This window comes from Ostrinia furnacalis, unplaced genomic scaffold (genome assembly GCF_004193835.3).
Source record: "Ostrinia furnacalis isolate ACB-3 unplaced genomic scaffold, ASM419383v2 OfSCF5941, whole genome shotgun sequence".
Taxonomy (NCBI): domain Eukaryota; kingdom Metazoa; phylum Arthropoda; class Insecta; order Lepidoptera; family Crambidae; genus Ostrinia; species Ostrinia furnacalis.
In genome coordinates, this window is record NW_021136180.1 from 309,448 (window position 1) to 381,536 (window position 72,089).

Genomic DNA, 72,089 nt, shown 5'->3' on the forward strand with positions numbered 1-72,089 from the left:
TATAGTGACAGCGAGTCCTTTTTGTTTTTTTTATAATAATAAGCGTTTTAATTAATATGTATAAATGATAAATGTTAAGTGTGTATAAAAGATGTCTGGTTTTACATGTTGTTTGCTTAAATGATAACTTATTTAAGACACAGATTGTATCACTGTTTTACCTTTGATCTTTTCTGTCAAACTTTAATAGCTATGTAAAGAAGTACACAAAACGGAGTGAAAACAAATATGTGTGGAATTAGTGTGTCATTCGCCGAGGTTGGTGTGGAGCTTAAAACAAGGTGTGGTTACTGCCAGAGAATACAATTTTGACTTGTATGTATTTCGCTCACTTTAAAAAATGAGGGTTATCGTATTTGCGCTCATCAGTTAGCGCCACTAGCGAGTAAAGTCACTCATCCGCCAGTAGCTATTACATTGGCGCCAATTGGTTAACGATCATGCGATAGGTAAAGTAACGTATGTATTTTCAATCATCAGTTGGCGCCACTAGCGAGCAAGCTCCACTCATCCGCTAGTAGCTATTACAGTGGCGCCAACTGAAGCATGATCATACGATAGAAGGAAATTGAAGAAATATCGTATTTCCAATCGCTAGTTGGTGCAACTGGCGAGTAAAGTCCACTTATTCGCTAGTGTTAATATATGGCGCCAACTGGTGCACGATCATACGATAGAAGGTATATAGTATTTTTAATGGCCAATTGGCGCCAAATAAGGTAGCCCTGATAGATTGGTAAATACGTTCACTCAGTTTCACGCCTTGCCTTGAAACCCCTGCCAATTTTTTCCATACCGTGGCATTAGTTTTATGTGAATTATAAAAGATAATACATAGATCTTGTTAATAGGCCATGTGACCAGCTAGTTTAAGCTCCAGAAAGCTTTATTATTATTATTAAAATGTCCGATTTTGTTTAGGACGGGATATGCTCCCGTAAAAGTATTAAAATATGGATTCAAGTCATACTTTCAGTAAATAATAAATGAGTCGTATAGCCTATTAAAATAAAGCAAAAACAATCACGTTAACATTTTATTTTTATATTTAAATGTCAAATATACTAGAGTTGTACGAGTAAATAGATATAAAACACGTTTGTTCGAAGCAATAATATTGTAAAATACACTATTTTTCCTACACCAACGAATGAAATCCTTTTATACAATACCGCTAAGGTATTTTGTTACTAATCCAAGTGCCCCGTAGCTATAAACTCATACAATTTGAATGTCTACTCATACTATGTAAAGTCAGTGCCAATAGAATTTGCCAATCTTGTAAAATATGATAAAATTGATATGAAATAAATAGGTAATAAAGCCAGATGCGCCCCTGAAAAATAACCTCATAAGGGTCCTCGCCCACGGCAACTAACGCGCATTAGTCGCATTTGCAACGCACTAGAAGTGACGCTAACGCGCTACTAACGCGCTACATCGAGAAAAAGCGAGGGCCCTAAGTTGTATTGAAGCGGGTGGGAGGGGTATTGTGTTTCGGTTACTTGAAATGCCGCGGACGTGTATACCGTGACTGCTCTGTTACGTCACACAATACCCCTCCCGTACCACTCCACTACAGAAACCTACACAGTTATGCTCTATGCCTTGAGATCAAGGCAAGGTGTATGTAACTACATAGACTGGTAGAATCAGGGTACGTACCTATCTTCACCATATTGATGTAGCGTACAGGCAAACGCTGAAACGCATCCCAAATTAAAATGAAGTAGGACTTTCCTTGTCTTGAAAGAAATAAAGGAAGGAAAGAAAGAGACAAACCAACCGCTCATTGCTATGTTAGTCGGCGTTATTTACAAGATTGCCAGATTCTATCAGGGTTCTGTACAGCGTGTCAAATACTGAGTGGTTATTAAAAATCTTTGTTTGAAATGGAGTGAACGATTGTATGTAAATTAATTCATATAATCTGTAAATAGAAATAAATTATATTTAAGGTTATTCCGTGTTTTTTTTATCACACAACCTTTAAAACGTGAAGGAATTTATCAAACGCGCCAGCCTGCCAAAGATTAACTTTTATGTTTAACTACACGCTAATTAAAAATGTTTTCCAGTTGAGACAAGCAAAACGAGATACTTGACACGACACTTGATGCAGATCTCTAATAATAAACAAAATAATTCGTTATAACATAACACACAATCAATCTCCAGTCACTGAAATATTAGAAAGAAAGAAAAACATTTACAGAACATCACACACAAAAATTGCGGGTTACGACTTTACGATGCCTATAATCGTTCGCAATCAACCGCGATTGTAAACGATTACTGCCGTGGAATCGAATGATCATTCGATATGAAGCGCGTTAACTGCCACTCCACACGGCACACTCTGATTGAGTTGTGAACTGAATTAAAAGAGCTTTCATGAAACTGGTGGACGTAGCCATTTTCGTGATTGCTATAGCAAATAGAGCTGGTGTGATGCTATACAGGGTGGAATTTTGTAATGCCACCTGGAGGGAAAGTACTCTTAATATACTGTACCTAGACAGAAAAATTTTACTGAAAGAAAACATTCTTCATTTTTGAAAAGAAAGAGAACTGCATTGAAAGATTTCCAAAAATTTGCGTGCCACACCCGGGAATGGAACCAACTAAAATCTGTTAAAAATTACACCTGTATTTTTATTACATTGATCGTTAGGGTTTAAAAAAAATGTTTTCTTTGAGAAAAAAATTCTATCTATAATATTAAGAGTACTTTTCCTCCAGGTGGCATTACAAAATTCCATCCTGTATAGTCTTATGTGCTGTCGATTGTAACTTACCAAGCACAAGCTTAGGTTCGCAAGGATTTCTGTCTGTTATGGAAATTATATTGTGAGAGTTCTTAGACTAGAAACATGGTCGTATAGGTACTAAACCCTTGACTAGATATTTAATAGAAAAAAGCACAAACTTAAATTTCGTCGAAATATGTAAACAAACAGCATGTTCGCTTGCAGTACCTATTATGTATGATAATCGGGTGCAAATGATGGTGAACTATAAACTATGTAAATACATACAGGCAAGTCACAAGCAGGTACCTACTATCCTTTCGCTTTAGGTTTGCCGCTGGCGATATGACGTCACTCGAAGGGAAGCGCCTATAACTTTTATTTAAAATATTTTTATTTATTGATAAAAAATGTGTATTTGCGTAAAATAAGATACATTATTTGCGTTTAATCGCGGTTGGCGGAGGGTACGCGCTTCCACGGGCCGGCAAACTTAGCGCGAACGGGTAGTAGGTAGGTATATGCGAATGCGTACGGTGAAGAGCACATCAAGCTACGTTTTAATTTGCATTCATACTTTTCTCTTTGATACAATTAATGCCACACTGTGCACTACAAAATGTTAAAGACAGCTACCAAATTTTTACTCTATTAGATAAACTGATTCTCACCTCTGATCCTAGGTAGCTTCCATAATGCAAAGTCAGCTGTTCACAAACACAGGCAGTCACTTTCTCGTGTGGGCGGTGTGGGTAAGCATAACAAGATAAAATCAAATCGCGAATTAGGCGGACTTCCCACGCGCTGGCAGATCATTATCACTGTAAAGGGGATGGCACAACGTGAACCGGAGGCCTGAAAGTTGACTTTTTCTTATCTATTTAGCAGTAGCTTACGGCAATAACGTGGAAAAAGTCGCCGGAAAAACTAGGTATTATGACTCATCCTGTGTTAATAAGTTGAAAGTAATTTATTCAGCCTTTCGTGACACAAAAAGTAAACGTAAAGTAAAGTAACCAAAAATTTGACGCTGACTGTACCTTAGGTACTTACTAAAACATTCTATTGCTGTTCCTTAACTCAAATTTTCAGGAGCTTTTACAATTAAAATGCTACATTGTAATTCGAATGTAGAGTCCCCTTTACGTGTGTTGTAGGTACATATGTGGTGGCGAAGTTGTTCGGCATAGTTGAACCGTTATCTGATCGCTTACGTGATACAACTCCCAAGTTTTTACAGCACTAATTGCTTCGCCAACTTTCAGGGCCGTTATAAAAAACGCCTTCCCCTCTTTACAAAGTTTTGGCACCTTCAGGATACTTTCTGATGTTATATCTCATTTCTGATATTATTATTTGTTTTTGTTTTTGTTGCGTACTTTTTTGGAAAGATTTGAAAACATTTTGAATCTTTATAATGTTAACTGTGAAGAAAATGTTTCCATGTTTTCCAAAGAGCTTTGAAGAATAGAGAAAGACGGAATCAAGGCACGATAATATTCGCGCTTTGTGTACAAAGCGGAAGTGATTTATTGCATTTTCCAGGATCACTAAATCGCAGAAAATATTCAGCTGAAAAACTATCATGGTGTAATAAGAACTCACTTACCTTTTTGCAGCGGCAAGAGATGAGCACGGACTGACGAAGATCGCCTTCCAGCTGTAACAAATAATAAAAATTGTATGTAAAAATATGTAGTTGGAAAATTATCTACTGGTAAAAATCACAATATATCTGTGTGCGCGTTAAAACGTGAAATTGAGTTGTAGCAGACGCTGAAGGCGACTCATAAATTGACGGCAGGGTTGTTACACACTTCCAGCGTACAAAAGTTGTTACCGTACTACATACATTGAAAGAAAGAAAAAATATTTATTTGGTATCAAAGATAATTGGGTTATTATGTGCCAATTACGTGTACATGGCTGAAAATCTAGGGCTACAGCTAGGCACCTAATACTATACTGGGTGAGTATAGTATTAGGTGCCTAGCTGTAGCTCTACTAATAAGTTAGCATTGACTTTATCAACGCTAAGATATCTACTTAGCCTACTAGACAGGTCCTATACTAGATAGGTCAGATTCGTGTTCAGAATAAAAACAGTGTCACAGTGCGGGCGTGCCCCGGCTAACTAATGTATTTCCAATAATTAAGTAAACAAAATGCGCACGTAAATATTGTTATTTTTTTTTTCAAATCAAATTTCTTTATTTGCGTATATCTTATTAGTTTTTTAACCACCTACACTACACGAACTTTGAGGCTCATCTATCTGCAGCTACAGCTCTTGGTCTATCGCAATCAAGTAAATAGGTACGTTGTGGTTAGGTGTCACAAACTTAGTTAACAATATGAATTCAGTTCAAGACATTTTGTCAGTAGTACCACAGGTAGTACAGTCTTTGGGGAGTCTGGCATAGTAGTAGGTACCTTTACCTATATAAATTGGGTTACCTAACCAAATCTCACACGTCGGAACTAGGCACATTCATGGAATACCTACTTAAAACACGGGCTTAGTCCTATTCGTCCTAATTTCGGCTGTTTAACTTCGCGAGCATGTGTTCCGCCCAAATTGAAAACGAAATGAACTTGCGCCGCTAGTTTGGGGACACACGGGGATAGAATTTGGGCGGGTCCGCGAATAATCTCATCATCCACAAAAAGTAGCAGCAGCATTTGTTTGTTAGTATTAAATACATAGATGATTTTCCTACCTCTCTTTCACTTGCCATTATTATGTTAACAGACTCTACAGCTTGACTAATGTTAGCAGCGGTAGAAGATAATCTATGAATAAATTTTACCTACCACCAAACAGTGTTTAGATTAATCTTAAAAGGTAATGTAGAGGCGTTTAAAAGAGCTTCTTAAAAGCCGACTGAATTTACTAAACCCTAAATCAGTTTATTTTGATTTCGAATAAAATTAAATACCAATGACTACAATCTAGGCTAGGCGCGGTTAACTAGTGTAGCTGCCCCCCTAGACAAGTGGCAAAACAGTTGTAATGTCCAAAGACGGTCTAAAGGCCGTTGTTTTGTATGGAGTTACATCGCTTTGTGAACGAATTCTATTTTCGATTCGATCAAAAAGTGCCACTTCTTGTCTGACCTTGTCTAGCCACTGGAAATTATGTTAAATTTTAATCGACGTGACCGCCTGTTATTCCCATCCGTATGTTTCCGCACGCCACAGAAAGTTGGGTATTCATTTNGCGCGGTGTGCGCGGGCGAATTGTCTTGCAATAACAGATTTCCTTTCGCCAGTTTGCCTCTTAATATTTCAACAACCACTTGACGCACTCTTATCAACAGTACAGCATAATAATCCACGTTTATTGTAGTTTTTTTTAAGTAGATAGTCAATGAATAAAATTCCTCCACAATCCCAAAAATAGTGGATATGAGCTTGGGTGTCGATCGCTCCACTTTGAATTTCCGCGGCGGCGTTTTCCCTTTTGAATCCATTGCATTGACTCTTATTTTGACTCTAGATCGTGCATCCGGATCTATTATTTATCAATAGTAACAATACGAGAAAAAAAATTGTTAGGATTATGGCCAAAGATGGCCTAAAACTCCTGCGAAGTTGTGACTCTACGCTAGTTGTCGAGCGGCGTGAGCATTTTTGGCACCCATCGCGTGCACCCATTTTTCATGTGCAAATGAGTATGAAAAGTATCGCCGATACGTTCCTTGCTGCTGCCTATGGCTTCAGCTATCTGTCACAGCTTAATTCGCTGATCTCTAAAGCAAGATTCTTTAAATTTTCATTATTTTATTCGTTAATGGCGAAATCTGGCCGCCCTGACTTGAGGTCATCTTTTAGCGACTCCCTGCCATGCTTGAATTATCGGATCCAATCTTTCATGATAGGAAATGAAGGCCAAGACTCCCCATAAACTGTAGACATCTCTTCAAATGTTACCGTCAGCGTTTTGTTCCTCTTCTTGAGGAATTTTATGACAACTGTGTACTTCAATTTCGTACATTGCGCGGATGACTGAGACATGATGGCGTTTACGAATTAATTACTAAAAGCGTGATGACGCTAATGAAATGAAACTTTGTATATATACTAAGGAGGTTATTGGCTAAATAATTAAAATTAGCGCGAGTCAATAATAACACTTGAAGATACTTAGGCTCAAAACTTTTCAGCCGCCCCTCGTAGGCTAGGCGCGGTTAACTAGTGTAGCTGCCCCCCTAGACATGTGGCAAAACGTGACAGTTGTAATGTCCAAAGACGGTCTAAAGGCCGTTGTTTTGTATGGAGTAACTCCATACAAAACAACGGCCTTTAGTTGGAGTTACATCGCTTTGTGAACGAATTCTATTTTCGATTCGATCAAAAAGTGCCACTTGTCTGACCTTGTCTAGACCCACTGGAAATTATGTTAAATTTTAATCGACGTGACCGCCTGTTATTCCCATCCATATGTTTTGTTTGGGTATTCATTTGTGCGAGGTTAATCAGTAGTTTGGAGCCGCTTCAACTGTTGTCCCTCGCTCTGCTGCGTTTTGTTCTACTGCACGTGTACGAAATGAAATATTATTTCAGTCGCTGCACAACTTTTGCTCTACACGAGTACACTAACACACTATACAGGGTGTAACTTTAATCGAGAACGCTAAGGAACTAAGTACTTTTTTATTATTTTTTAAATCAATTTCATGACTAACTATACTCTGTGGCTGTAGCGTCACTGTTTTCATCTTTCTTTTAAAAATAAAATATGAATTTTTATGACTATACTTTCGTTCATACCATCAGATTTTTTGCTATTTGCTTTAAAAACGTATTTTTTAAAGATACATAAACTGAGAACTATTACAATCACAATTGTTCGGTATTATATTTAGTTTTCAATATAAAATATTGGACAATCGTGGAGCGATTTGTTCCTAACAGAGTTGTAGAAGAACCCTGTATACATTTGATGCCAGTCTAGAACTGTTATTATTATTGCCAAATTGCAGCAACAAGCCGAAATTGGATTTGAAATTGGCACGGATATTAAGAGATTCAATGAAAACCTTTTAATCAATGACTTCCAACGAACCTGCTTAAACAGCTGACTTCTTCACAAACATGAGAAATGGTTCAATAAGAATATGATGTGCCCGTGTTCACAAACATTACTATGAGGTCTCACAGTGCGCGTGGACGCACAGGGTGACATACGAAGCAATCACAGAGCTCTATTCAACGCTGTGCGTTCGATTTGCTGCATGCATCGTTAGTATCTGAGTGATGTAGAGTCATTATATCTAATTTGACCTGAAAACGTCCATTGCATTTACTTAGATCTATAGGTGNTATCTCATACTGAAGGCTGTATAGGTGTCCTATGTAAACCATGAAAATTATTACAAAAAAAACATAGGATCAACTCGTACTACTTTCCCCTACACTCGAATTGAGAACCTCCACCTTTTTTTGAAGTCGGTTAAAAACGAGGTGTAATATTGCGTGTTATAGTTAAGTAAGTAAATTACGGTGTCTAGAGAAAGAATGGAATAGCTGCTAGGAGTTTCATGATGGTGAAACTTTGAACAATATCTTTTATTCTATTTCTTAGTTCGAGCCCTCACTGGACACTGCAGTTTAAACAAGCACTTGTCCACTATGGGACTGTCCGAAACAAGAACGTACAGGATGTGCCAAGAGGTAGATGAAACGCCACTACACATTCTCACGGACTGCGGACCTTGATGCGCAAGCGGAGCTTACACCTGGGCAAACACATCCTAAGCCCACGAGTTGTAAAAAATATCGCCCCCCAAAAAATACTGCACTACCTAATGGATGCAGGACTCGGAGGCGAACTGTAAGGAAAATAGTGGCGATCACAATAGATTGGTACCGGTCGTAGTGATACTGGGACTTCTAGAACTACCAGCCGCTCAACGAAAAAAATATTTTATTTCAACATTCATACACTTTGAAACTGAAAATCCTTTGCGATTAAAGGAGAATCCTGAAATATTAAAAGTAGCTTAATGACTAAACTTAAACGTTCAGCTGTTACGTAATTTTACAACACGTTTAATCCTACATAGGTATACCTTATAGGCCGTGGAAGTTCCTTAATAGCTTTTTAATTCCACTGAGCAAGCGCTCTACTTGCAGCGGATAAGCGTTTCGGCTGATAACAGAACTATGTCAGCCTCGGCCATCTTCGTTCTAGCTCGGGCAAGACAGCCAGCTCAATTAGATTAAACAATTACTTACAGAAAAAGCAAATTAATGCATGGACTCCCTCGTTTTTGCCTGGGGTCGTATCGTATTTTCGTTTGTTCGTTGAATGACGTCCACTGCTGGACAAAGGCCTCCCCCAAGGATTTATACAACGACCGAAAGTGCTTGCGCTGCCCGCATCCAGGTACTTTCCTCGACCTTCATCAGATCGTCCATCCACCTAGTGGGAGGCCTGCCCACACTGTTACCTTACTGGTAAATAAATGTAGAGCTGTCCGTGTCAGCGTCATCTGTCAATGCTAAACCTCGGTCAGGACAGCTAGCTACTATCATTTCAGGTTTATAATCATACTGTTTATTAACACAATTAATCTCATAGCGGATTGGAGTCAGGTTGCTTTCGATTCGTAATGCCATAAAGGTGTGACATCAATAGTCATTTGGGATGAAAGAAACTAATTACAATATCACATAAGATCATTAATAGATAAGTACGAGCAAGTACTTATTATTATTCTGTGGTACAGTTCCTGAAAATGTGTGAGATATCACATTGGTTTCTCGGGGTGATTAAAGCTCGTGGAAAAAACATTTAGCCATAAACGAGTATGTTTTGGAAATTAATCTGTTATGTTTGGGCTGTGTACCCACCCGATACGGCGCTGGCGCTCATTTGTCTAGGGAATAGTTTTAGTTTGCGACACCTTGTTTGCGACTCAAATTATAAATCGGATCGGGTTAGTTCCAACCGCATGAAAAATGTTACAAAAAATAACTAAACTAAGTGCTAATATTAATGACTGAAAATGGCACATGATCAATAAGGGGCTTTTAGTCAAGTAGTGTTTTAGGTCCACATTAGTAAACCGATTCTGCCATAAATGTGTTATTTGCAATTCTGTAATTATAAGTAGGGTAAGAGTAACTTTCAGGCTATAGAAATTTAATCAGGTCCATTAGGGTCCCCTGTGAACTAAAATATATAAACAGTTCGTTCGTTCGTTGGTTTCAGCCGAAAGATGTCCACAGCAGGACAAATGAACAGTATTAAAATAATGTTCGACAAAACAAAAGCAAAAATCAAATCCAGAAATCAGTCGAACAATTCGGATAAACATCGCCATTCTTGTATTTTTAGTTCCAAGTCCACTGCTTATCCGACGATCGGACGTTGTAAGCTGCAACAAAACAATAATGGACAAGCTAAACGCTTCCGCGCTGCGTGGAACGAAACACAAACACTGGCTGTATGGCGCGCCGCCAACGCGTGAACTGAACGCCTTTGCGCGCCAGGATATTTTTTTAATTTATTTTTTTTTGTCTGTGAGACTGTGATTTCGCGCGGTTTGTTTTGTGAAAAGTAGTGAACTTGATTTTCAGGTGGATTTTTTTATGAACATAAAAATTAGTTATGCTACTAATGGGTTTTGGCACCTTTTAGAAAAACAAGGATAAAGGTAAGCGTTTACTTTAGACTGAATGTACTATTAAAATAAATTATTATTTTATTTTTTTGAAATAAAAAAATAATGGTTTTGGTTGCCTAATCTGGGATTTAACAAAATGCAATAAATACCTACTTATCACCGGTATATCGCCTTTCGTACTTTATGAAAATGTGTTAAATGTATTTTAAGCCCACTGTAATTAATTATACATTATTCTTTTTGTCCACATTGACCGTTACTAAATTAAAATTTCATACTTCCAAAATTAGCACCTGAAAACAATGCATGTAAAAACTTAGCCTATTGTCGCTATTTGTTATTTATTGTGATTTATTTCGTAATTGCCAGCTGTAGATAATGTACAGCCATGGAAATGTGTCCTTTATGTACAGTAAGCTGAACACTGCGGTATCTTTATGTATTAGGAATAGGTGCTAAATTGCAATAAGAGTGTATGCAGACGGTCAGATGGCACAGTGGTGCTGCTAATTAGTTTGGGCATGAGGGATCGCGAGTTCAGTTCTGAAATAAATTATATTCTCTTCTAGAAAATATTTTAGAATAAATTAGTTGGTATAGAAAAAGACAAAGAGAGTTTGTATGGAATGCATCTGATTCGTTATGAAATGAAACGGTTAAAATGAATAATATATTGTACTGTGCCAATAATTCTAAACTCAATAGTGCAGTGGATTTCATCTTCAGTATTTATGAGTCCCGAGATCGATTACCGATTGGATCAATTTTGAAATGATTTTGTCTTACGCCCGTATTCACGAACATTACTATGAGGTTTCACAGTGCGCGTAGACGCATAGGATCACACACGGACCAATCACAGTGCTCTATTCAACGCTGTGCATTCGATTTGCTACCTATGAGGCATTTAAAAAAAATCGCAATAGCGTTTGTCGCTACAGCGACATTCGAAACTACGTAGGAACTCCATTGAGTAGCTTGGTATTCTGTTTGGATATACCTAATACATATTTACCTACTCATAAAATTAAAAAGATGTGACAGACAAATAAATAAAAGCCATCACATTAGGTACATTATCTAATGTCAAAGTAGGTGTACTCGGAATATCCACACGATGAGTCGTAAGTTTATTTTAATCAAGTAAATGACAGTCACAGAGGAAATAGATTATTTATTCGAATAACTCGTCAAGTATAATGCTAAATAATTGCCGAAGCGCTGGTCACTTGACGTATGATTTCCGTTCAAGTTAATAACGTTATGTACTGACAAGCTATGTAGTGCCCGGCTATTACCGCAGTAGCTATGTCATCATGTAATTATTATTATTTATTCACCAACAGGTCAAGTAGTAAAAAATACGCCTGACGCACCAAAACTTTTTCATTTCCCCTTAATCCACAATTCAAATAATATTTTTAATCCCCTCACATTTTAGCTTCTAATTATAATGACCTAAGTAACACGAATCTCATACTTGGTGTAGAACTGTAGAATGTAGATTAAATAGTGAGGTATACTGGATCCTGATATAGGTTTCGAAGGGAAACTATAGGCCACACTCTCAAACAGCATTATGTATTGGACCTAAGCTTACTAAGGACTTACTAGATTACCATAGATTATAAAGATTTATAGAGAGTAGTGACGTAGATTATGAAGTGTAGTGTGACTTACTGTGAATCGGTTCAGCCCGGAGGCAAGAGTGGTAAAACGTGACAGTTGTAATCTAAAGTCTTTTTTTTGCTCCGGCGTTTTTATGTATGAAGTTACCTCGCTGTCTCAAGGGATTCGATTTTCGAGGCGGTCAAAAAGTACCTTAACTTCTTGTCCTGGTATTTCGTATCAACATTGTCCAACCACGGAGGTATAGTAAAACTATTTGGGCCCCAAAGTCGATCCCATTCATACTCTTTGCACATGTCAATTTGAGTAAACAACAAACAATCATCTAACTAATTAAGCGTTGTTTTGTCCGAATCACGCGTCACAGCCGACTGCGCGGGCGCCTTCCGCCTCTCACAATGGCCTGTGATTGTTGGTTGTGATGACAATCGATGGGTTTGGTTCTGGCCAAGGCGATTGATAGAGTGATTCAAAATACTTGAATGGGCCGGAAGTACCGGAAGTCCAAATATTGAAACGCTTTTTAGTGGATCTCTATTGCACATCTCTTTATAATCCGTTCATTCATACATACTTTTAGATTTTCTAAATTTAATATTAAGTAAGATTAGACACGTAACCACACTCATACACTAAAGTAAAGGTACTATGTATTTAATGAACTTAAGTAATTTTTAACTCTACATAGCTTAATAAAATCTAGGTACTTCTTGTCATGGATCTGCACAGATCGTTAGATAATAATGTATTTTTGTAGTAAAATAAGTGCATGTTTGTGCACAGATTTCAATCCGTTTGAAGTAAGGTAGAGTATTTATTAATTGTGCCAGGTAACAATATATATAACAGTGTATATAATTTCAGCTGCCTTATAAAAGTCTACACTCACAGAACTACCTGAACCTATCCTTTTTCCCTTGGGAATTACGCACACCATTCATTTCACCGGGAAACTCAATTTCTCTAACGATTACCGGCGTATCCCGAACTCGACTACAATGTACACCAATGGCACATCAAGGCAAATACTATGGCATCAATGTCGTTGTAATACGTGCTATTTTGCAACATAAATGTGCTGTCGACTGTACATTATGTACTTGTATCAACAACATTAATGCCCGTATTTACAAACATTACTGTGAGGCCTCATAATAGAGACTGAGTTTCTTGCGCTGCTTCTTCTCAGCACTGGCCCATTTATTGTCCTGAAGCAGTGGTAGGGTTAATACTGGGACGTGTAAAAGTGCTTTTTTAAAGCCTACTTGCATAATAAATGAGTTTTATGAGTTTTTATAATGCGTGTGGACGCACAGGGTGACACACGAACCAATCACAGAGCTCTATTCATCGCTGTGCGTTGGATTTGCTGCTTCACTTAAGCAAGCATCGTTTGTGAATACGGGCGTTAGACAGATTTTGTATGAGTTTTTATAATGCGTGTGGACGCACAGAATGACACATGAACCAATAACAGAGCTCTATTCAACGCTGTGCGTTCGATTTGCTGCTTCACTTAAGCAAGCATCGTTTGTGAATATGGGCGTTATACAGATTTTTTATGAGTATTTATAATGCGCGTGGACGCACAGAATGACACACGAACCAATAACAGAGCTCTATTCATCGCTGTGCGTTCGATTTGCTGCTTCACTTAAGCAAGCATCGTTTGTGAATATGGGCGTTATACAGATTTTTTATGAGTATTTATAATGCGCGTGGACGCACAGAATGACATATGAACCAATAACAGAGCTCTATTAATCGCTGTGCGTTCGATTTGCTGCTCCACTTAAGCAAGCATCGTTTGTAAATACGGGCGTTAGACACGCAGTTTATCCGGCAGGTGTATCCTGATCGACACCGATTACCATTAATGACATTCCTGGCACACATTCCTACGAGCAATTAACCTAGCACAAGATTAGTAAAGATTATGTTGTACGAGGGGCGGCTGAAAAGTTTTGAGCCTAAGTATCTTCAAGTGTTATTATTGACTCGGGCTAAATGACATTGGGAACTTTTTGCCCGACTTTTCGNAGGGAACGTATTGGCGATATTTTTCATACTCATTTGCACATTAAATAGGGGTGCGCGCGATGGGTGCCAAAAATGCTCACGCCGCTCGACAACCAGCGTCGAGTCACAACTTCGCAGGAGTTTTAGGACATCTTTGGCCATAATTCTAATATTTTTTTTTTCTCACATTGCCACTATTGATAAGTAATAGATCCGGCAGTATGATGTAGAGTCAAAATAAGAGTCAATGCAATGGATTTAAAAGGGAAAACGCCGCCGCGGAAATTCAAAGTGGAGCGATCGACACCCAAGCTCATAGCCACTATTTTTGGGATTGTGGAGGAATTTTATTCATTGACTACATATGTAAAAAAAACTACATTAAACGGAGATTATTATGCTGTACTGTTGATAAGAGTGCGTCAAGTGGTTGTTGAAATATTGAGAGGCAAACTGGCGAAAGGAAATCTGTTATTGCAAGATAATTCGCCCGCGTACATCGCGCATGTTGCATCGCTTGCCTCGGGTAAAATTAGTGTTCAGGAAATTAATCACCCACTACACAGTTTAGTCCGAATCCCTAACTATTTTGTCTAATTCTAAAATTGGAAAAAAGACCTTCAGGAACGAAGATTTTTGAGCGACAAAGAAATGGAGGCGGTGTTAAAGGCTCATTTCGAAGGCAAAGATTGCAAATTTTTTTTCAGTGGGTTAAAAGCTCTTTTACACAAATGTAAGAAGTGCGTTATAGTAGAGGGAGATAAAGTAGGAAAATATATTTTTTATACTTTTCTATCGGCATTTTTAATACCCTAGGCTCAAAACTTTTCAGCCGCCCCTCGTACTATACCGACATGCAGATTAGACTTCTGCTCTACTTAGGTATAAGGTATACTTAACCGTTCGCGATAAGTTTGCCGCTGGCGATATGACATCACTCGAAGGAAAGCGTCTATAACTATAGCAAACTATATTGAAAATATTTTTTATTTATTAATATTGATAAAAATTGTGTATTTGCGTAAAATAAAACACTTAATTACGTTTAATCGCGGTTGGAGGAGGGGGCGCGCATTCACGGACCGGCAAACTTAGCGCGAACGGGTAGTAGTTACGGTTAAATTCAGCCTAAGAGTGAACGCTTACAGACTTCTATTTGAGTAGGCATTTTTGTTAGAATTTCTTATTATGCTAGGTATCAAAATTTCCACCGTGACAAAGAGTTTTTGTGACTCATCCGTAATCATAGCGCCATATGCTAGGTATCAAAATTTGTTGATGAAGTACAAAAGTTTTTGTAATTCATCCGTAATCATTGCGTCTGAAACTGTGCCATAAAATCCGAAAATAAATACAAAAAGGTTATCGTTGTTGTGACCATGAAAGATTGAAATGCTGCAGTGCAAAGTGGGTATTAATCGTTTAAATAAATTAAAACTAGGTTATCACTATTTTCAGACCCAGCCACTCTACATAAAACTCATTCTATTTTGCAAGTAGGCTTTTAAAAAGCACTTACACGTCCCAGTATTAACCCTACCACAACTTCGGGGCAATGAATGGACCAGTGCTGAGAAGATGCAGCGCAAGAAACTCAGTCACAGAAGGTGAAGTCTATAAAAGTTTAAAAAAAGTTTTGAATCTTTTCACCTTAAGAACTCGGTTGAATGTGTGCAATATATGATTCATAGCTCGTCTCGCAGGGCTTGTATCGCGGTCGGAGATTTGTGGAATAATCTCCGGCTAAAATATGTAAGATAAGGAAGGCCTTTGTTACGCCATTGAGATAAAACGAATGATGACCCAAAAAAAGTAATTTATTGCGTCAAGAGGTTGCGTTAAATCAAATAATGTAACATACCTATATCCCATTTTTAAGTGAACTATGTACCTACAATCGGCGTCAAATACCTAGTTATCAAATTTGATAACACAACCTTATTCCAAATGTACTTCGGGTGTCACGAACTATTTAATACTGACTGTACTGTTTGAGTTCTTATGAGAATACATAAAAAGGGGATTCTTAATGTACCTGAGATACTATAATTTCGATATTAACAGTATTTGGTCTATGTGTGTGATTCGTATGCTTCAAAGTGTAAGAGTTTTGGGTCTATTTTTGAAACGAATCTTAACAAATTTCAGTTGTATATTTACCGAGTAATATTGACCGAAAACAAACGCTCAATGTTACTCGTATTAATGATCCACACCATTAACCGAATAACCAACGTTAGCATACATTAGAGTGCAGCATCACCCCACGGTCACCTGCGCTTGACCGGCAGATAATGCGTTTCCGGCGGAAGTGCCGCCATGTTGATCTGGCATTGTGCGCGCGCATGATCGATGTTACACAATCGATATGGTCACCTACGGTAGTTTTGTTTCAAGGTTATTGTTTCGGTTCTGGAGCATTCCAATTTTTATAGTCCAAAAATACGATGGAGCTAGCTACGCTCGGAGATTTCTCTACATGATCGAATCAGATATGAGATTCGTAGGAGAACCAAAGTCACTGATATAGCCCAGAGAATTGCTTAAATTACTAGCAGTGGGCGAAGTACATAGATCGCAGATCTAATAGCCGATAGGGCCAGAAAAGTTCTCGAGTGGCGACCACGGGTTGGTAAACGTAGTGTAGGCAGCCCTCCACTCGGTGGATCGAAAATCTGGTAAAGGTCGCGGGAAGCACCTGGATACAAGCAGAGCGTAGGACCAGTCTTAACAAGTCAAAAATGTTATTTATTCTAAAAAGCGCTTTTACAAGTCGTTGTTGTCCAGTGGTTGACATAATTCGGTTGAAACCACGAATCAAAAAATATCTAAAAGTTAAATCCCTTCCAGCAATGGGTTCCGGGGCATCAGCAGTGGCTGGCGAGGTCCCCGGCACAGATCTCCGGTTGCCAACCACCGGGCTGAAGTTCACCGCCAACCAGCTCCGAGCCCTCAACTCTTATGTGGACGCGCTGAATGAGGATGACCAGAAAGGTACGATAAAGAGCTAGTTACGATTCAATATTTAAAGATAAGTCTTGAAAATAAAGGGTTTATGGGTTTTTGAAGTGGCGGGAACTAGGGATAGTCTGTTGACTGTCAATCACACCGAACTGAAGTTGATCAGAAATATTATTAACATTCAAAGTATGAAGGCAAATGTTACAAAAACGATTAATTATCATTGAATCCAAGTATGACGACGATGGAGGGATTGCTCCAGAAGTCTTTTACTTTTTTGACCATCTATGTATAGGGCACGAAACGTCAAATTGGCTTTCGACTTTATGAAAAGTAAATAAGCTCCAAAATATGATGGCTATATTTCTGCCACTACTAATGGATTAATGTTGTTCTTTGTATCCAGGCCGGATGACGACTGAGATGGAAGGTGCAGTGGAGGGATTGGTCCAGAGGATCGTGGACGGAGCAGGCCAGAGGGACCCTCGCTTTAGGTGCTGCCATCTTATAGCTTTGCACAGAGGGAAGAAGGTATGATCGGTTTCTTTGTTACATTAAAAGTTGAGAGTCAAGTAAATGTGTCAATAAAGTTAATTCTATTTCAAGCTTTGCAAAGTTAGGTATTTATAGCATATTGATTTGGATATTATATGAAGCACAGTTCACACTTGGGAAAAGAAAAACTAATTTTATTTCAAATATTTAGACACGGTAGAGCTAGAAAGATTTACATAGTTCTTGAATTTCTTGTGGGGTTCTTTTGAATAGATTGCTAACTGAGTCGAAGCATCGAAGGGTAGGTGAAGAATATAGTTAGATTAAGATTTAAAGAACATTCATATTAAACGACAAGTAAATCTATATATATAAAAGAAAGTCGTGTTAGTTACTCCACTTATAACTCAAGAACGGCTGAACCGATTTAGCTGAAAATTGTCAGGGAGGTAGTTTAGAGCCAGGAGAAGGACATAGGATACTTTTTATCCCGTTCGAAATTAAAAAAAAGTCTGCTTATTTATTGCCATTAAGGCGGAACAAAGTTCGCCGGGTTAGCTAGTAATGATTATAACATGGAATGCTATCTTATTAAGGCTGAGTTGCACTACCTAACTTTGACCGTAACTATAACGATAACCGGTGTTCTTTGTATGGAGTTTGACAGATTTTTTAAAATAAGTTAAAGTCAAAGTAAGATGGTGCAACCCAGCCTTAGAATCTAAAATGTGTCCGTACGGGACGTCACATATTTATTTTAACAAGCAAACAACACATTTACCTAAATAAATGAGTAAAATTGATGAAAATGTTCACTAACTCAATATCTCTAATGAAATGGCTCCAGATTCAGCTAAAAAAACATTTTCTCTGCTCGTAAAAGTTTCGGTTGACAAGTGCTACGACAACCCGGCAATGAGAAAGTTTTATTGACCCTGGTTTTATTGCCGGAGCGAAACCACAGGATTTGAATAATGGCTCTAAAGTTGTCAGATGACTTTGGGAATAAATTGAGAAGTGTTACATTGATAAAATTAGTCCAGGGAATGAAACGAATGATTTTAAATGAATTTTAAAAAGTTTTCAGTGATTATAAGTAGGTAAAAATAAGCAAAAAAACTAACTGCGTAAAATAGAACGAATGATGAGATTAAAACAAGACAACTCAGCCTTAGTGTTCACAAATGCAGTCGGAGGCCTCAATGACAATTCTTTTGTTGGTGATATGTATTTGATGCCTCCGACTGCATTTGTGAACACTAATGCTGAGTTGTCTTGTTTTTTATCTTTTTAGTTCATTTTTACGCAGTTGGGTTTTTTGTTTATTTAATAATAAATTTTATTTTAATCTTTTTAGTTAAATAACATTAATTAATATGTACATTTTTGTAAATTATTAAATAATACTAGTGCTGAATATCTCCGTAAAATGTTCCTGACAAATAAACAGCATCATCTGCGTCATCAGATGCGTTCCCGCTCCCTGGAATACCTGGTGACCCTGGATTCCCTGCCCGTCCTGAACAGCGGCGACAACTGCCGCCTGCAGGACGGGCCCCTGGGGTACGGGAAGATCAGGCTGGCTGGCAGGGACGCTGATAAATGGGAGGAGTTCATGACACCTTCTGGGTATCTGTGCAGGTAAGAAAATGGTTTTAGAGGAGAGTAAAATGGGTTTGTGGCTTGCTGAAAATACCACCACTTATTGGCTTATTTCATAAACCCATAATGAAGAGGATGAGATGACTACCTTTCTCCTCCCTTCATTATCCTTGACTGTGAGTTTAAGGGTCTCCCTCGCCACTCAGCGACGGTCATCAAAAACCTTTAAAGGCTGGTTTAATAAAGTCCAGAGCCTCTTATCTGGACTAGAGCTTCTGCCTCTTACGGTCCTAGGTTCCTTTTAATTACCGTTCATGGTGATAATATTGGAATTTGGAACCTTTCGGAGGTGTAAGGAGTCCAGGCCCTTAATTTATTGGCATAACGATTGATGATAACCATCTTCCACATTTGTCAGTCAGAATCAAAGTGCTCCAAGTTAGGTGGAGTAACGAGCTAGTTGTCCAGAATCAGGTGGTTCAGCAGGATCTACATGGTTTTACAATGTCTGACGTAATCAAGCCAAGTTTACGGCTGTATTTACAAACGATGCTTGCTTAAGTGAAGCAGCAAATCGAACGCACAGCGTTGAATAGAGCTCTGTGATTGGTTCGTGTGTCACCCTGTGCGTCCTCGCGCACTGTGAGACCTAATAGTAATGTTTGTGAATGCGGGCGATAGTGTTATAACGAAATTAATTTGTCGGTCAGAGACAAAGTGGTGGAGCGCTGGGTGGAATTGGTGGCGCGCTGTGCGCAGGCGCGCGGGGGTGGGGGCGCGCGGGTGCTGTGCGCGCGCGCCGCCGCCCGCGCCCGCCCCTACCACTACTGCTACCTGGAGCGGGGTGAGTGTGCTGTGACGTCAGAGATGGGTGGCGTGTACTGTGACGTCAGGGACAGGTGGCGGAGCACTGAGGGAGCTGGTGAAGCGGTGTGTGCAGGCGTCTGCTTCTACCACTACTGCTACCTGGAGCGGGGTGAGTGTGACGTCAGAGACAGGTGGTGGAGCGCAGGGTGGAGCTGGTGGCGCGCTGTGCGCAGGCGCGCGGGTGCTGTGCGCGCGCGCCGCCGCCCGCCCCCGCCCCTACCATTACTGCTACCTGGAGCGGGGTGAGTGTGACGTCAGGACAGGTGGTGGAGCGCTGGGTGGAGCTGGTGGCGCGCTGTGCGCAGGCGCGCGGGTGCTGTGCGCGCGCGCCGCCGCCCGCGCCCGCCCCTACCACTACTGCTACCTGGAGCGGGGTGAGTGTGACGTCAGAGACAGCTGGTGGAGCGCTGGGTGGAGCTGGTGGCGCGCTGTGCGCATGCGCGCGGGTGCAGTGCGCGCGCGCCGCCGCCCGCGCCCGCCCCTACCACTACTGCTACCTGGAGCGGGGTGAGTGTGACGTCAGAGACAGCTGGTGGAGCGCTGGGTGGAGCTGGTGGCGCGCTGTGCGCATGCGCGCGGGTGCAGTGCGCGCGCGCCGCCGCCCGCGCCCGCCCCTACCACTACTGCTACCTGGAGCGGGGTGAGTATACTAGTGTACTGTGACGTCAGAGACAGGTGGCAAAAATTTTGGAATGTTAGGTTTTCGCAAAGTAGGTTGTTGCAAAGTTAGGTTTTCGTAAAGTTAATTTTTCGGAAAGTTAGATTTTCGTAAGTTAGGTTTTTGAAAAGTTAGGTTTTCACGAAGTTAGGTTTTCGTAAGTTACGTTTTTGTAAAGTTAGGTTTTCGTAAAGTTAGGGTTTCGGAAAGATAGGTTTTCGAAAAGTTAGGTTTTTGTAAAATTAGGGTTTCGGAAAGATAGGTTTTCGAAAAGTTAGGTTTTTGTAAAATTAGGTTTTCGTAATGATTGCAATATCAATTAAAAACAAACATTCTTGGAATCATTTCCTAATAACTTTATTAAATTGTTAAGTATTGAAATGTGTTTTTTAAAATGTGTAACAAATAAATATATTTTCTTTCTTTCTCAAAAGAAGAATTTTCAATCATAAATGAACTAGTTTTTTACGCATTGAGATGATACAACTAGCGGCAGCTAGTTATACAGCCTTTGTACAGCTCAGCGCCACAGTAGAGCTTGTTAGGCGGCGGAAACTTGCCGGGCTCTGACGAACTTCTCCTTACACTTGCTGGTTGACGCTGTACAGCTGCTATAGCATGATATAGCGTAGAATGTTATGTTGACAACTATCATCTGCATTTGCTATATTATGCAGTCATAGCTCTTGTTTTGTAGAGTTGATAACGTAGTGGTTTAGAATGTTCGTATTTTTTAAAAAGTCTGTGAATTTAGATTACCGACTAAATAAACATCAATATTTTTCAATACATTATTTTATTCAAGTTTATGACAAAATTACTGAAAAATATGACTCCAGTTGTCTTTATTAGTAAATGCATTGGACGTTCTGACTAATACTTGTAATGGTCTGTTCCAAAAGTCCCAAATCCTAATGGACTCAAGTAAGCATCTTTCTCAGTACAGAAAAAATTTCAAAAGATGAATAATAACAGCAAGTAAACATATTTTGTGTGAGTTCCTCGGATGAATAGGTTTGTATCTCTTAAATCAAATATATACATAGAGTGTTAAAATAGATGCCTTGAGGCGGTTCAGTTTGAAACAGGGATGTAACAGACATTTTTGTCCATTTTTGGATTTAATAACATGTAGTAACATACGACAATGTTTCTGACGCATATTATTGTGAACTGTGGGAAATCTGGGAACTCGTTAAAGTTGGACAGTTGATGACAGTTCATTATGTCCCAGTTACGCCGCTTGTTGAACTTACTGTGACATGTTATTGTAGTTTTGCACAACTTTTCAATTTGCTCTGAGCGATTGTAGCGAAGATAACTTTTTGATACGATCCACAATGTAAATATTATTTCAACAAATACAATAGACGGCAGTGACGGGACCCTCTGGGTGGGTGAGTAAACGAGACGTTTCTGAACTTATATTTCTGACTTGTAAGTACTTGTATTAATGATTCTCGACTAACCAAGNGGGTGGCGTGTACTGTGACGTCAGAGACTGGTGGCGGAGCACTGAGGGAGCTGGTGAAGCGGTGTGTGCAGGCGCCTGCTTCTACCACTACTGCTACCTGGAGCGGGGTGAGTGTGACGTCAGAGACAGGTGGTGTCATAACCAGCTCTTGATTCGTAGAGTTGATAACGCAGAGGTTTGGTAAAATAATCGTATTATCAAAACCTCTGTCAATTTAGATATTTACCAAATAACTAAATGTAAATATTTTTCAGTGTAAGTCTTTATTAAAACGGCGAAATCATTAAATAAGTTACCTAAGGCGTCTTTTTGTAAACGTATTATACCGAATAAAATAACGTTCTAACTAGTTATTTGTAATGTGTCTGTCCCAATAGTCTTAAGTCAGTCATCTTTCTCACACTTCAAAAGATATTATGTAATAACAGCGAGATAGGTAGGAATAACCGGCGATTATTAATAATTTTCAATTTATCGCATTTACCTTAACATATACAAAGATATTTTGTGTGAGCTCTTCGGATGAATAGGTTTGTATCTCTTACAAATACACATAGTGTGTTAAAATAGATGCCTTGAGGAGGTTTAGTATGATACAGCGATATTAACAGACTCAAAGTAGAATATATTTTTGGATTTAGTAACAAGTATTTATACGACACTGTTCCCGACGCATATTATTACGAACTGTGGGAAATCTGGAAGCTCGTTAAAGTTGGACAGTTCATTATGTCCCAGTTACGCCGCTTGTTGAACTTGCTGTCACCTGTTATTGTAGTTTTGCACAACTTTTTAATTTTCGCTGAGCAATTGTAGCGAGGAAAACTTTTTGATACGATCCACAATGTAAATATTATTTCAACAAATACAATAGACGGCAGTGACGGGACCCTCTGGGTGGGTAAACGAGACGTTTCTGAACTTATATTTCTGAGTTGTAAGTACTTGTATTAATGATTCTCGACTCTCGAGTAACCAAGGCATCATTAGGTAGGACACTGTCTACCCTTTTAGAGTAAGATTACAAGAAGAAATAAGAACGAGGCGATATTTAAAATAGGTTGCTTCAGACCAAAAAACCAAAAGCTTGACCAGGTACTTTTGAAGATGTAAAAGATTTTCTAACCGACCTTTTTTCTTTGTGCTCCAGTGTAAACGGTGATGTTAAAATTTCAACAAAGTTTTTGGTGTTATCTTTAAAGACATATTTATTTCCCTAGCAACCACCACCCAGACTAGTTCCGATCGCCGACTGGCCATAGTAGAGGGAGCAGCTTGGGTGATGGTACGGGTGGGTGGAGGTCAGGCTGAAGCCAAGCTGGTGCTCGGAGCCAGGGTGGAAGGCTGCAACGCCGCGGCTTACACCACCAGGGTGCCGTTAACGCATCCGCTGGCTATGCTGCACTATACTAGCGCTCAAGGGGTAAGGTTTTTTGACTTTAGCATCCTTCTTATTTTCCTCATCCTCCTCTTCTTCTAGTATCCTCATTTTTGCTGCTCCGCTCTCGATCAAAAACCGAAATCAATACTAGCAGCTAAAGTTGACTCATGAGTGAGTTGACCTTAGTAGCTACTCCTGAATTTACTACTCCATGTATTTTTTTTATGTATGAGACTTAGTCTTCATACCGCTCATTGGCATTCATAATTTCAGTGGGGTTGTCTTTTAAGAGAGTAATTGGAGAATGCTGTTTCATTAATTCTCTTTTCACTTCTGTTGTTTAATACTTGATACTTTTAAGTGGTTTTCCCATGCCTCCCAAGGTGTTGACACCAGCATGATGTATGTGTAATAATGAAATGCGCACTTAAGACATTATCGTATGGCATCCATAATATTAAAGTCTATAACATCCAGGGTTACTACGCAGCGGCGGTAGGCCCACCATCCTCGGTGGTGTGCGGTGAGCGGTCAGCCACCTGGCAGCTGTGGCACCCTGCATTGGAAGCGACCCTGGACGCGCACTGCTCAGACCAGTCCACTGTAGCCAGGATCGCTGGGGCCTTGAACGCGCTTATTGACAAGATGAGAGAAGGAGTGTATCAGGTATCTACTGAGTCTATTCATCCAGAGTTATTAGTAGCAGTGGGTTAGCTTTTCTCAGTAGTGTGCGGTGAGCGATCAGCGACCTGGCAGCTATGGCACCCGGCTCTGGAAGCGACCCTGGACGCGCACTGCTCAGACCAATCCACTGTAGCCAGGATCGCTGGGGCCTTGAGCGCGCTTATTGACAAGATGAGGGAGGGAGTGTATCAGGTATCTATGGAATCTATTCATCTAGGGTTCCTACGCAGCAGCAGTAGGCCCGCTTTCCTCGGTGGTGTGCGTCGAGCGCTCAGCAATCTGGCAGCTGTGGCATCCAGCATTGGAAGCGAAACTGGATGCGCACTGTAGCCAGGATCGCGGGTGCCTTGAACGCGTTCATTGATAAGATGAGGGAGGGGATTTATCAAGTATGTGTAGCCGTCAATAGGAGGTTCAGGTAGCTAGGGACGTTTAACGCGGACGAATGCTTATGGAAAAACGCCGATAGTGATGTGCCGCGTTCCCGAATCATATGGCTTACCGAGGGTAACGTCAGGTTTTTTGTGGACAGGTCCTGCCCTTCTGGCAGGGAGAACTCCACATAATAACCCACTAGCTGCTCCTGCGGTTGGTGGGTATAAAAATTTGTGTATTTTTCTGACGAAAAAAAATGTGTTCAGAAAGTTTTAAAACAGCGACTAGGCCCCCTGTCTCCGGTGGCCCAGCTATTCCTGGCTACGGAAGCGGTCAGGGTGACAGCGGGGCGGTGGGTGCTAAAAACACATGTCACTGGATAATTTTTACCTATCACTACAGTGTTGAAAAGAAGCTGGGGCTAGAAACTCAGTCACTATGCGAGTATACCGGTACATGGACCACTATGCCAGACATAGCAACTTATGATGACAGTGAACATATTATGTATTTGTCCTCCCCAGGGCACACTTCGCGTAGTAAGCCGCTACATGGCTATGTGCGCTCTACGAAGGCGCGCACACCGATGCGCCGCGTATGCGCAAACGCATGCACGTGTGTGCGTGTCAGCGCACGCGCCGCACCACCTGCTGCTCATACTGGATGAGTGAGTTTTAATTTTGAACAGATTGAAAACATTTTATTTGAGCAACTGTAAAAGGGAAACCATTTCAATGTTGATTCCTTTGTAAGAAACTTCTACGGTAAATAATTTAGATTTTTAGAAAATAAAAATCCTTTTCCGGCTCAGCGTTTTGTATAATTATGTCTTTAAAATATGCACTACCTACTAGTACTAGTCCCCTACTCGTAATACTTTGCTTAGTTTTGCATTGCAACCTTGGAAATAGACTCCTGGTGGCTGATATAGATTTTAGATAGCTCTGATTTAGACTATAAGCATCTATAAGGCTCGGCGCAAATGGGCCACCGACCACAGCCACCGGTGGCCAGCGACGGCGACGCGACTCACCACTATACAAAAAGTGTAGTGACGAGTCGCGGACACTGCTGTAGCGAGTGGCCGTCACCCGATACACGTGTGCGCGTGATGCGTCTATTATACAAAATTTAAAAAGTGTGTTAAGTCGCCGTCGCTGGCCACCGTTGGCTGTGGTCGGTGGCCCATTTGCGCCGACACTAATAATCGCTGGAGTTTTAAACCGCTGGCTAGTACTGATTTAGAACAAAATCGCTGGAAGTTTTTTTTTATCCACAACGAGGAAGCTCTTGGCCTGTATCTCACCTGATGGTAAGTGATGATCAGGCCGAAGGTGGAAGCGAGCTTCACCCGGAATCCTCAACTATGGAGGAACTGGCTATCTTACCTCTTACCTACTGCCGGAACACAACATGCTGTTAACATTGTTGTTATGGCGACAGACTTAGGTAAGATGGTGGTAGCTAGCCAGGCGGACTTAGAACAAGCCCTAACCACCAACCAAACCGAACAGAAAAATCTGCCCACTGGGAATTGAACCCGGGACCTCTGCGTCTGAAGCAGGTGGTCTTACTCTAGACCACAGAGGCGGTTAAACCATTAAAGGTTTAGGCGGTTAAAGTTCGTTCGTTCGTTCGTTTCAGCCGAAAGACGTCCACTGCTGGACAAAGGCCTCCCCCAAGGATTTCCACAAAGACCGGTCCTGCGCCGGTTGCATCCAGGTACCTCCCGCGACCTTACACGCTGCCTGCCTCAGGTTAAAGTTCACCATCTCTAATATGGTCGAGTGAAGCGATGGCTGGTTCACTCGTCATGTCTGTGAACAGGCGCTGCTTTCGGGGACTGGTCAATCCAAGTTATTCCAATTCATGTATGCGAGTCATTTCTACTAGTATTTAACTAGTAATTTGTAAGTCTAGATATTAGCACGTCACTACCTTGTTTAATATACCACGCAATATTGTATACCCATTATACACTATACAAGAATGCATGGTAAATTCAGTGAACTGCTCCTGAATCGACTACTGCTATTTTCTATTTATTTATATTAACCGGCAGACAGTGGTGACTGAGTTTTTTGCGGCGCTTCTTCGCAGCACTTGCCAAATGTTGGTCTCGAAGCGCTGGTAGGGTAAAAAGATTATGAGACATGTAGAGGCTCCTTAAGAGCAAAATGACGATTTGTAAGAACTATTTATTAGTCTAAACAATTATAAAGAAATTTTGACTTTGACTTTGACATCCCTCCATTGTAGACTAGTGTCAATCTGCCTCCGCGGCGGCGTGGCTGGTTACGTATGCGGGGTGGAGCGGGGCGCGGTGGTGCGGCGCGGGGGGCGCGACGCCGAGTGGGGCTCCGACGCTGCGTGCCTCAGGAACTGTCTGCTGCACCTTCAGAGGGCTACAGGTTTGCTAATCTTAAGAGTAGGCGCACACCGTTGATTTTTCGTCGGCCGATAGTTTAGTCGGACAGGTAATTGATCAGTATGGGCATGTATGGGAGTGCGCACACTACGCCGATTCGATTTGGCCGATTCTTTATACAGTTTATAAAATCGGGCACAACTATCGGCCAACTAAAAATCAACGGTGTGCGCCTACTCTTATAGTGTAAATAGCTTCTTAAACCATAACGGGGGAACCTTGGCCTGCATCTCACCAAATGAAAAGAGATGATCAGCCCCTTAACTACCTTCTTCTTCAGTGCCTTTACCCTTTTTTTAGGATCAGCCCTTTTTTTAAAGGAAGCCCGCAGTTATTCCTCCGTGAAATATTCTCCCTGAATAGATTGTGGCAGCCAGCGGGCTATACATTAACATGACTGCTGTAACAATTTTTGCTTTTCGAAACTTTGGAGAAGCGTTATAACCTTTTTTGTAGACCGAGGGATGAATGATTTTAAATTAGTGAGTAAGAAACATCTTTTCCCTTTCATATAGTGAATGATAATTCTATTAAATATCAGGCACCGAAGAGATACCGCCGACGCCATCGGAGTCCCTAGAAACCGTCCTCTTCAGCCGTTGGGAGAGTCTCAACCGAGAGATGAAGGCAGGCTCCGGTCCAGCGTACTCCAGGAGACAGCTGCGATACTTGTGGCGAGTGGCCAACGAGCTGGTGCGGTGCAAGAACATGGTGGTTTGTGTAAGTTCTAAGATACAACATCTGGTATGTCCCAGCTCTTGATGGCTATTTAGCTTAGAGGGTTCGAGTACAGGTAAGTATCACCAAGATATTCCATATTCTCTATAGGGTTCTCTTCAGACACTGAGAGAGTATCAACAGAGAGATGAAGGCTGGCTCCGGGTCCAGCGTACTCCAGGAGACAGCTGCGGTACCTATGGCGAGTGGCCAACGAACTAGTCCGGTGCAAGAACATGGTGGTTTGTGTAAGTTCCTAGGTACAATATTTGGCATGACACAGTCTAAATAAGGCTACCAGTTTTGTTCGGGTATCAGTTTACTTCGCAAAGAACGGAATCCCTGAAGACAGTTCTCTTCAGCCGCTGGTATAGCCTCAACTGGGAGATGAAGGCGGGCTCCGGGTCAGCGTACTCCAGGAGACAGCTGCGATACTTGTGGCGAGTGGCCAACGAGCTGGTGCGCTGCAAGAACATGGTGGTTTGTGTAAGTTCCTAGGTACTATATCTGGCAAGACGCAGCCTGGATAAGGCTACCAGTCTGGTTTGGGTATCAGTTTACTTCGCAAAGAACGGAATCCCTGGAGACAGTTCTCTTCAGCCGCTGGTATAGCCTCAACTGGGAGATGAAGGCGGGCTCCGGGTCAGCGTACTCCATGAGACAGCTGCGATACTTGTGGCGAGTGGCCAACGAGCTGGTGCGCTGCAAGAACATGGTGGTTTGTGTAAGTTCTAAGATACAACATCTGGTATGTCCCAGCTCTTGATAGCTATTTGGCTTAGAGGGTTCGAGTACAGGTAAGTATTTATTTATTTAAAGACTTTATTGCACACACAACAATGTTCTGTACAAAAAGGCGAGCTTAATGCCATACGTCATCATCAGTATCATCAAGAGATTCCATAATCTCCAGAGGGTTCTATTCGGCCACTGAGAGAGTCTCAACAGAGAGATGAAGGCTGGCTCCAGGTTGGCGTACTCCAGGAGACAGCTGCGGTACTTGTGGCGAGTGGCCAACGAGCTGGTGCGCTGCAAGAACATGGTGGTTTGTGTAAGTTCCTAGGTACAATATTTGGCATGACACAGTCTAAATAAGGCTACCAGTTTTGTTCGGGTATCAGTTTACTTTGCAAAGAACGGAATCCCTGAAGACAGTTCTCTTCAGCCGCTGGTATAGCCTCAACTGGGAGATGAAGGCGGGCTCCGGGTCAGCGTACTCCAGGAGACAGCTGTGATACTTGTGGCGACTGGCCAATGAGCTGATGCGGTGCAAGAACATGGTGGTTTGCGTAAGTAACAAGGTGCAATATCTGGTATGAACCATTTCCCAATGGCATGGTGGTTTGGGTATAGGCAGTTCTTAATAGCCTGGTGGTTAGGACTACTTCACCAATAGATATTCCTGACTCCGTGGGAATCCCAGGAGATGGTCCTGTTCAGCCGTTGGGAGAACCAACAGGGAGATGAAGCCGGGTTTCGGTCCAAAGTACTACAGGAGACAGCTGCTGGTGGTTCGGATACAGTACGCATGTCTTCTATTTATTAGACTCGTGGATAGTCGTTGAGGAATAACTCCTTTTATTAATACCTTTCTCAAGACATTATGCCACAAATAATCATGATCCATCTCCAAATGTTTCAATGTATTTCCTTATTCCATGATATTCTCAATTATCAGGAAAGCCACAGCAACTTCCGCGCCAACCTGATCCAAGCAACGGCTCCGGGTGATGAGCCCATAGAGGAGCTGATTCACATCCTCGCCATCGCTCTGGACCAGGCTCGAGACCTTTACTTGAACACCTTACAATACAGAAGCTTGGGCGAGTTCGACAGGGAACTGTTTCAGTACAGGTACTATTTCTGCTGTTTGTTATATTCATCTCACCGTGACAGAAACATACTTCCGTGCTTCTGCATTAAAATTTATTGTAACAGCTCACAGGATGAGTTCTCATCTCATCATCTCAGTCCATGCCTATATTTCTCTCTGAAGATTAGTTTTACCTTGGTTTTTCATATTTCATCCGCTCAGCTCTAAAGGACATTTGGGAAGTCAATCCTTGACGGCGAACTCCTATTATTTCTGATTAACTGTTGCGGGTCCAACGTTAGTTTAACTTCCCATGGGACATGCTTGGCTTTCACTGGTTTTTATTGACGTAACATGAAGCTGTAGGTCCAGAGAAGGGAACGAGAATAGTCCTAGGCAGGATATCTTGATGAGAGAGACCATTTGGCCTTTAAATTCGAGCCTGCTACCCCAACATTATGCAGGGTTGCGTACAATAAAAGCATCTGATATCAGATTAAACAAAATCAAAACCGCTAAGAAAGTTCCCTACAATTTTATAAGAGCTGAGGAAGCCAACAAAGAATAAACTTCCTTGCAAATCCACTTTATTCTTGAACTTACTTAATAAAAACTTTTCTAAATTGCATAATAAAAGTTCAACGCAGGCCGTTAGTGACCGTTATTTTCACATTTATGCCATAAGGTTCTGTACTATTATTATGGTTTTTAGAATACATGAGAAGTATCAACTGTAACGGTAAAAAGATCATGTAACCCTGAGGCACTACGATAGCAGAGATATACTTTTGTATTCAGGTTTACTTCTAAACAAAACAAAATATTCTTCAGTGTCCTGGGATACCTAATATTTAACCAAAATGCCATTATTTCAAGGTCAAAAAAGTGGAACAAGCTCAAAGAATACTATGACGCGTCATCAGCTTGCCTGATAGACGCGGTCCGAAGAGACCCCGACCTCCGAAGAGAAGACCTGAAAGACCCCCTCAACATCATGAAGAACATCCTCCACTGGCTACACAAAGGGGCGAAAGACGATAAAAAGTACTTGGGACCAGTTCTAAAGCCATATTTGGATGGTCTTTTCACAAGTTCTTTGGAGAACTCCTGGTTTTTGGAAGACTTTGACGCGAAATGCTGTGAGAAGGAGTTTGAGGGGCTGAAGGAGTATTGCGTGGGGGTACATGATGGGAATATTGAGCCATGTATGGGGTTGCTGGATGCAGCGAAGAGAATGGCGTGGGCTAAGGCAATGGTGGACTTTGTGGACCGGTTTCGGCATGTTGGTGAGTAGTCATTTGTTTTAATGGTTTTCTTCATTATACAACTAGATACATACATATTAACTCGTATTACGTGAACATGGTAAAAAGTACCGGTATAACTTTTCATGGTCATAATATTAAATACGCTATAATTTATAGGATACATTTAATCTAAATCTACATAGACAAGGTCACTGGCAAAAAACTGGTTCTTAAATAAATAAGCCCAAACCAATACAAACGAATATGTTCAATATTTGTATTGTGGGATCAAACCTTCGACCTTTGCCATAGTAATCCGGTAACCACCCGGTGACCCATCAGTCCAGTAAACAAATACTCTCACATTATAGAACCTCTTTTATTCCCAAACAATAGTAATAGGACCCGCATGTCACAACACCAGGGAACTACTACGAAACGCTGTATACTAGTTTCGGGTCTATCTGTCACTGTCGCTCATGCTGTCATCTCGCTTTGCGTGAAAGAGATGGCAACATTCGAAACTTCGGATAGCGTTTTTCGGAGTAACCTACAGAATACATGAGCATCAGCTATATTCCATCTAATGTAATTTGATAACCATCAATAGACCTATGGTATTGTGTGGGGGGTCAAAGGGTATGTATTAATAGCTATAATGTGATGATGTGGTATCAGCCTTCTTAATTAGTAGTATAATTACTCGCAATTGAAAGGCTTTGTATCTTTTAGTGGAATAATGGATGTTGGATATGGGGAATTCGGGGTAGACTCCAAATTTAGATTTCTATGAAAGTGACACATAAATGAACATAATTTTATACATACGAGTTTACTTTTTCAAATGAGTCATATTAAAAACACTCAACTTCAATCTTGTAACGATTATGAAATTGTACTTACTGTACTGGAGCGCCTAGTAATAAAAGAACTTTCTTGAAAAACCTAAACTTTAATTCAAATGCATTTTTCTATTCCCTTTTCGTTTCAGTCATTTTATGACAAGCCTATGGTAGACTCTCCAGCATAGGGGTTAATTTCGAAAACATTTTAAAATATTTTCTATATCCCTTTCCCACTTGAAAAGATTCCATAGTGAGTGACAGCGACGCATCCCAACTTCATCGAACTCGTTTTCCAGAGTAGGCCTTCTTCTAAATGGATCAACATTTCCACGAGTTTTGCATAATATGACGTTAACTTTTAAACTATAGCCAGTGTAAGTAGAGCTATGAGTATAGTTCGCGTGGAGTGATTTAGGGAAAGGCAGTGAAGTCGGCAGGTCAAGTGAGGCTGGTCAAAAGTTAATTCCGTTTGAGGCTGCGGTTTTAGACGTAGAGTCGCTGGACGTGATGGTGGATAGTTTTAAACGGACTTAAAATATTTTGGACATGCTTATTTTTGATAAAAATAATGGGATCGTATTAGTTTTTTGCTAATAAAGCGGCGCCACTTTGACATGAGATACATACTTTGATTTCTTTTCTATTAAACGTTTTGGGACTTACTGATTTGGTGAATCTCTCGCTTCAGCAAGCGAGAGTTTTTCCGTTTCTTATCAGAATTGTATGCCTATCCCCCGTCATGTTCCTTTCCTACGCGAAATTCGTAACAAAAATAATAGGGTAGACGAATGTTGGTAGGTATATTATAGTCCTTCACTTAGGCTGAGTTGCACCATCTTACTTTAACTTTAACAAACGTCAAAAATCTGTCAATCTCCATAAAAAAACACTGTTATAGTACAGTCAAAGTTAGGTGGTGCAACTCAGCCTTAACTTTAACTTATTAACGTTAACTATTTTATGGATCTTTGTTAAGGTTAGGCTGTCAAATCCAGTCACACTCTACATTGGTGCCTTAAAGTTGGTGAGTGTGGAGACCGGCGACTTGCAAATCTGTAAAATTTGATACAGTGTCCTGTCGGGCTCCCCTCTATCCTTTAGTTTATCCACTAGTTTTATACAAGTTTTGTTGGGTCTCATACAATTTTCATGGACGTAAAAAATTGCTTAAAGTTTTTGTGACAACCCAGAACAATCTTAATAAGGCCATAGACCACAAACTATAGGTACTTAAAAGAAAATGCTTCGTTCGTTCGTTCGTTTCAGCTAAATAACGCCCACAGCTGGTCAAAGGCCTCCCCTGAAGATATTTTCGTTATGGAAAATTCTTCATTAAAGTTGCAATTGAATCTTCAGTCGTTGGATTAAGACATTATTATGCGTGATTTAATAACTATTAAGACAAACTAACACGGTGGATTTCAGTTTATTAAAAAAATTCTAACCCTTTAAGCATCGCACTAAGTAAACAAGTTCTAACTAAAATACTAACGTTATTTTAGTCTTTAATTTCCGTTAGTGAGAGACCTAATCAAAAAGTAAATGAGATTCTAGAATGTCTGTAAGTTAATTAAGTTCATAGCTGAAGTAGAACGGTATGTATAGTATAGATACTCCGAAACGCTATACAGGGTGAAATTGAAATCTTTGGCATCCTTTTAAAACAAAACTCTCGTGATGAGATGAGACAAATCCAATGAGTGAAATTGCCACTAATTAAAAACTTTGTAACTACAACCGTTTTAAACTCTTTGTAAGAGTACTAGCGATACGCCCCTGCTTCGCACAGGTACAATGTTATTATCATACTTAAAAACCTTCCTCTTGAATAAAAAATCCGCCTCAAAATCCGTTGAATAATTTTTAAATATTGAAGTAAGCATACATAGGGACAGACAGTGGAAAGCGACTTTGTTTTATACTATGGAATGATAACAATAATTAGTTTCAGGTATATCTGTAAAAAAATAGCACTTTTCTCCTTCTACAGTACACTCAACTAAAATAAACATTCCGAATATCAAGCGAGGTTAAGCTGTAAATATAAATGATCACAAAGGATAATAATGATGAGAAAATTAATAGCTAGTTCATAATTTCGAGTACATTTTGCTTGAAGTGCATTGTTCAGTCGGACAGCGTAGCTAATAACAGCTGCGAATCAATTACCCGGTGAACTCATTTGTGCGATTGTGTCGGTTCACTATTGTCCTTTGATGAACACAGTTTGACCGACCAGAAAATTGTACGGTTTCATCTGACGAGAAATTGTAGTTCATTTCAATTATGATGAGACAAAGTTCCAAAGTCATTTTACTAAGTTTGAGAGAGAATTTAGTAAAACTTTAACAAATCCCCGATAGCCTTTCTTTGTTTTATTTAGAGCCACTCGTAACACAAGCATATTTAGTTTAACCCAAGGGTTTAACGGGAGTATTACTAAATTGTATTTGCCTAGTATTCTTAATTTTTTTGTAGTAAAATGCTTATTAATTTTAAGTGTGACAAAATTACTACCCTGATATTCACATTAAAAATCGTGTTCATGGAGAGAAAATATTTACAAATATCTACATTCCTGATTTCTGATATTAAAGAACAGTTACAGATTTCTGAGTAAAAGTAGGTATGTTAAACTCCATAAATATGTAGGTAGAGGCGTTGTACGAGTATTATGATAGAAGATACAATAATCCTCACAAACTACAAACTAAATACCCAACCACAGCCCGTTCAACGTGCAAAATTTATCAAAACCGCCGTCCATCTGCCGCTAGAAAAGTTTTAAACGTTCGCAAAGTACGTGACCTTTCACCGGCTCGCTCGGATCATTATAGAGCGCGAACGCTTCGTATTCGTTCACAAAACGTTTTAATTTTAACTACGAATAACTGTACAGTATTAAAAGAAGACATTTGATACTCCAATGTTCTTACTACTGTGTATTCACAGTTCTTGGCACGGACTCAGAAAGTGCTGTAATAGTTTGGATAAGAAAATTTTGCTGCACCTTTTGCGCTGTTTGTACAATTTGAAGAAGCTATCATTTCAGGTATATTTTGTAGTTAAATAGTTTGCTTGCGAAATCAGCTCAGTACTTATCTATTTAAATTGGCAACAGTTTGAGTGACATTATCAGAATTCGTTTTATAGCGTTGCATGCTGGTACTTGTTTTTACGAGAACTCTTAATTTAACTGCCACGTTATATCTACAGTAACTGAGTTTTATTTGGTGTTATAAATATTCAAACACCTACATGTTTATGCAATGAAATGAAAGATGTATTCGTATATGGTAGGATTCATCTTTACAGAGACAGTGGACGTACGTGTAAAGGTGAGTATAGATTACAGCATTTCTATGTAATGTAATTTTCTTACAAATGGTAAAATACAGTTACAATGTAAGACGTTTGGTACGTGAAAGGGTTAATACTAGAACATTTCATACAGCGGCTTGTTGTTCTGTTACTGTAAATGTTCTCTTAGGCCCAGAACACACGGTGAAACGCAATAAAATTGCTACTTTACTCACCTTATGAACGCTTTTTAAAAGCCTAAAAGCAGAAAAAAAAACAGTATTTTCAAATTGAATCATAACTGATATAGATGATATGGCGGGATTAACGTTTTATACAGAATTATTAATAGTACCTACTAGTTAGTGGAGTCTATTCATTAACCAGATAGAAAATATTTTCATAGACCATTAAGCGAATATACATAGACTATGATCTATCTTCATATTTCACTAAAAGACTGCGCAGTTTCGTAGGCTTTAATGGCTGGCGTAAAGTGCACAACTTAATATAATATTGCTTAAGTTTTTCTCTGTTTCTCATTTTTTATATTTTCTTTTAATTAGTTAGGTACTAAAACTTTTTTAGGCTGATGTACAAAAAAAAAACACTATGTACGAGTAAAATGTAGGCAAGAAGATATTGTTCAGTTAGTACTTACAAAAAACAAAAAAGCCTTGGGGTGTGGGGCTTTTTAAATTAGATTAAAAACATTTGGGGAAAAGCTACTGTTGCGAAGGAAACAATAACTTTCCGTTTCAATTCAAGTTGTACAGTCGTAAGAACATCGGGCTCTACATTTTCGTTGCAAAATCGAACTTAACACAACTCCATAAGATACTACAGTTTTCAGCTGTTACATTCCGGTCCAACACTCGGTAATAGGAAATCCTGGAATAACAATATCGTTACTTCGGGATTCGGAACGAGTCCAGGCAATTAGCGGTCCCGTCCAGGGACTTCCGGCGGGTTCCGCTCGTTTCGACGAAATATTTTGGATTTTATAGTCAGGCCAGTTTTATCCGAGTGCCTTTATCTGAATTTTCTATTAAAACTAACAACAACAAAACAAAGACAAAATATACGAGTAAAACGTATTAGTATAGTAGGGAGAGTTCGGTATATTGTACCGCCGGGTAAATTGTACCACCCTCATATTTCGTAAAGTATTTATTGAATGGCTGTAATTGCAACACTCAGCGATACACAACTAAAATCAATTAATATCGGCCATGTGGTTTTTGCCGTGACAACAAACACGTGTGTTTTATTTTCAAAAGTATTTTTTCATTGTTTTCAAGTAACTTTTGACAATACATGTTTAGTTTGTAATTTTGTTAAATTTAATCACAGGGTGTTTCTAATATATTATTTAGAAGCGTAAATTAGTGTGGATTACAATTATTTGAAACATTTTTCGGTATTTATAAGCTATATTTTTTACCGATTTTTTAAAAGCACTATCACCTAGTCGGCTAAATTGTACCACATCAAGTTGTATGGAACTTTACCAAAGGATTTTGAAATTTTTTTTAGTAAATCATATTTTGAAGTTATAATAGCGTAGTTATGTTTGACTAACAATAAATGAAAGCAAAAGACTGGCAAAGTAGATTAGGTACAAGTGTGCGTTACGATAATTGGAATTACAAAACTTGTACTCAAAATCGTGATAACGTGTAAAACAATATCGATTGTCTATGTTATTAACTACTGTTCCTTTTCGTTTCCTAATTTGTTAAGAATGTATCGTATAATATTTTGCCATAGTTTTTTTATAGGCTTGAAATTTATTGAAATCCAATTTAGTAACCCTGTGGTACAAATTATCGAACCGGTTGGCTAAATTGGACCGAAGCTCTGAACTCGTACTTTGTTGATTTGTGCTAAATATACAACAATCATGTTAATTAATACTTATGAAATAGTAAGTTGAATAATGTATCTTTTATTATATACCATGGACATTAGCAAAAACAAAAGAAAACTATGTGTAAAATGGGATTGAAAAAAACTGGTCCAAATTAGCGGACTCTCCCTTATACATCGTCATCCTTAGTAGGTATAGAATCTAGAAACACGTTAATGGAAAACATTAGGTAAAACCAATTTTGGTCGACAGGTCTGCTGATAATTGGTTTAGCATGGTGTTATACTCTTTTTCGTTCAGTTAAGGTTAAAATGAATTATAGTTATTATGTACCTACGTTTGTTTGATAAAGGTTCTTCTTAATCAACATGAGCTTTTTCAAAATTCCGTGCAAGCAAATACGTCCATTCATATAGCGTAGTACCTATCAAACTTCTAGCATAAGTAATAGATTTAAGTTACAGTCCATTGTACAAACACATTTAACTTAATTTTCCAAGTCCTTAGTGATGAGAATTAACCTTTATTTGGTTTCAAAGAGTCTGAAACTTCAATGTTTCAGTATCCTTTTATTTAAGAGATAAGAACTCAATTGACGAGCTGTATTGCCCATCTTCACTTGAAGGGGTTCCCATTGTTTATCCTCAATGAGACGATGGAAACATTTTGGCTCTCCAAAGGTTTTTTCACTGAATAAAGGTTGCTATTTATTAAAGAAAAGGATAACTTATAAACGTTTTATGGAGTAATAATAATTCGTTTATTACATTTTTGTATTGAACAAAATGAAATTAGGTGTAAAGGTTGTATGACTAGACTTAGATTATTATTTACGATAGTTGAAGCTTAAAGGTGAAGGTCGCGGGAAGTACCTGGATGGTGGACCGGTCGTTATGGAAAGCCTTGGGGGAGACCTTTGTCCAGCAGTGGACGTCATTTGGCTGAAACGAACGAAAGCTTAGTCTTTATGATATAGGCCCTTTTCAGGGCGCAACCCCCTCCCAATTTTATGACTACCTAATTTTTTTTTAAAGAAAGAAAGAAAAACATTTATTTGGTTCCAACTTAAAATATAACAATAGACATTTTGACACCACCAGTCAATTGACGTACTTTTTAAAACTATCAAAACGAAACTCTCCCATAGATTTTGTATGGCACAAGCAAGTGACGTCACTATTTTGTCAACTCAATTAAACTACTATTTTCAATTACAATGCTAACAAAAATCGTAATTTACAGGTAATTTAAAATTAATTAAGTTTTTAAGACCAGAATGAAGGGTCTTTTTTAAAAAGTTGCGGTTTCGAATTATTGGGCTATGATGTCAAACTGTCTATTGGTCTACCACCACTTTGAGGCTCATATATGTAGAGAGAAGCAGTGGTAACGAAACTCTGTGTTTGTAATACCAGTGCCTCTACCATGAGTTTACCTACCGAGCATCTCGCTATCGAGGGCGTAAAAAAATGTATGGCAAATTGTACAGCGCCTCTAGCGGTTAGTAGCTGAACCACAGCAAAACTAAAAACACTACCATGAGTTCATCTCAAATCGTTAGGTAAAAAACCTATCTAATTGAATACGATAGCGACTAAAGTTTTTCAAAGATGTCATCGAAAAATACCTTAGCTGTCACAGTAACGTAACTCACTGGCTTATTGACGTGTGAAAAGCAAAATAAAATTGTGGTTTTAGGTCATTTTAGGTGTTTTCTTTATTAAATTATGTCGGAAAGAAGTTTATTACGATGGAACATGTTATCAGCATGTGGGACCCTGACTCTTAGCAGGAGGGATAAGGTGGAAGCCAAGCTGCGGCTTGCGAGGAGGTGTGTGCTGGCTGCCTTTAGCACAGCCCTGGTGGGAGATCACAGGTAAATAAAGACCTTTATTTAATCTAGCTTGCTCGAGAATTGGCTCTAACAGGAGAGACTAGGGGAAGAGCAGCGAGTTTCCCTTAGCACTGCCTTGGTGGGAGTCCACGATTAAATTTAGGACTTGGTCTAATCTAGCTCAGTATAGAATAGGCTCTAATAGGCAGCAGGAGGATAAAGATGGAAGCCAAACTGCGGCTAGCGAGGAGGTGTGTGTTGGCTGCCTTTAGCACAGCCCTGGTGGGAGACCACAGGTAAATGAAGTCCTTCGTATATTCTACTTGATTCTAGGATGTATTTGTCTAGTCTAGCTCAGTTCAGCTCGGACCCTGACTCTTAGCAGGAGGGATAAGGTGGAAGCCAAGCTGCGGCTTGCGAGGAGGTGTGTGCTGGCTGCCTTTAGCACAGCCCTGGTGGGAGATCACAGGTAAATAAAGACCTTTATTTAATCTAGCTTGCTCGAGAATTGGCTCTAACAGGAGAGACTAGGGGAAGAGCAGCGAGTTTCCCTTAGCACTGCCTTGGTGGGAGTCCACGATTAAATTTAGGACTTGGTCTAATCTAGCTCAGTATAGAATAGGCTCTAATAGGCAGCAGGAGGATAAAGATGGAAGCCAAACTGCGGCTAGCGAGGAGGTGTGTGTTGGCTGCCTTTAGCACAGCCCTGGTGGGAGACCACAGGTAAATGAAGTCCTTCGTATATTCTACTTGATTCTAGGATGTATTTGTCTAGTCTAGCTCAGTTCAGCTCGGACCCTGACTCTTAGCAGGAGGGATAAGGTGGAAGCCAAGCTGCGGCTTGCGAGGAGGTGTGTGCTGGCTGCCTTTAGCACAGCCCTGGTGGGAGATCACAGGTAAATAAAGACCTTTATTTAATCTAGCTTGCTCGAGAATTGGCTCTAACAGGAGAGACTAGGGGAAGAGCAGCGAGTTTCCCTTAGCACTGCCTTGGTGGGAGTCCACGATTAAATTTAGGACTTGGTCTAATCTAGCTCAGTATAGAATAGGCTCTAATAGGCAGCAGGAGGATAAAGATGGAAGCCAAACTGCGGCTAGCGAGGAGGTGTGTGTTGGCTGCCTTTAGCACAGCCCTGGTGGGAGACCACAGGTAAATGAAGTCCTTCGTATATTCTACTTGATTCTAGGATGTATTTGTCTAGTCTAGCTCAGTTCAGCTCGGACCCTGACTCTTAGCAGAAGGAATAAGGTGAAAGCCAAGCTGCTGCTAGCGAGGAGGTGTGTGCTGGCTGCCTTCAGCAGAGCCCTGGTGAAAGCCCACAGGTAAATAAAGACCGTTATTTAATCTAGCTTGTTCCAGAATACTCTCACTCACTAGGAAATACTGAGGGAAGAGCAGCAATAGTTTCCCTTAGCACTGCCTTGGTGGGAGTCCACGATTAAATTTAGGACTTGGTCTAATCTAGCTCAGTATAGAATAGGCTCTAATAGCCAGCAGGAGGGATAAGGTGGAAGCCAAGTTACGGCTAGCGAGGAGATATGTGCTGGTTGCCTTCAGCACTGCCCTGGTGGGAGAACACAGGTAAATAAAGGACTTCTAGCTTGCTTCAGAATGGGCTGTAACACTTACCAGGAGAGACTAGGGGAGAAGCAGCGTTGGTGGCATTTAGCACTGCCTTAGTGGGAAACCACAGGTAAAGGCCTTTATCCTAGCTTGCTCTAGAATGGGTGGTTCTAAGACTAGGGGGCTGCCAACCTGCGGTTAGCAAAGAGCAGCGATGATTGCCTTTAGCAACTGCAAAATAAATTCTCTTCTAAGATGATGCACAAAAAAAAGTTCACACAGTTTAAAAGTAGACTACAAAAATATTAAAATAGGTCAAAATATTATGATTGGTTTTATTTCTGGAACTAAATGGATCATTCCACACCCAACTTTAATCTCCAATACCCATACACAAGAAAGTCGAGATTTTTTCAGGAACAGAAACTGCTAGAAAAGTCTAAGTTGGTAGTTTGTTTGAAATAAACCAGGCGTTTTATGTCCCGCGTCCCGCGTAACGAGGGTGGCACGGGAACGGGTTCGGAACTGGCAGCTGTATCTGGGTCTATCGATTGGTTAAAACTTTTACAGTGACTTATTATTAGAGACACTGGAAATAAAGCGACATTGGCCTAGTGGTGTGTGAATTTAGTTTGAAAAGCAGCTTTTAAAGTGTTTTATATTGTACTAGCTTTTGCCCGCGACTTCACCCGCGTGAAATTTAGTTTGTCAGAGATCGTCATAAAATATATAGCCTATATTTTATTCTGGGTTATAAAGAATAATACTGTAAAGTTTTATCAAAAACAAACATCCAAACGCATTTGCATTTATAATATTAGTGGGATTAGTAGAATGCGTAAACTGATTGTAGGAGAATGCCCTAGACAAACAGGGAGTTCGAAAATTTGTGATAAAATTGCGGAAATTATTAATAAAAATAAAACAATCATAATAAAATTAGCTCAATTAGGATCAAATTAGTATTCGAGTTTGTATTCTCAAAATGAACCCAACTTTTAGTTACACTCTACGAGTTTGTCTCGCCCTCTTCAGAACACCCTGTATAGTGTCTATTTAATCATTTAAATTACACAACTTTCGGAGGTTCGACCCGAATCAAAAATATGTAAGGGGATATTACACACAATATAAAAACTTAAAATCTATAAAATTAATTAGTACTATGAAATTCAAGGAACATTTAAACAATCTGCAGCACTTCGTGAGCTGAATACATTTGCAATTAACAAATCAACAATTCAAGTCCGACGCCATGTTGGATCCCGACAATTTATTTATAAGGGAACGGGCACAATCTTGATTAATGCCCATCGGCCGGCTGATACCGATTTCTAATTTGTGTTAAAGGCCCAGCGAATTATTTTTGGTAGACCCATGGCCACAACTGACATAAAAGTTTGCTTTGGAGAAGGACAAAAATTAGTTTTGGCACTATGTATAGGGTCATCAGTTCTAAGATCAGTTTTGGTAAGTTTTAAGCCTTTAAAAGGCAGTGGGACTATAGTTCCCACCATATTTTCTACCTTATTTGTTTATTTGTACCTTAAGGTCCAAAAACAATGAAAATTTTGATTGTATTATGACTGTTAAAGGGTTTACTAAAAAATCTCTTGAGTTAACCTGTTGGGTACATGGTTTAGAACAGAACTTTTTTCTAATTAGAACCTGTTCGTCTACTTCTAGGTAGATATTATCGACAGTATGGAAGTATCTAAAAAAAACTTAGGAGCCCTGTAGGTCCAGTGACTTTTTTTTTGTTTTGATACCACTTTGTTTTTTGTTTTTTTGTTCCTGCTGAAAATGTCAAGTAGCAATCTTATAGAGCTTACTGAGTTTTCTTCCATTGTTGTTTCAGCTGAGCACAGCCTATTCGTCAGGGAAACCTTTGAAGGTTATCGGTACATATTGATCTATCTTAATTTTTTGCTTCGGTAAATTAATAGCAATTGGCGGTTAAATTGTAGATCCTGGTACGGTCAGGTAGTAGGATCGAGATTATTACGAGTATTAACCATTTTTCGGGTGTGCGTGGTTAAACATAAAAAACTATACTAAAGTACGGCCAACGAGAAGCGATACCAAATGTAAACAAACCCAATGTCATGGTCATTTGGAATAGCAGGGGTTTGACTTTGACATATTTTGGCGGAAGAACGAGACATTACGACAAATACACAAGATGGGAAGAGACAGAATAGATTGTCAGTTCGAAAGTCGAATCGACCTTTTGTATCGCTGCTAGTTGGCCGTACTTTATGAAACTATTACATTTTGGATTTATAAAAAACAACTTACCGTAAGAAAGCCATTCCAACGGCTTTATTCTTGAAAAACAGCTCCATGTTAGGTCGACTCCATTTAATTTTATTCATCTGAAATGAAAGAAAAATATTTTCAAATATTACGAATATTTATAGATTGAGATATTAATGAAGACAAAAACATTGTTTGACTTTTGATTTTAACGTGCATCGAGCGTCAAGGGACTTTTCATTCGACTTGTTTTGGATTTGGCGGTGTTGTGAAACTCTGCTCAAAAGATTATAAGCATCTGCGTTCAATTTAAATACCAAATATTCTTTTATGTTAAAAAAAAAAAATGTCGTTACTGATTTCTTTGTCATTAACAAAAATACAAATACTAATTGTCAAAGGCACTTGGGAAAAGCTCAAATACGTTTGCCACCATTGACTGATAATTGAAGAAAATATAGCTAAGTGTTCGGGCGACGATCAATCTTGCTTCACTCGCTCTCGAAACTTGATGGTAAGGTATTTTTATGGCTTAAGCCGGAATATGGCTATATTACAGCAGGTTCATTCTGTATTAGGTTTTGTATACCATGTGGAAATAGTAGGTACAGGATAATTCGTGGCCTTAAAAAAGGTTTTCTTTTAACAGTTAACATTTTGTCATAATAAATGTAATGAGCTCTTTCAATCATCTTATGGGTAATATGTATTATGATTATGAGTAACATAATTTTGCATATGAATAAAAAATCATTCATTACTGATTCAATTGTGAATGTAGCGAGAAATCAGTTCCCACTAAGGTATCTTTAAATACCAAGTTTACAGAAAATCTAAGTACAAGAATTTATGTAGATAATGTTACTGAATTTCTCTACATTATGGCCCCACTTCTCCCGGCACATAACCGGCATAAGGGGTCGTAAGTGGCTTATAAATCAAATTCAATAAATTACTTTTGCTATGAGGTTTTTAATTAGATCGTCGATATTGCGATCGAGATGATGCTAATGATTAAAAGCAAATTCAACTCGTTTGACTTGATCTATAGTGTATTCTTTTCACCCAACAGGTTCTGTAGGTATTCGATTGTTATAAAAAAATACTAAAAAAAATATAAAACTGAATAATAACTTGAATAAATGGGTCCCATATTACCCTATTTGCCGTTTCATAGGTACATTTTAGGAATCCCTCCTGCAGGAATAACAAATTTATTTTCCTTTACAGGGTAAAACCAAGAAAGATCACCCGCCACGAGAGCACAGACGAGATCCTGGCCAGCGTCAAATCTGGCAACTACTGGCGGAACAACACCAAGCCAGACATCATACCTTCCACCTCCATCCAGGATATCACCAAAGACGAGCTTCCCAGAGTCAGAAGACGGTCCCGTAGAAGCCGTCACGTCACTTCCTATGGGTTTCCAGAAATTTCCTTGACAGACCAAGGGGATACGAAGACCATGAGGCGGAAGTACCATACGCTGAAGAGTTTGGTGTACACGGAGCCGGTGGAAAGTATTAGAGAGTTGAGGGAAAGGCCCCGGTCTGCTGGGTCTACTGTCAGGAATAAGGAGGTGCTGACCAGGCCTAGCCTTTTGGAGACTCTGGACTTCATTAATAGCGTGAAGGATGCGTTGTGCGGTAAGGATATCTTTTATTTATAGGATAACTACCTTCTTGTTTTTTATCGGTGCATCAGCAAAGTAGTTCTTAGTCGTGAAAGTAGTCTTCTAGGAAAGACATTGTATAAACCTTCCATGAAACTTGTTTGTGTTATTTGCCGAGAGATGTCACTGCTCTTTGAGACGCGTAAAGCTGTACCGCGGTGTCCAGATTTTTTCCCCCGGCTTTGTATACCTGGAGTATTTTGACATCTGTTACCCTTTGTGAACCATTGACAACCTGTGTCAAGCAATAAATTGTCACCTACATATTGACGTCTTATTTATACCTAGATAAGAGTCCCTTAAGTGCGCCGAGAGTATCCGTATTCCGTGGTTAATTCAGACATGAATGTTTATTGTCTAGTGGAAGAATCTGGAGCGTCAGATGCTGAAGACACAGGCTGGTCTGCGCAAGAGGAATGGCTGGCTGGGCAGACAGCACCTCTGAACTTGCTGGTGGCAAGGTCGGGGTCGCACACGCTCCACCTGCTGCTAGGCGACTTGGTGCTAGCTTTGCTACAGAGGGGAAGGTTTACAGTAAGTACTTATTTGGATTGTAAGATTTCCCAGTAGAATATACTATCGACTGTTTTGATAGTCAGAAATACAGCACAATAATTGTAATCAAGCACTTCCTATATGGTATTTTTAGTAAGGTAATTAGGGCTTGCACGCACGGGCGGTTTTTGTCGCGCGAGCCCTTACTATAGCTCAGATAAATTGACAAAATTCAGTGTGAATAGTAACGATTAATGTCAGAAGCAATAACCATGATCAGTTTGAAGCTATTGTAGAAAATGTCTCAATTTCGATCTAATACGTGAGAAATCAGAGTTTACAGAAACATCACCTAAAAACTACCACCTTCCAATTCTTCTTCCAAGTCTTGTGACCTTCCAGATTCTTCAAGAACTATGCTCGTGGCTCGGCGACGCCAGTGAAGGCGCGTTGTTCGCGTTACACCGTCTAGCGCGGGCTGCTCGGTCGAGGAGCAGTGAAAGGGCCACTACGTGAGTAGCGTGTAATAATATAGCGTGTAAGCTTAGCAAAAATATAGGATCTACCAGATATAGGATATAATATTATGTATGTATTTTGTTTGTTGTTCCTAACAAAAAAAAATTTTTTTAAGTTCCCAACTCAACCTACATGTTGCTATAAATAAAAGTTCCTGCATAGCAATTATGATTAATCTTTTAGGTCATGGAAGCTTCCAGAAGCAGAAGGAACAGCTCCAGCACCGCCACAAAAGTACAGCGTCCGTTCTCCGGACTACATATCTGGAGATGAGGGACCACCACCACCCCCGCCTCTGCCCAGGCATAGCAGCAGACACAAACAGGTACAGTTGTATGATTGCTGCTGGATTATGAAAACTTCTTGAAACCGATGGAAGAGGAGAGCTACTACGAAACGCTGTTTACATAGTTTCGGTTCTATCTGTCACCGTCGCTCTTACTGGCACCTCGCTTTGCGTGAGAGAGATGGCAACATTCGAAGCTTCGGATAACGTTTTTCGGAGTAACCCCGCAATCATGGAAGCTTCTAGAAGCCGAAGGAATAGTTCCAGCTCCGCCACAGAAGTACAGCGTCCGCTCTCCGGACTATGTGTCCGGGGATGAGGGGCCACCACCACCACCGCCTCTGCCCAGGCATAGCAGCAGGCACAAACAAGTACAGTTGTATGATTGCTGCTGGATTATGAAAACTTCTAGAAGCCGAAGGAACAGTACTACGAAACGCTGTCTGCGTAGTTTTGGTTCTATCTGTCACCGTCGCTCATACTGGCACCTCGCTTTGCGTGAGAGAGATGGCAACATTCAAAACTTCGGATAACGTTTTTCGGAGTAACCCCGCAATCATGGAAGCTTCCAGAAGCCGAAGGAATAGTTCCAGCACCACCACAGAAGTACAGCGTCCGTTCTCCGGACTACGTGTCCGGGGACGAAGGGCCACCACCGCCTCCACCACTGCCCAGGCATAGCAGCAGGCACAAACAGGTATAGTTTATTAATGATCCCTGCTGGATTATGAAAACTTCTAGAAGCCGAAGGAACAGGAGAGCTCCTATGAAACGCTGTTTACGTAATTTCGGTTCTATCTGTCACCGTCGCTCATACTGGCATCTCGCTTTGCGTGAGAGGGATGGCAACATTCGAAACTTCGGATAACGTTTTTCGGAGTAGCCCCACACCTCCAGCTCCGCTACAGAAGTACAGCGTCCGCTCTCCGGGCTACGTATCAGGGGATGAAGAGCCACCACCGCCGCTGCCCAGGCATAGCAGCAGGCACAAACAGGTATAGTGTTGAACGTCCACTGTTAAATTGTGGAAACTTCCAGAATTGACACTTTCAAAGTCAAGGAAGTACTGCTTCCACTCGAAAGAATTTGTGTCTGAAGACGAGGCCAACCATCATGCCTGCTGCTGAAGGATAGCAGCTACCAAAAGGTAAAGTTTTATGGAAGCTTCCAGAAGTAAAGGTATAGAAGCAATTGTATACTCATCTACAGGGAAAATACGAAAGATTTTCCCTAAAGATGAGGATACAGTGCCGCTAATGCCCAGGGTGTAGCACTAGGTACNGTAGGTACAAATAAGTACAGTTGTACGATCAGGTCACAGTTAGGTCGAGGTTACTGCCCAGGTATAGCAACAGGTACAAATAGATTTTTCAGTTTACAGAAACTTCTAGAAAAGATGGTATAGTCCAATCAATCCTTTGTCTAGTTTGTACGTAGAAAAGCACTCTCTTACATTATGAATATAATAAATTCTGATATAAAACTTTAAGTGAGTTGAGCTCACGTCGTCGCTTGGAAATACTTCTAAATGTGCCTCGAGTCCTAAGCTCGTGTTCTTAACTTGTTTACTTGCAGTTTGTTACGACGTTGCTTGTTTAGAACTTTAAATCCGACGGAGATATGAATAATTTAGAATTCACAGTCGCATTTCGTTCACATAATTCAAGTCGTAAAGGATTCCTAAAGTTTATTCGTGTAGTACATACGCATTACTACGTGGCTTTAATGTAAATTGTAGAAATTACAGTATATACAGGATGAAATAAAATTATTAGCATCTCTTTATTATAAGACTATTCATGTTACATATTTGGGGAATGTTATGTATCATGAGTGGAGTCTTATTTTAAAAGGATGCTAACGTCTTAAACTTCACCATGTAGATAGATAGATAGATATGTTAATAAATTCAATAATTGTTCACATCTATTCCATTCCTGGGTAAAATTGTGACTCAATCCTGGGAATAAATGATGTAGGTACACTGTAACCTGTGTCGCGAATCAGAAAATTACAGAAGTTGATGAAATCACAAAGGTAGAGCAAAAATACAATTGGACAACAAAGGTGCGCCAATCTCATACAATTGCCTTGACCGGATCTGCGACGGAAAAATGGACGATGAAATGTGAATGTGAGATTGGCAAAGTGGACTTCTTAAATTGGATATACCTTATATCATTTAGTATTAATTTCAAATAACAATCTGCACGTATATTTGACGATAGTAGTTACACACATACAAGACATATCGTGGCTTAAGTTCTAACAACGCGCAACGCGTAAACCTTAGAAAAATTAGTTATATTTCTTCTTCTTCCTCGGTCCCTCACTGATGAGGATCGCGACCACAGATAGTGTTCCTCCACAGACTGCGGTCATAAGCTGTGTGGACCGCACGATGCAAACTCCCGCCCACCGTCTTCCTCACCGCGTCCGACCATCTCGTCGGTGCCCTGCCCCAAGCACGTCTGCCTTCCATTTGTCCCAAGATAATTTGTTTCTCCAGACAATGCCTTGGAGTTACATTTCAGAAGGGCAAAAAACCTAGATTTTTTTCCTACACATTAGTACTGCACCATTTCTCTTACTCAGTGAGTCTCACTTGGAAGTAAGTTTCTCGTTTCTTACTAGCCCCATCGATGCGGCTTTCGATTCCCTAACAAAGGTATTAACATCTCAAAACCCCCTAAAATGCGTATTGCGTATGTATGTTAGAGCACGTGTAAGAACTTAAGCTACGACTTACACAATGATTCTATTGTGCGAGTAAGGGCGTAGGCTTTCTCAATAACTACCAAAGAGAATTTGTCGAGAAAAACTCAATAATAATAACAGCAATAGAATTTAAAATCAATTTTTTTACAGGTCCAAACGCGCTACCCAGACTTCCACCCACCAAATCGTCTCCAGCCTCTAGACTTAACCTACAAAAACCTCGACCAGCACTCCAACCGTTCCCAAGAATACACGGGCATCATCAACCCCATATACGACATCAAAATACCCCGGGACAAATTTAGGGTTAAGAGATCAAAATCTCTCGGTCGAAGTTTCAGTAACAAAAACCTTAACTTGGAAATCACCAGGTACAATATAACTCTAGGACATAAAAGTGGGAGGAGAACCAATGATGTGGTGACTGCAATCACTGGAATGACTGGGGAGACGGGTTTGGAGCCTAAGAGTAATTTCTTCCAGCGGTTTAGCACGGCTGAGGTGGTGGGCGACTCGTACAAGATTAGTAGGGCCACTATTGATTAAATAAAAATAAATCAATTGAAATTCCGCTGCAGGCGTATTCCAGAGTAGTGAATTACTAATTATTAGAAGAATCTTCTGTAAGAGGTTTTATTAGACAATGGCGAAAGATAGAGTTTAGAAACATTACTAACAATGTTAAAATAACATAAAAAGGTTCTCTATATTTGTTATTATGTGTAGCCAAAGATGATTGTTCTAACCATTTGTGTAGTTTCATAGACTTCAGAATTGACCAAGGTGTTATTAATAAAGTTATTGATTTCAATATTTTATAATATTTGTTATTATTAAAGAAAATTTAGAGAAAATACGATTTTCAGGACTTAGTTGGTACTTAATATTGTTATTTTTGATCACGTGCTTAATAAATTAAATCTGACTAATAACTGAATAAGAAAATGTTTTATTTTAATCTATGTCCTTTATTTATTAATTAAAAATAAGGGTAAAAAGCTAGACAACTGTATCAAATATCCAACTATAAGTTCGCGAACTCAAAACTTTGTGGAACCACTTTTCAAAGGGCGAGTAAGAAGTTAGCAACTTATGCGGGGTAGCACGTACTTTTAGAATCAGTTTATACTGAGTAGGTTCACTCTTCATGGGTTGGGTTGTGTATAGTATATATAAGTAGGTAATATAATATTATAGGTGCCATGTTCGGCCGTTTGGTTTGGTGTAGTAGTTCTAAATGTCAAGTCTTCGATTGATTCGAAGAAATTGAAATGATGAATTATAATTTATAATTTCTGTGACGGGTCTGGATGTTACTATTTATGTATTTAATTTAAAAAGTATATCCGTTAAGCTAGCACCCATAACCCATCTGTCTGTCTGTCTTAAAAAGTTTTGTCTCTACTGAAAAGTTTGATAGTTTGCAACCACAGATCACAGAAACTAAAGGGAGACAAGTGGGCGGGGCCGGTGTCGCAGCAATATGCCCAAAAACAGAACACATTGCTGCAGACGTCATAATGTAAACAATTTACATTGCTTGCATAGTACTAAAGATTACTCGAACGTTGCGTACTGATACCGCAGTGGATAATGAGCAAATATTTTGATTAAAGTTCCAAAATACTGAACTGTCCTATGCATGACATTGACAGTGGGGCGCCACCGTCAATACCGGATCGCTGGTTCCGATTTTTGCCATTTTGGAAACCATATAGTTGAACGATGGTAGCGCCCCCCTGTCATTGAGTTTGATGGGACAGTTCAGCGTGGGTCATCTATACTTTGTGTGTGACAATTTCTAATGCGACACTGAGTTTCGAATTATTATTATTATTATTATAATAAATCATAGTTGATAACTATATTTAGACTGAATAATATTGTAATTCGCATCTATTACCTGCTTATACATAAGGCACTACATCAATGAGCCTATCAATGGAAATAACGCGAGCAACTTACTGTATCTACTGTAAAGAAGAGACATTTCTGTATCAGTTTCTGTTGGTAGCAAGTTTGCTACATTATCGGGGGACGCGACACGCAGCGATCGGGTAACTAAGTGCGGCCCTCAATTATGTCTGCGTTACTTTTTTATCTTTATTTTACATTTTTCAGGATCTATCCAGCTGAAACTTAATACCCTTTACATTATGATGTGTTTATAAAATTCCGCAAAGAGTTTAATCTATCCATAAAATCGNTAATTAATTGAAATTCCGCGGAAGTTGTATTGCAGAGTAGTGAATTACTAATTATTAGAAGAATCTTCAGTGAGAGGTTTTATTAGACAATGGCGAAAGATGGAGTTTAGAAACATTACTAACAATGTTAAAATAACATAAAAAGGTTCTCTATATTTGTTATTATGTGTAGCCAAAGATGATTGTTCTAACCATTTTGTAGATTCATAGACTTCAGAATTGACCAAGGTGTTATTAATAAAGTTATTGATTTCAATATTTTATAATATTTGTTATTATTATAGGAAATTTAGAGAAAATATGATTTTCATGAATTAGTTAGTACTTAATATTGTTATTTTTGATCACGTGCTTAATAAATTAAATGAACTATACTGAGTAACAAAATGTTTTATTTTCATCTATGTCCTTTATTTATCAATTAAAAATATGGGTGAAAAGCTAGACAACTGTATCAAATATCCAACTATAAGTTCGCGAACTCAAAACTTTAGGTGAAACCACTTTTCAAAGGGCGAGTAAGAAGTTTGCAACTTATCCGGGGTGGCACGGACTTTTAGAATCAGTTATACTGAGTAGGATCACTCTTCATGGGTTACTATGTATAATCTAAATAGGTAAGCAGCGCAGGACCGTTCATTGTGGAAAACCTTGGAGGAGGCCTTTGTCCAGCAGTGGACGTCATTCGGCTGAAACGAACGAACGAACGAAGTAGGTAATATAATATGATAGGTGCCATTTTCGGGCGTTTGGTGTTGTGGTTCTAAAACGGACTACTATTCCGAGAGGTCCCGGGTTCGATAACGGTCCCGGGTAACACAAGTAATTGCTTACTTTGAGGCGATAGCTTTGTGTGAAATTTTCCAAAGATGTCTGTCTGAAAATGCCTCGTAAATCACACTCAGTTTCAAAAAGTTTTTGTCTCTACTGAAAAGTTTGATAGTTTGCAGCAATAAAGTATCACAACATAATAATGTAGGTAGACTGACTAATATTTTAATTCCCATCCATTACCTGCTTATACATAAGGCACCTCATCAATGAGCCTATTAATGGAAATAAAGCGTGCAACAGATTACTGTATCCGAGAAGAGACATTTCTGTATCAGTTTCTGTTGCCAAGTTTGCTACATTATTGGGGGACGCGATACGCAGCGATCGGGTTACTAAGTGCGGCCCTCAATTATGTCTACGTTACTTTTTTATCTTTATTTTAAAATTTTCAGGATCTATCCAGCTGAAACTTAATACCCTTTACATTATGATGTGTTTATAAAATTCCACAAAGAGTTTAATCTATCCATAAAATCGCCTACTCACAAGTTACTTCATTTCCATGACGATAATTCAAGAAAAGTAAACAAGTACTAATGCACAGTTTAATAGACTAATAGATTATGTAGGACTTCATATTGGGTCTCGTTTGTGGCAGGGAACGGGTTAAGGTAATGTGGCATTATTTGAAAGTAAGAACACGAGTATCTTAATAAGAAAGTCAAAATGTACACAGAAGTATTTCGGAATCGTAAGGTAACATTCTTCGTATCAAAGATTAATCCCAAATTCTAGCATTAAGTAACCCTGTAACAGGCTGACTAATTGATAACACGCCAGACGTGAAATTATGCTTAAACGTGGCGCCTGTAGGGTAGTTCATAAATAAGCAAGCCTTCGAAAGCGGGCTATAGTGTACTTATGGTTGAAACGGTAGCTTCTTATATTATAATAATTAATAAAAATCTTTCTATCATTCCAATTTGCCAACAGTAAACATTTTTGGTCGCTTGTCGACTCCACAACAATGCTGTTAACACCTTAATTAATTATGTTAGCCTTTAATTAAGACAACACATAGTTGTAAGCACTTTTAGTTATACCACAACTGTTATACTAATTCCATGTATGCGTGTTTGTCTTGTTGGTTGTCCTAATAAATAAAATAAATAAATAAACATTGTTGTTATGGCGGCAGACTTAGGTAATAATATTATACATCAAAAATTAAACCATGACTTCATGTCACGTGAAGTCTCCGTTTAGAGTTACTTTATTATAAAGAGGGGCAAGTTGTCCTAATAAAAGGACTGAAAACAGAAATAAGGTTATTTGTTATTGAGTTACGTCAAGAGCAAATACTTACTCGTGTGTGCGAGTATATTTGCGTCTACATACTATAATATGACAACAAAACTAGATGCAGTAGGCCAGGGCTGCCAAAGTTATGAGAAAAAAAAATTTTTTTTCAGCAAACATACCTATCATAAAACCAAAATTTGTGATGTAACGTTAAGAGGCACTTCCAAAGTCTTTTCCGTCTTCTGTGTCATTTTAAATTATAATCTTAATACTACAAAGATACATAATATCTAAACATTATACATATTGCCCCAGTTCTTTGGTAATAATTTTCTTTCCCATTAATATTTTTACGTTTAGTATCCCCTACAAAATCCAGTTCGCACATCCTTGGTACCTCTCAGACTGTAAAATTGATACATGTGAGCATATTTACAACGTGACTACTACGCCTGGGTCTATTGTGCCCCGAACACAATGGCCCGTGCGCGTCACGTGGCGGCGAACGTGTTATTGGTAGATTGGATAAAGAACGTGCGAGAGCGCTCGCTCGTCGCTCGGTGACCGTGAGTGATGGGCTAGAACGTATGAAAGGCAGGACTAATGTTGGCATGTTCGCCGTTAAATAGAATAAAGTCAGCTTCGTGATGTTCGTAGAATGGTAGACTCAAAGTACGTGTACACTAATGTTTGATGATTCGATAACCACTGAAATCTACGAGTAGACTTGTGTTTCTTGATATATTTAGACCTTTAGAGCATTTTTGTTAGTACGTTACCAACGGGTTACTTGAGTTGTGAATCTTCAAGAATTGTGTATTCAAATGTAACTAGGTTTTTCTGTAGTGGCGCTAGTAGGTACAAGGTCTGCTTAGTTTAGGGTTAATTAATTGAAAAAGAAAGGTATTTTTTATGTTTAAATTGGAAACTTTAAGGGTAGTGATGTGAATTGTTATGATTTTTTTTAATAAATTACACAATCTTAGGCCTCATTACGTAATTTACATCAAATGATTTAAGAAGAAAATTGCGAAGTTTAATTCCACAACAGCGATGTCTTTACTTGCAGTAAAACAACCGCACAACATTTACTAGCGTTAAATTAAACGTTTCTACAAAAAGGCTATGAAACTACGTACTCTCTTTTAATAGTTTTCCTTAAGTCAATAAAAACGATTGCAATCGGTTTCGCCAACCTCAAATATTTATTCGAACGGATGGTTAATTAAAAAATCGTCTTTTAGTACGAGCCAACTCCGACATTAAAATCCTGACTTTCCGGAATCTTTAGTCTGTGACGATTTTCTATCGAGCTTATCGATATCTAGGTTTATCTTAAAATTTTTGTTCAGCAACATTTTTATTTCAGGTTCATATGAATTTTTTTATCCTTTGTTAACTTTTTGACTCACCACACTACACTGAAATAGGCTTGTGTGTATGGAATTTATTATTTATTAAAATGATTATTTATTAATTTTTAGAGTGATTGTGACTGGCAAAACATTTAAATAAATAAATAAATAAAACTTTATTTCCGAAAGATACACAACAAATACAAAAAAAAACACTGGTGTAATTAAATCAATTGGATAACTATAGACTTACTAGCAGTCCCCAAATCATGTATTATGGGGACTTGAGATTGGAATTTGAATTTTATTCAATGTTGTTCGCGGGTTGTATTGTCACGGTTGTATTTTATTAAATTTAACTTGCTAGAGAGTATAATATACTATGTTCTGCTGTCTTTCTTTGTGTGATCCATAGAAGAAAATCTGAGAAAGAAACGTAACAGGTAAGGAGAGAGCCATTCTAGAGTTTTGAGAGATTGGGTAGTTACAATTAAATGCTGGTTAGACGAGTTGATAAAAATTGGTTTAAGGTTTCCCTCTTGCAGGATATCAATGAAGGTCCAGCAGTAAGTAAAAATCAAATATTGCAAAAAGTTAAATTTATCGATGTCCAACCTATTGATTCCTGCACGACACTATGGTACTGAAACCAGAAGTACATACATGCAGCAGCAAAAAGATTAGTGCCAAAGATACAAAATTATCGATGTCCAAACTATCGAGTCCCGCATCACACTAGAGCCAATACCTTCAATAAATAATAAAGAGCTTCCTCGTTGTGAATAAAAAAAAAACGTCTGCGAGGCCAGGGATTCCGTCGCCTCGCTTCCTGAGCTGCCCTAATGTCCCATTAGCAGGATTAGTGCCAAAGATACAAAATTATCGATGTCCAAACTATCGAGTCCTGCACAACACTAGAGCCAATACGTCTGCGAGGCCGGGGATTCCGTCGCCTCGCTTCCTGAGCTGCCCTAACGTCCCATTAGGAGGATTACTGCGGCATGCTGACCAGTCGGCATTCCAGGATTATATTCCAGAAGTTCCTGGAATTGTCCCGGGCTCGGACTCTGAAGGCGCGTGGAACGGATTACTACGTGTCTATTTTCGTGGAACAGATTATATTGACAGTTGATTCGGTTTCAAGTTTGAGAGAATTGTCTGCTAACGTCAATAGGATTGATAAAAGTGTTTCTATCTGGTTAGAGGTAGGTATCATTTAATTGGGAGTGATTCTAATAATTGCAAAAATGATGTTTTGTAGTCGGCAGCATATCAGACTTTAAACTTTAGGTAGTTGAAAAATCTATATCTATAAAAGCGAAAAGTCACTGAGTGACTAACTCACTCATCACGAAATCTCAGAAACTACAAGTGCTAGGAGTCTCAAATTTTGCATGGGGGTTCCTTTTAGAACGTAGGTGCTCAATAAAACGGCAAAATTCAACTCCTAAAGGGGTAAAACGGGATCCACGCGTACGACGTCGCGGGCAGCTGCTAGTATGGCATAAATGTCACACATAGTTAACACCAGAGGTATCTCGCATGATTAGACGTACCTAGCCAAGTGAAAGGACTAAAATCGATCGATGAAATTAATGTACAGCATTATTTTAAGAAAGCATAAACGAGTAAATTAGTTTTCGAGTCTAAAATAGACATTTCATAAATTATGGTGTTTAAAATTTAAAACATAAATCATAATGCATTAATACAAACTAAACCAGACTAATTCCTATTTAGTATGCTGAAGATCTAACTCTAGCGAATGCAGTATTGCTCCGAATTAGTTCGTAGTCGGCTACGTGCCTCGTAGCGCCGTAGCGCGTAGCACCGTAGCCGTAGCGTGACTGTTTAATTACTGCTATCCACAACTGTAATGTTTTGCTGGAATTTAACGAGAAGGTTGGAAATAATGCATTTCGTACTAGTTAAGAGTAACTAGTTCTTGTTTTATTTGTACTAAAACATGGTCTTAAACTAGGAAAAAAGACGGTATTAACGAAAATATACAGGTGAATTTGCAATAAGTGACCAAATTTTTAGGAGCTACTCAGAATCAGTAACTTAATCGATTTACGTAAAAACAACTAGGAAAAAAGACGGAGTTAACGGAAATATACAGGGTGAATTTACAATCAGTGTCAAAATTTTTAGGAGTGACTCAGAATCAGTAACGATTTAAGTACGTAAAACATTTATTTCATATTTAAGATCTGATAAGGTAAAAGTGCTTTTTAAAAGCCTTCTTGCAATGAAATGAGTTTTATGATGTTCGCATATTTTTGTTCATCAGTCGCCTTTTAGGACAATAACAAATGACTAGTACAGTCTTTCAGAAAAATTATTCAGGAGAGTATAGACTAGAGCATTTCTATGAAATGTAACGGTCTTATGAATGGTTTAATACGACGTCTGCTTTGTGAAAGGGTGAAAACTAGAACATCATAGAGCGGCTCGTTGTTTTGTTACAAGTAAACGCTCTTTTTTTTTCTTCTTCAGGAAAATTAATATGTATACCCACCAGCCGCGGGGGCAACTAGTGGGTTATGTGGGGTTCTCCCTGCCAGAAGGGCAGGGCCTCCTTAAAAACCTGACGTTGAGTCGGGAATGCGGGACATCACTACTTACATTTTGCCTCAAGCATTCGTCCGCGTTACAAGCAAACGCTCTAGTTTACACTCACCTTTAGATTACATTCTTGGAACAAAGGTAAAGGTCCAATTCAGCTGTTATCACGCACCATGCGAGTCAGTGCGAACCGGTTTCAATTAAGGACCCTGTTTATCGCACCCATTGCATCTTGGAGCGAGCGAGCGCGCGTCGGAACTGAGTGGATTGCGTCCATTACGATGACAGGATAATTTGGATAGCAAAATGATGATAATACATTATAATAAAAATAAAATGATGAAAAATGTTAATAATAATTGTATAATGTTACTGCCCGTAAACCAGCAAATCTTAGGTTTTACTAGTTAATATGTACTAGGATTTACCAACATGACTTGGTATTAAAAGAAATAAGACAATTTTTCGGGCTTTTACCATAAGAGGTCTGACATGCAATTTTTACCAATAAGGGTTGGTAAATATTAGCATTTGGTAAAAAAAACATACCTATTTTGTAATAATTAATCAATTACCTTTATGAATCCTATCAGTAGTCTACTTAACGGTTTTTATCAGTTTGAATTTAATAATTTTGTATTTTAAATTATAATAGTGTACTAAACTACTCGTTGTTGAAAAGCCAATCAATTATAAATAAATACTGTAATCGGGTAAAAGTCACACCCTAATACAGTCTGAAGCTTTTGAAGCTCCGAAAGGCCTTCCAACTATGGGCCCGTATTCTTTGTTTTCGGTCCAGGCCCAACTTGTTAGTTTCAGTTTGTGAGGGCCCGGAGGGCTGCAATCCTGAATAATAGAGAGGGTCGCGAGTTAGTATTGACGTTTTACGCCGCGGTTTGTAACGGGCTATTATTTACCCAAATAGTTCCCACCAAGGAGCTGACAGATGTGGGGTTGCCAGAATGACAGTTGTTTAGTTGAAAACGCCTCAGTTACTATTGATTTTTGTTTAACAACTTCATTTTTTTTTTGGAATGTTACACTGACAGTGCATGTATACTTACTTACATTGTTTAAAAAATACAGTTCTATCTTTATACGTTTAGATTTTTGACTGGATTAACTCAAGTGGACTCCAAAGCGATAATAGCCGAACAGTGAAGGTGTCGGATTGGCCGACTCGTGATCCGAGCAACGCGGGTTCGGATGCCGCCGCCACTGGATTATTGTGGTGAATGTGCCGGTATGCACAGTGAACCCACCTAATACAAGCATATTTAGCTTACCATGAAGGGGTAACGGGTAACCTTAATTATAACGAGGGTAATGTGTAACGAGTCTTAAATTAATTAAAAAATATATAAAAGAAGATTTAAAATCTGCAGACAATACGTTGGTATGGAAGAGGCCTTATAGCTAACAGTTAGAAACTTACAAAATGTTCTATTAATTAAGAATTTCTTGGATCGGAGAGAATTTGGAAACTATATCAAAGTCAACTGAGCAATACATTTTCATTGCCATGGCAACCTTGACCTTCGTTCACATTTTCAATGTTAAAAAACATTCTGATCATAAAGTTATAGGGTACTTNGTTTGTAGGTAGTATGAATAGTATTGAATGTCGAATACCACATTAAAAAAGCGAGGCTTAATTGAGTGCACTCCGCAGGCGAACAATATCCGCACCCGCCATAGTAGGTTACGAGTGATAAGCACAAGTAATAACAAGGTATCATAGAATTTAGCAAGACGAGTTCATTTATCTGATTTACGAATGGTATATATGTAATACGACATTTGGTCCGTGAAAGGGTGAAAACTAGAACATCACAGAGAAACTTTTGACAATAATTATGCGATAACATTAACTCACAATCATGCACTTGACACACACAGATCATCACCTATATTATCACACTGGTGAAGGTCCAATACAGCTATCATCACGCACATGCGAGTCAGTGCGAACCGGTTTCAATTAAGGATCCTGCTCATCGCACCCATTGCATCTCAAGCGAGCGAGCGCGCGCCGGAACCGAGTGGATCGTGTCTTTTACGATGATGGATAATAAATAGATAGAATACACTTTATTGTACACCACACAAGATGAAAAAAAAAGAAATTTCCGAAAGATACGGCACAATTTAGGCCGTCTTATCGCTATAAAGCAATTTATCTTCCAGGCATGTTAGAAGACAAAATAGATCGATAGCACGTACCATCGTTAAAATGTTAATTTATATTGTATTATACACAATGTTTCTATACAAATGATTACGATTGATCATTTGAAAAATCCCTAATGTGAATTTTTCTTCTTCGTTTCTCTAGCCCTTTTTCCTATTATTTGGGGTCGGCTCTACTTGTTCTAAGGCACCAGGACAAGTCTGTCCTGGGTTGTCGACAAGATTTGTGTTGAAGATTTATCTGCTTTAAGCCCTTGGCCACCATGGACCGCCAGGGGGCTAGTGGGCGAACCATTCTTATTATTTGGCAGTGCAAAGGCCTGTTACCACATGGCTTTAGTGAATTGTTTAATATTCATAAATAACATAACAAAAACCAAAACGAATTTATAACATTTAATAATTTTGTATTGTAAATTATAATATAGTATAGTGTTCTCGTTGTTGAAAAACCAAATCCTACTAATATTATAAATGCGAAAGTTTGTGTGGATGTTTGTTACTCTTTCACGCAAAAACTACTCTACGGATTTTGTTGAAACTTTACATTATTATTGTTTATAGCCCAGATTAACATATAGGCTATAATTTATGACGACGACAAACTAAATTTCACGCGGGTGAAGCCGCAGGCAAAAGCTAATAAATAAATATAGTTTTTGCAGTAATCGGGTAAAAGTCACACTTTGAAACAGTGAAGCTTTTGAAGCTCCGAAAGGCCTTCCAACTATGGGCCCGTATTCTTTGTTTTCGGTCCAGGCCCAACTTGTTAGTTTCAGTTTGTGAGGGCCCGGAGGGCTGCAATCCTGAATAATAGAGAGGGTCGCGAGTTAGTATTGACGTTTTACGCCGCGGTTTGTAACGGGCTATTATTTACCCAAATAGTTCCCACCATGCCGCTGTCAGATGTGGGGTTGCCAGGATTATAGTTGTTTAGTTTAACAGGCCAAAATCTATTTTGATTTTTCTTTAACAACTTCATTGTTTAATTTTTTATTCCCCCGGTTTTGTTCCCCGGTCGATGAAGCACCTGATGTCGTGCCCTGAGTGCCTAAGCAACTGCACTCTTGTGGCGGAGTTTTGGGCTGACACTGTGTAGGTTTGTTGTCGACACGAAAAGAAGAAGAATTTTTTATTTGGAAAGGTACACCAACAGTACATATACGAGTATACTTACACTATTAAAAAATACAGTTCTACTATCTTTATACGTTCAGATTTTTTATAATTTTGGCTGGATTACCTAAACTGGACTCAGAAGCGACAATAGCCGAACAGTGAAGGTGTCTGATTGGCCGACTCCTGATTCGAGGAACACTGGTTCGAATCCCGCCGCCACTGAATTATTGTGGTGAACCCACCGATAATACAAGCATATTTAGCTTACCATGAAGGGGTAACGGGTAACCTTAGTTATAACGAGGGTAATGTGTAACGAGTCTTAAATTAATTAAAAAATATATATATAAAAGAAGATTTAAAATCTGCAGACAATACGTTGGTATGGAAGAGGCCTTATAGCTAACAGTTAGAAACTTACAAAATGTTCTATTAATTAAGAATTTCTTGGATCGGAGATAATATAGAAACAATATCAAAGTCAACTGAGCAATAGATTTTCATTGCCATGGCAACCTTGACCTTCGTTCACATTTTCAATGTTAAAAAACATTCTGATCATAAAGTTATAAAGATGCGTCTGTCGAGATTCGATGCCTCTGTGGGGTCACACAAAAGTCATCTAAGTAAGTACGTAACGTAAACTTTACACGAAACTATGTGGTCTAAATAATAAGAAATCTCTATTAATAATTGATTTATCTCTACTAAATAGGCTCTAAACTTTGAATTCATATAAAAGATACGAATTATCTATAGAATTTCCTGGTGACTAGCGCTAGTGAACACTTATCAAAATATATCTTTTAAAATTCGAACGTGCCTAGAAAATAAATTGACTGGATTATAATATGCACTTACTTTCAAATACATAGTTGTCTCCTTCTAATTAACGTGGTCTCTATCGCTGTCTCGCTCTAGTTTTCCAGTTCACGCGTGCGCAAAGAGGTTTTTCCCGAAAGATGTGAGCCGGTCGAAGCTGCATAAGCTGCGAAATATTAGTGGATTCTCTGTGGTTTCAAAAGTGACTTGTTTGTATCTAAATAAAACTTAAAATAATACAAAATTAATTGTTAAGTTTTGTTTCTATTAATAATGTGACTTTTTTGTTAACTTCTGAATATTTCTCATATTTAATCACAGCGTAAAGTAAAATTATCGTATTTAGTTACCGTTACTCACACAAACTAGCATTAAAACGGTTTGCAATTTTAGTTGGTATATTATGAAAATTTTAAATTGTGTAATAATAAAACAGCGATAAAAAAACTCTATTCTAATTTATAACAATAGTTACGCAAGAGGGGAATGTCAGTCTACGCAGCTTCGAGTGTCGGACGGGCCAGAGTCAGCCTCCGGAACCCGAGGGATCTCCCGGGCCGCGGGACGACGTTCCTTCACATATAAAATCTCGGATCTGTATCGAAAATTCACTAAATACTAACAAAATAGCCGGAAAATAATTATAGACAACAATGCCCGTGTCGATAAAAATATTTGCCGCGCATTTTTCGAGCTGTCAATTTTAAATTTGGATTTATAACCTCGTTAAGTGAGAATGGCCAGTGCATGAATGAAGTCGTTTTCCAGCCCGTGTGGTTTTGATTCAGCCTCCTTGATCAGATTATAAATATTTGGTGACGTTTCGTGTTAATTCGGACATTGAGTGATCTGTGGCAGTGGACCTGGGAAATTATGCGAGCTGACGTGAGTTGAATGATCAATTATTTTAACTTTGTGTTAATTTTAAGTATGTTTGTTGCATTATTGGAGGTGTATTAAATTTTTTAAGGTGTTAAATAAAATTTGATTTATTTGTCTCTACGCACCAATTACAATTAAACTCTACAAAAACTCTTACCAACTTATTGATGCTCGTTAATGTAATTTTTTTATCTAAACAAAATTACGCAAATCTGCTAAACGAAACAATATTGATGATTTTCTGCGAAATTGGTCAAAAACATTCAAAAAGTATATTTTTTTAAATTCTAATAAAGTAGATGTAGTGTACTTGGGCAAAACATTATAATAATTTGAATTGAAAAAAAACTAGTAGAAAAATGTATTTTTTTATTATTATTATGGCTTTGAACTATGTAGTTAGATAGTTCGCATTAACCATTTAAAATGTAGATAAGTACTAACGAGTACGAGTGAAATCAGGTACAGAAATAAATTAACAAAGTTGTCGTTGGCAGTATACGAACCTACCCAAACGACCGGGATATAGCAGGATTATTGCGTGGGGCAATCGGGTTTATCGCCAATAAACATTCGGGAAGACACTGCTTTAAAATACGTTTTCAGTGATCATCGAAAACAGCAAGTCGTATTATCTAAATATATGTAACTCAAAGGTGACTGACTGACTGACTGACTGGCATAGTGATCTATCAACGCACAGCCCAAACCACTGGACGGACCGGGCTGAAATTTGGCATACAGGTAGATGTTATGACGTAGGCATCCGCTAAGAAAGAATTACGAAATTCCACCCCTAAGGGGTTAAACGGGATCCACGCGTACGAAGTCGCGGGCGGCCGCTAGTTACTATTATATTAAAGTAACTTACTATTAAATGAACCACTTGATATTGGTAGAAATAAACCTCCCACAGAGAAGGTGGTAGCCATTTACTAAAAAGTCTTTCTTTTAATTTGACAACGACTTGGTTTTGAGAACCACGATTTGGCTAAAATGTCAGGTAAACAACTTTGACAAAGTTACAGGGTTAAAAAGTCAGAAAATTCAGTTGATTTTAACTATCTAGTAGACAACGTGACAATCGTATCGATTCGATATCTTATTAATTGTGATTATTATCATTACTTAAATGCTGAAGTGACGTACCTACAACAATAGATGTATGCGACTTTGTCTATTCAAAATACTATAGATATAGTAATATGTAAGTTTGCGAAGATACGAGCTTTTCTATTTGGATGGTGACAGATTCAATATCGAAAACGCCTCACAAAGCGAAGTTATTTCGAACTGTTAACTGTCTACTAATGCTGGTTTTCACCATCAATCTCTAATTTTTAAGTGTATGAAAACATAATGCCTGTTATGTGTTACCACAGGGGTCACTTAAAAATTAGGGATTGAAGGTGAAAACGGGTATAAGTCACTTTGTTAGGGAGCCCGAAAAGTAAAGCCGACCAGACACGAGTACATAATATCAATATTACTGTCATTCTTTACTTCCGTAATGTAGACATTCTATTTCCCCACGTACAAATATCCTTGTCGTACTTTAACCGCATTCCTTGATCGCAGCTTATGGCGGAGTACTTTCTCGTACAATGAAAGAAAGGGTAGCGAAACGATCACGAAACGAATGTAGCGCGTATTAGTTTGTCAAGAGTCTGGAATGTTTATTGGGATCTAAGAGTTGCCTACCTGGAAAATGGGTTTTCGTTAATTCCCCTAGTAGGTATAACTAAACCTGGTAAAAACACTAAACTGAGTTCACTAAAAAGATTTCAAAATGTTTTATTTGTTAACAAGTTTATGCCCAATCAAGTTAGTATCATCATCATCATCTTAAATCTTAGTTTTCTCATCTTCCTCATTTTGGCCAGGTCTGGGATAACGGTCCACAGAGTAACCTCCCCTCTGAACCCTGCTAAAGTCACGTTTATCTATGAAAATAAAACCCAAAACAACTCAGCTACTTCCATATCATCCCACATACCGCATACATTCAAGACAACATTTCATTTGAAATATTAACAAAGTTCTGAAAAGCGGTGGCTAAAAATAGGCTGGCTCATCATGTGGCACAAAGCGGGACGACTGCCATTTATCCCCGTCCCCGGGGTCGGGGTTAGTGGGTAACGGGGCTTATTGTGCCCGCTCTAGCTGATAAATATGCACTTCGAGATGGACAATCTTGTAAAATAAACATCAGCCCTTTGTTTCCAAGTTTGACAAGATTTATAAGGCGATTATGACTTGTATGTCCTCCTTTGTTCTTCTGATTAATTTCGTTGCGAACTTTCTCCGGGAGTAAACTTGACTTTCATTGGTTGGGTTTTTATTGGCGGTTAAACTGTAGATCCTGACTACGCAGGATTTGCAGCGGTGGGAACGAGAGATGTAGTTTTAAGTCGCTTAGGTTTTGGTCAGTCACTGAAAGTATTATCGCCCATCCGACGAATCCGGAAAAAATTCCGTGCTTTTAAGCGATTTTGTGAAAAATATTATTGGCAGGTAGTTGCTAATTGCTCATAAGATAGGCCCCCTTAATTTAATTTATTGTCCGTGGTGCATAATCTTTTCTTAAAGGTTTTAAACCTTTGTTTGTCATCTGTCATCCGCTTTGCAGTGGAGGGAAGTCGAACTCCTCCTATGTTCTTCTGATTAATTTCCTTGCGGGTTCAATGACAGTTTAACTTTCCCCCGGGACAAACTTGACCTTCATTGGTTGGGTTTTTGTGGCGGTCAAGCTGTAGATCCTGGCTACACAGGAGTTGCAGTGGTGGGAACGAGAGGTGGGAATAGTCCCGTATCCGACGACCCCAAAAAAACTTGGTATCCAAAAATGTAATGGATTTAGCACACTAATTTTCAGCCCTCAAAGTTTTTTGCGACAGAAAGTAAGCTGTCATTCTACTTTACCCTACGATTTTCTAACGTAGTTTTGCTGTAACAACTGATACCTATTTCTCATATTATACGAACCATCATAAAAATGGCGTCATTAGATCTCAAAAATAAGTTATTTCCAACAACTTGACAAGGCAGAACGGAAACTAATTCGGACAGACAGACAAAATGTAATTGCGGCCAACCCTTTGACACAAACAGGTCTGCTGGCCGGTAGGAGCTCTGTCGAGCCGTTAACGTTAAACGGAGCTGAAGTAAGTGCTGCCACTGGTTCTCAATCTTTGGAGTTGGAGCCTACTTCGTATTGTGAAGGGCAGCCAAAGTACCCCTTTCATACTCGTACTTTAAAGTCTGTATAGCGCGAGGATTTAGAAACCGCTATATTTAAGTCAGCGTTTATGTGTAGGGGGTTCGTTTAATTGAATTTTCCATTACATAGAAAGATGTCTATAGCAAAACTTAATTTATCATTCCAAAAATTCTATTTGCCACATTGCCCTATCTACTTTATGAGATGACGAAGGGAAATCTATGTATTTCATACTATAGGAACACTTCAAACTTAAAATTAATCGCCTCACTTGAAAAGATCTTGATTTGATATAATATTTTTGATATGAAGACTGACTGACTTGTCTCATGCCCGTTTTCACCATCAATCCCTAATTTCTAAGTGACACATAACAGGAATTTTGTTTCCATAGGAATCCTCTTAAAAATTAGGGATTGATGGTGAAAACAGGCATCAAAATCTTCAAATTTCCCATCCCCTATATTGGGTATAACTCCATCACGGCGGGGTCCCTCCACCCTTTGGGAAGCTATGGTGTACACCGCTTATTGTGTTTAGGGAAGACGTCGTCCCACACGCGGGGACATCAAAGGAGTCACCGAGGGACACTCATTGGTCCTCAAGAGGCCCTTTGATTTCCAATTTTATTGTTGGCTGATGTCATAACGTTTTGGGAGAAATTGACTTAAATTGACAAATTGATTTAAGGGGGTAGCTTATTAGCCCCAAATTTTTTCTTCCAGAAATCTTATTTTTCCTGATTCCGCAATTAAATCTAAATTAAAACAGCCCTAAAAATGAACTCGTGTTTTTTTACATTTTTAACCGACGAAAAAACTGAGGAGGAGACAACGCGTAGGTACTTACTTATATTTTTTGGGTTAATAATTTATTAAATTGATTGGGGCAAATTACCGGTCATAAATTCGAAATTATTTTCTTTGACTATGTATTATTTAATTATAAGCCTATTAGAAACTTCGAAATAGGCACAAAACAGAATAAGACAAAAGAAAAAAACTTTTATTTTACCACATTTCAACAATGGACCTGAAACTAAATTGAGCTTGATCCACACAGTGAAAGAAAAACTAGTGAATGAGATTGAAGCACAAAGCTTTCGGCCGTATACGAGATGGAACTTTTAAGCATCCCTCCATTTTGCCCGCCCCCAACTTTTCCCTACTTTTCTTTCGGTTTGCAACTCCGGATATCTAAAGTCAACACACAAGTAAAACTTATTATTTGTGTTTTATCTTTACTTATTAATTTTCTATAGTCGAGAAGGCGATGAAAAGGTACCTACTCGTGATAAAACTAATTTATTTTTAAACCCACGAATAATTGCTATTCTAGAATCCAGTATAACTCAAAATAAAAGAATAGCAACAGACACATCGATTTAAAAAAACTCATAAAAACTCGTAATTTATTTATGCAAGTAGGCTTTTAAAAAGCACTTTTGAACGGCCCAGTATTAACCTACCACTGCTTCAGTGTGCCTACCATGAGTTTACGTTAGGTGTGCTCGCTAGCGACTGCGTAAAAAATGTCATTTAAATGTGTGACATATTGTGCAGCGCCCCTAGCGGCTACTTTCAAGAAATAAAATCTTCATAGAATTTTTTGACGTATTTGTGTGCACACTGGACATTATTTGGGCCAGTGCTGCTGAGAAGAAGCAGCGCATTTTTATCTAAATCTAAAGAGCGAATTGATTTTAGATTTTAGTCATATTTGTATAAAAGGACTAGATGGAAATATCTGGTGTATATCTTATTTGGTTTAATTAGATAAATAATCTCTTATTTATCTCATTAAACCAAATGAGAAACTTTCGATGCAAGACTATGCTAAAATGACCAAATCGGCGGTAAAATATTATAAAAATGTGCTTTACACCGCATTAAAAAAACATAATAAATTAATTATGCCAGTAACAGTAATTATTCTCTTTGCAGGCGTTGTAAATGTTGAAACGCGATTAACTTGAGTTAACCTAATGAAACGGATGTAGGTCACTTGTTGAAATATTGCGGCTGAAACAGCTTTCAAAAAGCTCTTCATTTACAGCCGCGGAGCTTTCACGGCGGGAAGGGATGTGACACTCTTTTAAAACCATCATGTACACAAAAAGCATGGATTAAAACCACTGTGCTTGTAAACAATGTGAAATACTAGGGTTGTTCAAAAAGTAATGAGAATGGGATATTTCTAGCCATCACTAAAATCTGAAAAAAAAATGGGTAGGTAGCTTAATTCTTTACTAGAAACTAGTAAAAAACTCATTTAAGTTCACCATTGCGTTTAAGAATTACATTAATAGCTTTTTTTCCGATTTAAAAAGTAGTTCGGGGACTTGATATTTGAGGAAATTGTCGAGGCGGTGTCCTTTTTTGTTCAGGTGAATTTCTTAAACGCAACGGTGAACTTAAAATGGCTGCTAGAAGTAATGAAGTGATCAAATGATATATTATGATATGATAGAGACAACACTTGCATTTTCTTACAATAACTCTAACAATAAATTAATGTTCATACAAGCTAATTAGTACCTACAATTAACTATTTAGTATTGCAATCAACGTAACAAATAAAATTTGGAATATATCGCTGTAAATCCATTATATGAATCCGATTAATTAAAAACTATTAATCCATTAAATTTATTTCCATCCCTGAATTATACGCATTCGCCGGCGCCACTCATCCGCGGCAATTATCACCAGGGCTGCCACTCGCCGGACATTATTATAATTACATTTAATATACCCTAATGACTGTCATTCTGTGACACCGTTTCGGAATGTTAATCTGTGGACATTTGGCTATTCTTGTTGCTCCTGTTATGTTATGATGATGATGATGATGATACACATCATCATCAGAGCATAATAAGAATTGTAATCTCCCAGTGTTGTCTGAAAAAAATTCTTCTTTGCTAGCGATAAAACGGTGTTGTTCTAACTTACCTACTCTGTTTCTTTTTATTTTCAGTCTAATTTAATGCAGTTTATGTAGAATGTGTGTGTTTATCTAATTATGTCATCAAAATGATTTTAATTCACCGTTAAAAATCTTTTCCCGAAAAATTTTATTCACACGGCGTCTAAACCCAAAACCTTGTCACAAAATATGTTTAAATGACCGCCAAAATGGACTATGTAAGCTGAATATGCAAATGACGGTTCTCAAAGGACTCGCGGTCTCCCGGCCATTGTCAGCTATCCCACGGGACGCTCGCAACAAGGAAGCGTGTGAAATATTGCTAGTTGAACGGAAATATGTCTATGGAAAATGTTTTATGGCTTTCGCCTGAAACGAATTTTAGGAAAAAACCTTACGTAACGACATTAACGAAAGTTACGATAAAACAGACAAAGATTCACAAAGAATGGAGCCACAGTATAACTCGAACATACTCGTATGTAGAAACAAATACAAAATAAACTAAAAATACTACATACTTATGACAGTAACACTTGGCCCCACTGGGAATCAAAATTTTGACCACTTAGCAATGCAGTCCGGTACACGTCAGATTAGACACATACCTGCCATTCATATATGCGAAAAACATTCCCGAAACATTGGACGAAAATACAAAGCTATTTCCAAGAGTCAGAAAAATTCAAATGCCATCGAAAATACACTTTGATAGTTGCATCTTTGTCGAACACATTTCGATCTAAAATTCTCGAACGTTCTAAAATATTGCTACTGAAAAATTCGCGCGCATTTTCGGCGTTCGACAGCCCTGGACGTGCAGTCGATTTAGCGCGTTAAAATATTTCATATGCTTTTGCGAGATGTGTTTTTATAGCTATAGGATAAGCTTTAGACTAACATTTGTTTCAAAAACGAATTTTCGGATAGTGAACGAATTTGCATGCTGTATTTAAATTAGGCTTGGCCCGCGGCTCCATTTGTGTTGATTCGGTTTATGATATCCCCCACTGCCCCACCCCCTTTTCGCTCTGGGGGTATTTATTTGAATTTCGTTGTTGATCTATTTTTCCTGCAGTGGCTTTGATGTTATCAAATCGGAATAAAAAATGTAGGTATTTTTAAAAACAACTACTTAAAAAATGCTTTTACATAATTCAAACAAGACCAGTCTTATGCATAACAAAAAATCTGTTTGTAGTGGGTACATTTTTCAGGAAAACGCGTTTGAACTAGAGTTTAGGATCACAGAAAGACAGTGTCCCGGGCGCCCATTTAAAAAATCGTTTCAGCCAAATGACGTCCACTGGACATAGGCCTGGTCCTGCTCTGCCCGCATCCAGGTTTTTTCTCTATACCAAATTTTACCTACATCGATTCAGTGGTTTATAAAAAAAAAAAAACTCATAAAACTCATTTATTTTTGCAAATAGGCTTTTGAAAAGCACTTTACGTTTAAGCGAAAAAGGTAACAAACAAAGTTCCTTTCCCATTTATAATATTAGCATGGATTTCTCTTTACACCCACTAAATCCTTTCGGCTCCAATTCCCTTTAAAATAGTCATTAAACGAATGTGGGCCAACGAGCGGCTACAGAGTACACATTACTGCCTACATAAAGCACACTCGGCGTCGTAAATAACTAACAGGGCGGTTACACCCGCCCAGTCTTTCACAATACCCGTGTCTGGAATACTCACCGAAGACTCCAAGAGACTGGTTGAAACTCTCATGAAATTATGAGAAATTGATTCATAAAATATTTTGATAATTCCTGGATTGTCTGCAAAAGATCGCTTTCTGAAGATACTGTCTGCCTAAACGATGGCCGTTCCAATCATGTTCTTTTTTTACTGATTCTATGATTCTAAGCTGCATCGAAAAAGTAAAAAAAAAACTCATAAAACTCATTTGTTTTTGCAAATAGGCTTTTAAAAAGCACTTTTACACGTCCCATAGGAGAGTTAATAATATCAAAAATACTGAGAATCAGTTGATTGTTTTTTTTAGAAGTAGAAAATGTAATTGTTTTCATTTAAATACTTGAAGTGCTGTTGACAGTACATTTAATTCGTTACTTTTGTATTTAGTACTCAATTAGTACTCATTTTCAGTCTCGGTCTCTCGCCAAGTCTCGGCGAGTGTATACGTACAGGGTCCCTAACGCCCGGATTTGGCACCGCTAATCGAGCGCGCTGGCTGCCGAAACGTGGGGTTATATTATTATGGCCGTAGACAATGAGTTACGGGGGCCATGAACTTGAAATACGCCATCCTGAAACATAATCGGTTCATATTTCACTTCTTTTAATGTGGACATGTTGTGTTCCACAAAAAGGCCCCTTTTCAACAATGTTACATTATTTTTGTGTAATTACCTGTAGATAAAAAACAATTATGTACCTACTAAAGTACTAAATGTGTTTTTTATTTCCTATAATTTGCTCTTTTCTGTCTTTTAGTAGTCTCAAACACAATGCTGCGTAAAGGATTGTTATTTTAAAGATCTCTTATATTATAGTATAGTAGTTAGTTCTACTAACGCTATAAAATAACAATAGATCGAATCCGGTCTTAGTGATAAGACTCCACTGAAACAGAGAAGCCACTTAAATGTATAATTATCATATCAAATCGCTTATTTACGACTTAATAATATCTGTCTTAGGTTAGTAATACTGTGGTTATAAATTAAATCAAATCAAATCACTTTTTCAGTTCATAGGCCTTTTCCAGGTCGTTTATAACGTCCCAAATATGTATAGCTTGCCCTACCATCACTTCGGGACAACATATGGGCTGGTGCTGAGAAGAAGTGGCGGAAGAAACTCAGTCACCTTTGTCAGCCTCTTTTCCAATCAAATACAGCAATTTATAACTTACATTAAACAAGAACTTCGTCGCTACACTCTTGGCAGTGTCTTGAGCCTTCAGTAAGTCATACATTTGCTCATAAATCCGTCAAGTATTAACCTTAAACGCTGACATAATTATTACTAGTTGTAGATCTAGAACTGATTGCTAATATTATTATACGCGATCGCGAATCGCGAGCTAACTCAGCTAATTGCAGATAGTGACATAGATTAGTCAGACAATCCCGATGGGCCTACTAATTCATTCAATTTTGATTGGCAACTACGAAACCGCGATACGTGAGCAATGCTAACTGTATGTCAATTTAGGATAGGTAACCTAATATTACAAGTTTCATGAGGAAAGAAAGATCATGCCAGCCCATTGATTTAAAATTGCAACATCATTAGCTGCCAACAGCTTCAAAGTTGTATTTACTATGGTTGTGATTACTATTCATATGCAGTGAGGCCCATGATGGTTGTAGTTGACAAAATGACACTCATATTATAGTGATTCATCATCGCCATCATTTCAGGATAGCACTGCTGAACATCAGTGGTAGGGTTAATATTGGGACGTGTAAAAGCGCTTTTTTAAAGCCTATTTGCAAAAATAAATGAATTTTATGAATTTATGAATTTTGTCAATGATTCCCGTACTGACCGGTTGGTAGCGGCCTGTATCCAGCGTCTTCCTGCTACCTTTATTAGGTCGTCACTTTAATACATTATAGTGATTGATAAAACGTATTCGTCGGTCCACGTTTATCGAGTAAGGGACATTCCTATCAATTTATATGTTTGTCACTAGATGTATAGTGAACTTATTCAGAAGAAAATATTCAGAAGAAATAACTCATTAATAAACGTCGCGTTAAGACCCGTGTCTTAATATTTTAGTTGAAAATAGGAGGATTGGAAAATCAAGACAGAAGAACGTATGTAGGCTTACGTGTTACTGCTTTTTCTTTTAAAACCCCAAGTACTTTGATTAAAAAACGGTTATTATTATCGTAGATATCCCTAAAATTGGCGGAGATTTTAAGAATTGGCATGAAATCTAAAATGTTCGTAGCAAAACAAGCTCGTAAAAACTTAGCTAGCACGACTTAACTACTTAAACCCGGATTTAAGTTGGCCGCCTTAAAGATTGCCTTTTTGCCAAACTTCAGAACTTGTAAACTATCTTGCTGACAAAGATCTTGAGACGGCGTTATCTCTTTTATTTAAAAGGATAGTGAAATATAGGCCTGTTTGTTTTTTCTTACCAGTAAATTATAAACAGTTCTGCAATAAGTACATTTTTGCTGTCAAAGAAAATAGGGCTCAAATGGGCTCCAGCAGAGCTGACTGAGCAGCGTCATAGAACAGGCTGGAACCCACTATGGCGGACCGGGGGTCCAGCAGCACCAGGATCACGAGGAGAAAATCTCTACGGGACTATTCCCACCTCTCGTTCCCACCACTGCAACTCCTGTGTAGCCAGGATCTACAGCTTGACCTTGAGAAAACCTCTATGAAAACAGTTGGTGGTAGAGAAACCCCTCAAAGCTGGAGAGACTTTATTTAGCCTGAGACGGAGCTGCAGACGAATGTCCAAGTTAGGACAATAATTCGTGGCTCCGTTTTATAAGGCTCCGGTGGACACCGTCGGGTTTTAGTGGGTAGGCCCCGCCTTTAGTGAGCAGGCGGGCAGAGTCCCACATAACCCATAGGCCATCACCAGTGAAGCAAATCTTTTCCCGACCTTAAATAAAATTCATTTTG

At 38.8% G+C, this 72,089-nt stretch overlaps 1 protein-coding gene across 1 annotated transcript; it reads left to right on the forward strand.

Annotated features, from left to right (window-relative positions):
• Positions 1–15,572: 15,572 nt before the first annotated feature.
• On the forward strand, positions 15,573–48,773 carry LOC114361719 (uncharacterized). Its single transcript, XM_028316861.1, has 22 exons — positions 15,573–15,639; positions 16,883–17,026; positions 17,400–17,524; positions 18,957–19,129; positions 19,801–20,077; positions 20,348–20,597; positions 23,310–23,512; positions 23,948–24,136; positions 24,227–24,346; positions 25,054–25,196; positions 26,789–26,940; positions 27,499–27,677; positions 29,353–29,528; positions 30,364–30,780; positions 38,539–38,625; positions 38,969–39,052; positions 39,369–39,479; positions 43,634–44,049; positions 44,437–44,609; positions 44,973–45,082; positions 45,273–45,414; positions 48,244–48,773. The coding sequence occupies exons 1-22, from the start codon at positions 15,588–15,590 to the stop codon at positions 48,637–48,639; spliced, it is 4,119 nt and encodes a 1,372-aa protein (XP_028172662.1). The 5' UTR covers positions 15,573–15,587; the 3' UTR covers positions 48,640–48,773.
• The last annotated feature ends 23,316 nt before the right edge of the window (positions 48,774–72,089 follow it).

Coding starts and splice junctions, on each gene's coding strand:
- LOC114361719 (XM_028316861.1), top strand. CDS start 15,588: ATGAATGGACCAGTGCTGAGAAGATGCAGCGCAAGAAACTCAGTCACA. Junction 15,640..16,882: donor AAGAAACTCAGTCACAGAAG/GTGAAGTCTATA, acceptor AATCCCTTCCAG/CAATGGGTTCCGGGGCATCA. Junction 23,513..23,947: donor ACTATACTAGCGCTCAAGGG/GTAAGGTTTTTT, acceptor TATAACATCCAG/GGTTACTACGCAGCGGCGGT.